Here is a 71833-nt window from a genome sequence, read left to right on the forward strand (position 1 = left end):
TGATTTTAGTCACACATTAGAGGAACAAATGAAGGCTAAACTAATTGAAGTGAAGGGAAATGCACAGGAAACCAATAGTGATAGAAAGGAAACTGAGACTCATATCAATCGAGTGGACCAGAAGGAAGAATGAAACATCCAACCAGAAGAGAATGAAGAAACAAGAATTCAAAAAAATGAGGAGAGGCTTAGGAACCTCCTGGACATCTTTAAACATTCCAACATCCCAATTATAGGGGTACCAGAAGGGGGAAAGAAACAGCCATGAGTGGAAAACTTATTTGAACAAATAATAAAGGAGAACTTCCCCAGTCTGGCAAAGGAAATAGACTTCCAGGAAGTCCAGGAAGCTCAGAGAGTCTCAAAGAAGTTGGACCAAGAAGGAACACACCAAGGCACATCATAATTACATTAGCCAAGATTAAAATGAAGGAGAGAATCCTAGAAGCAGCAAGAGATAAGGGGACAGTCACCTACAAAGGAGTTCCCATCAGACTGTCAGCGGATTTCTCAAAAGAGACCTTACAGGCAAGAAGGGGCTGGAAAGAAGTATTCCAAGTCATGAAATCCAAGGACCTACAGCCAAGATTGCTTTATCCAGCAAAGCTTACATTTAGAATGGAAGGGCAGATAAAGTGCTTCTCAGATAAGATCAAGTTCAAGGAGTTCATCATCACCAAGCCCTTATTATATGAAATGTTAAAGGGAAGAAAAAGAAGATAAAAAATATGAACAGTGAAAGGACAGCAAACTCACAGTTATTAACAATCACACCTAAAACAAAAGCAAACCAAGAGGACAGCTAGATCAGGAGTGGAACCATAGAAATGAAGAACACATGGAGAATTAGCAGCAGGGAAGTAGGAGGAGGAGAAGGGGGGAGAAGGTACAGAAAATAGCATAGACAGTAGGTAAAAATTAGATGGGGGGAGGGCAAGAATAGTAGGGGTAAATATAGACTCTAAAGAACTTGAAACACGTGGTCATAAACCAAAGGGGGGGAATGGTGGGGGAGGGGGTGTCCAGGGTGGAGGGGAATGAAGGGGGGAATAGAACAACAACTGTAATAGTATAATCAATAAAATATACTTTAAAAATAAAATAAAATAAAAAATAGATCTAAAATATGATTTCACTTGAGGTGGTAAACACACAATGCAATATACAGAGGATATATTATAGATTTGTATACCTAAATATACATAATTTTACTAACCAGTATCACCCCAATTAATTCAATAAATAAATAATAAATAACTCCACAACCCAGAAAATAGTGGCAAAACATCTTTAAAGTGCAAAAAGAAAGGAACATAAAACCTACAATAATTTACCCAGCAACATTATCATTCATAACTGAAAGGGAAAAAGAAATTCTTGCCAAGCAAAAACCAAAAAGTTTTATCAGCTTCAAGAAATGTTAAAGTCTCTTTTAAGTAGAAAAGAAAAGATCATAATCAAAGTAAGAAAATATTAGAAAGGAAAAATATCACAGGTAAAGTAAAATATTTAATAAATATAGTGAATCAGACATTTCAAAAACTACTACACTCAGAACTTCTGGCCAAGATGGAGGCATAAGTAGACACACTATGCCTCCTCACACAACCAAAATATATACAGAAAGAATTTAGAAACAGAAAACAACTGGTACTGCCAGAAAGTTGAGCTGTATAGAAGTCCAACAAACAAGGAATTGAAGTAGACACATTCATCCAGACTAGTGGGAGGGACAGAGTTGGGCGGCTGGGCAGAGAGTGGTCCTGGCAAAAAGAGCAGTGGCTGAAGGACCCTGGGTGTGCAAGGCAGCAGCGGGGGGACCCGTGGAAGTGGTGGATTGTAGAGGGGTGTGGCGTACAAGGGGGCTGGTGGACCAGGTGGTCCCATATTTGTGCACAGATAAACCACGCAAAACTGGGGAGTGAGACAGACCACACAATCCAGAGTCCCAGCTTGGGGAAATAAAGCCTCAAAACACCTGTTGAAAACACCTGTGGGGGTTGAGGTGCCAAGAGGAACTCCCAGCCTCACAGGAGAGTTCATTAGAGAGACCAACAAGGTCCTAGAATGTACACAAACCCACCCACATGGGTATCAGCACCTGAAGGGCCCAATTTGCTTGGGGCAAGTGGCAGAAATGACTGAAATTTGGCAGAGAGCAGAGCAAGGGCCATCATTTCCTCTTGGACCCCTGCCCCACATACAGTGTCACAACCCAGCAGCTGGGTTGCCCCGCCCTGGTGAACACCTAAGACTCAGACCCTCACTACATAACAGGCACATCAATAGAAAAAAAATGGCCCAAAAGAAAGAACAAATCAAAGCTCCAGAAAAAAATACAATTAAGTGAAGAAGAGGTAGCCAACCTATCAGATGCATAGTTCAAAATACTGGTAATCAGGATGCTCACAGAATTGGTTGAATTTGGCCACAAAATAGATGAAAAAAAATGAAGGCTACAATATGTGAAATAAAGGAAAATATGCAAGGAACCAATAGTGATGGGAAAAAAACTGGGACTCAAATCAATGGAGTGGACCAGAAGGAATAAAGAAACATCCAATCAGAAAAGAGCGAAGAAACAAGAATCCCAAAAAGGAGGAGAGGAGTAGGAACCTCCTGGACATCTTTAAATGTTCCAATGTAGGGGCGACTTTTCCCACAAGTCCCCCTGTCTGCCACCTATGAAAGTAAACAAGACATGACGTGATCTGCTTGGGGAGGAGAAGTGGCCATTTTCTCCAAGGAAAAAGGCTTTCAGCAGTGGCCAGTTTCTCAGGGGAAAGAGGCCTTGAGCCCCCTCCTCCAAGGGCTTTTATTGGGTTGTAATACACAGGAATACAGGGCGGCAGGGAGCAAACAGTAGATAAAATTTCAAAGAAATCTGAGAGCTTAGTCTGAGTCAATGTCTGTCAGGAAAGGGGGTTGCAGGAGCTTTAGGAGACATACTCATTTTCTGCTCAGATCCTTAACATATGAACGAAAGCCCTATTAGCAGAGCAGATTTCACAGGTTTTTGAGGAATTCTTTGTGATGCCAGATTTTTCCCCCTGGGATCCGCTCTGGCAAGGCAAGGAGCATCACCCCTCCCCATCAGGTATTCAGGCTTAAGGGGATTAGAGCCAGAAAGGGCTTCTCCCAGAGGACCTGGGGAGTCGGGCTGTGTCACATAGCCAGAGAGCATGAGTCCATTGCTTGCTCTTTGTTGCAGCCCCCCGAGTCCTTCCATTATGGCCTCCCAAGTGATCAAGTCTGGCTTAGGTTGCCCCCTGCTATGAGGGGTCTTACCCATCATTGACTTCTGACCAAGCTTTTGGGGCAGGGAGAAAAAACTGAGGCAGTGTTTGCTACCAGAGACAAGCTTTGTCTCCTGTGGCTCACATTCCAGAGGTCACTCCTTCATCCTTAGCCACAGGAAAGGGGGTGGGGAGGTTAGGGTTACAATTTCTGAAACCAGGCAGAGTGGTCCACAACATCTCCCCCTTTTTTGTCTGTTAAATCAATTGAAGCTATTAGGCCTGTGAATCCCACTATTTGGTGTTCTCGAATGCGATCAAGGGAAAATAACTTCCATACATATCATAAAGCATAAATAAGGATTAAAACAAGGAGGCATCCAAGGGCTGCCATAACCCAAACTCCTATATTCAGTCAGTTGAAAAATGATACAAATGCATGGAAAAGATGAAAGTAACAAGTCTGGCTACATTTCAATTTTTGGGAGAATTAGCACAGACTTCAAAAAGTTACTTTAAAGATATGCAGCAAGTTACAAAGCATCATTAGAATCAGTAAACAACTAGTGACTCCAATGACCCACATTCTCAGATTAAGTCCATCAAACCCATGTTTGGGGTTCAGCTAGCCAAAATTATCATAGAAGGTCTGAAAAACCTCCTACTAGGTTAAGCATTGAATGTCCTGCAGCTGCTGATGTAGCTCTAGCTGCAATTTATTAATTTTTTTCTTTTAAGTTGATAGAAAAACTTCCTCTTAGGTGAAGTTGAATACCACTCCAGGGGTGTGATACACAGCTTGGAGAAGTCTGGATCAGGAGATTCCAAGGGGTGGGGGTGCGTCGTCATCAGGGAAGCCTTTTCTGTGACACAGCTTCACTTTCTTCACCGGCAGTTCCAAAGGTCATTCTGAAAAGCAAACACAAGTTAAGAGTTAAAATCCGAGGGTAAGTTGGCTTTGACTCTTATGAATGCAAATGTTTTACAATTGGAGTACAAAGCAACTCATTGTAATTAGAAAATTATAGGTAAACATGGCCAATAAAATCAAATTTTGGGGGGAAGGACTCATGATTCCCCCTTTTTTTGTCTGTTAAAAATACCAGTTGGATTGTAGAGTACTCTTGTTAAAGTAGATGCATGTAGGGCATCAGAGTAAGTATCAATGGAAATATGAACGTATTTGAATTTTCTAAGGATATCTGTTTGCTAGATTATTTGAGAACTTAGTCTTTAAGGATTACCTCCTGTATAATCAGGACATTCTTTAATAATTTGAAAAATAGTTACATGCCAAGGGCCTTTTGGGCACAGCTCTGGCATAAACAAGGAAGATACTTAATATTTCTTTATCATGTCACACTTCTTATCTCACTTAGATCAAGTTTTAGATTGATAAATTTAAGAATACATTTATAACTTTTAAAAACAGTTTCTCTATTGCCAAATACCTTTACTTTTTAATTCAGCTTCCAGAGTAGATGGCACTACAGGTGCGGGACCATGTCCCGTACACGTGCCACCACTTAGCTGTGCAAACCGTGGCGCCTTGAGTCTGGCTCTGGTCGCAGTCAGCAAAGTCCTGAGCTGTACTCGGGGGTGCCAGGGAGAGTCCTCCAGTGTGTACTAGGGAGAAAAAGCAGGCAAGAGTCCATTGCTCACTCTTTATTGCAGCCCCCCAAGTCCTTCCATGATGGCCTCCCAAGTGATCAAGTCTGGCTTAGGTTGGCACCCCCACCCCCACCCCACTGTGAGGGGTCTTACCTGTCACTGACTTCCCACCAAGCTTTGGGGGCAGGGAGAGGAAACTGAGACAGCTACCAGAGAAGCTTTGTCTCCTGTGGCTCACATTCTGGAGGTTACTCACTCATCCTTAGCCACGGGGGGGTGGGGGGGGGTGGCGCGAGGGGTTAGGATTACAATTCCTGAAACCAGGCAGAGCGGTCCATGACATTCCAACATCTGAATTATAGGGGTGCCAGGAGGAGAAGAGGACAAACAACAAATACAAAAGTTATTTGAACAAATAATAAAGGAAAACTTCCCAAGCTGGCAAAGGAAATAGACTTCCAGGAAGTCCAGGAAGCTCAGAGAGTCCCCAAAAAGGTGGATCCAAGGAGGAACACACCAAGGCACATCATAATTACATTACCCAAAGTTAAAATGAAGGAGAGAATCTTAGAAGCAGCAAGAAACAAGGAGGCAGTTACCTACAATAGTTCCCATCAGACTGTCAGCTGATTTCTCAAAGGAGACCTAACAGGCAAGAAAGGGCTTGAAAGAAGTATTCCAAGTCATAAAAGGTAAGGACATACATCCAAGACTGTTCTACCCAGCAAAGCTGATATTTAGAATGGAAGGGCAGATAAAGTGCTTCCCAGATAAGGTCAAGTTAAAGTTCATCTTCACCAAGCCCTTATTATAAGAAATGTTAAAGGGACTTTTCTAAGAAAAAGAAGAAAAAAAACATGTACAGTAAAATGACAGCAAACTAACAATTATTTACAGCCACATCTAAGACGAAAACAAAAACACAGTAAGGAAATGAGCAGAACAGAAACAGAACCACAGAAATGGAGATCACATGGAGGGTTAACGACAGGGGAGTGGGAGGTGGGGAGAGGGAAAAAAGGTATAGAGAATAAATAGCATAGATGGTAGGTAGAAAACAGGAGGAAGGTAAGAATAGTATGGGAAATGTAGAAGCTAAAGAACTTATGAGTATGATACATGGACATGAACTAAAGGGGGAATGTGGGTGGGAGGGGGTGTGCAGAGTGGAGGGAAGTGAAGTGGGGGAATGGGACAATTTTGCTATTATGTAATAGCATAATCAATAAAGTATGTTTAAAAAATAAAATAAAAAACTACTACAAATGTCAAAAGACAATAGTACAAAAGTCAAACTACAAGTAGTTAGGAAACACACAAAACAAAAAGATCTAAAATATGGTCCTGACCAGTGTGGCTCAGTTGGTTGGGTGTTGTTCCATGAAGTTAAAGGCTACCAGTTTGATTCCCAGTCAGAACACATGCATAGGTTGTAGGTTCTGTCCCCAGTTGGGGTTCATATGAGAGGCAACCAATCAATGTTTCTCTAGAATTGATGTTTCTCTCCCTCTCTTCCTTTTTCTTTTCCCCTCTATCTAAAAATGCATAAATAAAATCTTTAAAAAATATATCTAAAATATAATATCACTTGAGGTGGTAATATAGATTTGCATAACTGAAATATACATAATTTTACTAACCAATGTCACTCCAATGAATTCAACAAATAATTAATAAAGAAAAAATATGACATCAGAAACATAAAATGTGTGGGGGAAGGAAAAATGTTAACATTTTAAGATAGATTTTAATTTAAAAGCCTATCAGCATAAAAATAGACCTCTATGGATATAGAATATTACACATAAACTTCATGGTAATCAAAAACCAAAAACCTACAACTAATACATAAAGAATAAAAAGAATGGAACCTAAACAAAATACTAAAGAAAACAAGCAAGCTGTGAAGGAAGAGATCAAAAGAAGAAACAGAGGAGACCTACAAGAAAAACAAAAAAGAATTAACAAGATGGCAATAAGTATCAATACATACTTGTCAATAATTACTTTAAATTCAAATGGATTAAATTCTCCAATAAAAGGCATAGGGTGGCTGAATGGACATTAAAAATAACTTACCTATAGCCTGCTTACAAGACATTTCACATTGAAAGATACATACAGACTGAAAGTGAAGAGATGAAAAAAGACATTCTATGCAAATAGAAATTTAAAAGTACATAATAATACTCAGACAAAATACACTTTAAAATGAAGACCGTAACAAAAAAGACAGAGAAGGACATTACAGAATTACAAAGAGGTCAATCCAAAAAGAGAATATAGCAATTATAAATATCTATGTGCCCAGCATAGGAGTGCCTAACTATATAAATCAAATTGTACATAAAGGGAGAAATTCAAAGAAATACAAAAAGAATAGGGGATTTTATTTTTTATTTTTGAAAGGCTTCATTTATTTATTTTTAAAGAGTAGATTTTTAAAGGCGGTAAATTTTTCTTAGCAACATTTTTTGACATATCTCCTTGAACACAGGAAACAAAAGAAAAAATAAGCAAATGGAGATACATAAAACTAAAAAGGTTTTTTCAAAGTGAAGGGACTTTTCATTTCAACAAAATAAAAAGACAACCTCCTGATATTCAAAAATGATTCATCTAACAAAGGGTTAATATAAAAATATGTAAGGAATGCATACAATTCAACATAAAGAAACTGTCCCCTCAAAAAATCTAATTAAAAAGTGGGCATTTAGGACTTCCACCAAGATGGAGGCATAGGTGGAAACACTGTGCCTTCTCCCACAATCAAGTTTGAATACAACAAAGGTTTGGAGAACAAAGACACAGCCAAAGAACAGAAAATTGAATTACAAGGAAGTCCGACAACAATGAACCGTTCAACCGGGACGGTAAGAGGAGCAGAGCCAGCAGCGGAGCAGGGTCGGGCAGGAAAGACCCCCCTACCCAGGCACGCAGGCAGCCCAGACCCAGTCAGGGTGCGGGGCAGACTGACCGAGGTCACACATTCGCGCACAGTGAGACGGACCGTGCAGGCCCCAGCGGGCGAACCCAGTGTTAGAGGGCTGACGGCAGTGGCACATTCGCGTGCAGTGGGGTGAAACGCGTGGGCCCCGGTGACGGTGGCAGCTGCGGCCACAGCAGCAGGAGGCGGCCATTGCTCCTCTTTGACCCTGCCCCCACATACAGCATCACAACCCAGCAACTGAGTTGCCCCACCCTGGTGAACACCTAGGGCTCCTATCCTGATATGTAACAGGCATGAACAGTCCAAAAGATGGCTCAGGAAGAACTCAAAGTCCCAGAGCCGATAACTCTAAGCGAAAAAGAAATAGCGAGCCTCTCAGATGCACAGTTCAAAACACTGGTCATCAGGATGCTCACAGAACTGGTTGATTATAGTCACAAATTAGAGGAACATATGAAGGCTAAACTAATTGAAATGAAGGGAAATGCACAGGAAACCAATAGTGATGGAAAGGAAACTGGGACTCAAATCAATGGAATGGACCAGAAGGAACAAAACATCCAACCAGAAAAAGAATGAAGAAGCGAGAATTCAAAAAAATGAGAAGAGGCTTAGGAACCTCCTGGACATCTTTAAACATTTCAACATCCCAATTATAGGGGTACCAGAAGGGGGAAAGAAACAGCCATGAGTGGAAAACTTATTTGAACAAATAATAAAGGAGAACTTCCCCAGTCTGGCAAAGGAAATAGACTTCCAGGAAATCCAGGAAGCTCAGACAGTCCCAAAGAAGTTGGACCCAAGAAGGAACACACCAAGGCACATCATAATTACATTAGCCAAGATTAAAATGAAGGAGAGAATCCTAGAAGCAGCAAGGGATAAGGGGACAGTCACCTACAAAGGAGTACCCATCAGACTGTCAGCGGATTTCTCAAAAGAGACCTTACAGGCAAGAAGGGGCTGGAAAGAAGTATTCCAAGTCATGAAATCCAAAGACCTACAGCCAAGATTGCTTTATCCAGCAAAACTTTCATTTAGAATGGAAGGACAGATAAAGTGCTTCTCAGATAAGGTCAAGTTCAAGGAGTTCATCATCACCAAGCCCTTATTATATGAAATGCTAAAGGGATTTATATAAAAAATAGATGAAAAATATTAACAGTGAACGGACAGCAAACTCACAGTTATTAACAACCACACCTAAAACAAAAGCAAACCAAGAGGACAGCTAGATCAGGAGTGGAACCATAGAAATGAAGATCACATGGAGGATTAGCAACAGGGGAGTGGGAGGAGGAGAAGGGGGGAGAAGGTACAGAAAACAGCATAGACAGTAGGTAGAAAATAGATAGGGGGGAGGGCAAGAATAGTGGGGGAAATATAGAATCTAAAGAACTTGAGACACGTGGTTATAAACTAAGGGGGGGAGAATGGTGGAGGAGGAGGTGTGCAGGGTGGAGGGGAATGAAGGGGGGAATAGAACAACTGTAATGGTATAATCAATAAAATATATATATTAAAATAAATAAATAAATAAAAGCAAAATGCCTTTCTGCAAAAAAAAAAAGGTGGGCATTTCTCCAAGGGGACATTCAGAAGGCTAATGAGCATATGAGAAGATTCTCAACATCACTAATCATCAGGAAAATGCAAATCAAAACCACAATGAGATACCATCTCACATCTGTTGGAATAGCTATCACACACACAAAAAAGGACCAAATAACAAGGACTGGGGAGAATATGGAGATAAGGTTATCCTCATACACGATTTTGGAATTGTAATTTGGTTTAGCCATTATCGAAAACAGTATAGAGATTCCTCAAAAAAATGAAAAGTATAGCTGTTATACAACCCAATAATTTCATTTTGGGACATGTATCCAAAAATATAAAAGCGCTATTTCAAAAAGGTCTATGTTCATTGACACTTTATTTACTTATTTATTTATTTATTATTTTATTTTAATTATTCAAGTACAGTTTTCTGCTTTTAACTCCCATCCCAGCCCACCCTCCAATTCCTCCCCACCTACCTTTTATTTTCACCCCGCCCCTTGTTTATGTCCATGTATCCTTTTTACTTGTTCCTACAAACCCTTCCCCTTTTCCCCTGAAATTTTCTCCCCTCTCCCCTTTGGTCACTATCAGCCTGTTCTCACAAATGAATCAAAAAAAGTATGATACATACATTTACACAAGGGAATTCTATGCAGTAGAAAGAAAGGAGCTTCTACCTTTTGCAACAGCATGGATGGAACTGGAAGCATTATGCTAAGCAAAATAAACCAGGCAGTGAAAGACAAATGCCATATGATCTCACCTTTAACAGGAACCTAATCAACAAAACAAACAAGCAAAATATAACCATTTACGTATTATTTAAAATAGCCAAGATAAGGGAGCAACCTAACTGTTCATCAAAAGATGAATGAATGGAGATGTGGAGCATATAGAGGGGTAGGCAAAAGTAGGTTTACAGTTGTTTATATGGAAAATGATATAATAATTAATGCAAAATAATAAAAGAATAGCCTATTTTTGCCTACTCACAATTGTAAACCTACCTTTGCACACCCCCGTATATGAAATGGAATGTTACTTAGCAATAAAAAATGATATCTTGCCATTTTTACAATATGAATGGGCCTAGATAATATTATGCTAAGTGGAATAAGTCAGAGAAAGACAGATATCATATGATTTCACTTATATGTGGAATCTAAGAAAAAATCAATAAGCAAAACAAAGCAGAAAGAGACCCAGAGATGTAGAGAACAAAGTGATAGTTGTTGCCAAAGGAAAGAGGGGTGGGGGATGGGTGAATATTTTTTTAAAATATGATAGTTACATTTTTAAAAGTCACAAGGAAAGAGAACTATGGACCAAAATCTTTCATGAACATAGATGCAAAAGTCTTCAACAAAATTTTTACAAATTGAACATAGTAATATATAAAAAGAGTAATGTGTTATTACCATGTTTGGTTTATCCCAGGAATGCAAAGTTGATTTACCATCCAAGATCAATGAATATAATCTCTATATTAATAGAATAAGAGAAGTCACACCATCATTTTGAATGATGTAAATAAAGCATTTGACAAAATTTAACAACTTTGATCTACACATCCAATTCTACCCCAGTAAAAATTCAGTCTTTATTAAAAGAGAAATTTACAACAAAATATCAAAATTTATATGGAAAGGTAAAGGACCTACAAGAGCCCATACAATCTTGAAAAAGAATAGTGTCAGATGACTTACACAATCTGTTTTTAAGACTTTCTATAAGGCTATATCAATCAAGACTGTGATTTTGATGTAAGGATAGATCTATAGATCTATGAAAAAGAAAAGAGTCCAGAAATAGACCCACACATTTTTTTGCCGTGTTTAGTTGACTTTTTTGCCATGTTATGAAAGTAATTCGATGGGGGAAAGTATTGCTTTTTAAACATATGGTACTCGAACAATTAAATATGTTAATGGAATAAAAGAAACTCCAATCCTTATTTTGCACATGCTAAAATTTTTTTTAAAAAATCATAGGTCTAAATGCAAGAGGTAAAATTCTTTAAAGTATGGAAGAAAACATAGGAAAAAATCTTTGTGACATTGGGCTAGGCAAAAATTTTCTTAAACAGAATGCAAGAGGAACAATCTATGAAAGAAAAAGAATAAAATAGATCTCATTTTTATTATTTAAAACCACATGCTTATTACACATTCTTAATTAGGTTTTTAAAAGTTCTTTTTGTTTTCTGGATAAAAAAATAAATATGTTTGTTATTACATTTCAAACAACGCCACTCACAGACAGCCCTAAGGAATACATATACACATTATCATATAGGTTTTCTAATAGCAGTGGGATTATAATATATCTATTATTCTATAACTTAGTTTTTCCCAATTGATATAAATTGTGAACAACATTTCCTATCAACACATACATGTCTAACTCATGCATTGAAAAAGCTGCATAACAAGCCAAATAATGGTTGTATCAAAATCGATTTAACCAGTCTATATTGTGGGCACTAAAGCTGTTTCAATATTTTCGCTATTACAAATGATGTTTTTGTATTTATTTTTTCATTGCTAGTATTTCTGCATAATGTATTACTAATTGTGTGATAGTAGGTGTGTACACTCTAAATTTAGATAGATTCTAGTTAATTCCTCTTCCAAAATGGTTATATAAATTTACATTCTCACCAATGGGAGAACAAAGTGTTTACTTTCCCATAGGCTCGCCATTGAAGAATGTTACTCTTGTTACTTGCGTAATTTTTTGTGTATGTGGCCAATCTGCTAAATTAAAAATGGTATCTCATTGTTGTTTTCATTTTTCATTTATATTTGATTATAAATGAGGGTATTCTTGCTTTCTATGTTTATTGACCATTACATTTCTTCTTGTGTGAATTGCTTATTTTTCTGTTGGATTATTTGTCTTTTCCTTATTGATTTTAGAAGCACTTTGCATATTACATATATTGACCATTACTTCATTATATGCATTGCAAATAGTCTCTCCCAGTTAGTTGTTTGCCATTTAAATTTGTTTATAGTATCTTTCACTATATAGGACTTGAAACTTTTAATGTTGCCCGTGAATTAATCCTTTTCTTTGTACCTTCTGCTTTGTGTGCAATGCTTAGAAATTCCCTCCCTACCCCAAAGTTACAAAAAAACTTTTACATTTCCTAAAAAAATGTGGTAAATTTATTTTCTTTTTTTAATTTAATTATTGTTCAAGTACAGTTTTCTGAATTTCTGATAATTGTACTGGTTTTAATGCTTAAGCTTAATGTTTTAATGCTTAAGCTAGGTGTTTTTACATTATTCTGTTTAATCTTTTGTGTGCCTGAAATATTTCACAATATGTTTTTATAAAGAAATTAGAAGGGATAAAAAACCTAAGTTTTTGATGGGGTTGCACTGCCAGAAACACATTCAAGTGTGGCAAAAACAAGCAAACAAAAGACTGTATGACATTATCTCTAAACCTAAGCAATCTCTAATATCTAGAATCTGCACCATCAAAAACTAGCTACTAAAGAAATGAAAACATCAGTGCCCATCTTAGACATGGCCATGGTAAAGGTTATGCAGGGAACCACCTCCCAAAGAGCAGAACTTGGGTGATTGAACTGGCTGCCCAAGAAACTCATGAAGAAGAAGTTCTGACACATGCTACAACATGGATGAACTTTGACATTATGCTAAGTGAAAGACACCAGTTTCAAAAGATCAGAAAGTATGAGTTTCCATTTGTATGATGTGTCTTTAACAGGATCAGAACTCAGATTAGTGTTTACCAGGGGCTGGGGAAGTGGAGAGTGGAGAATAATAACTAATAGGCACAAGGTTTCTTTGGAGGATGATGAATATTTTCTAAATTTAGACAGGTAATAATTGCACAATTCTGAATATACTAAAAACCATTGTATACCCATTTACCACTAATCTGCTTTTCTGTATCGTAACCTTTGTCAGTACTTCATTCCTTTCTATGACCAAATAATATTCCATTGTATCCATTCATCAGTTGTTCAGCATTTGGGTTGTTTCTACCTTTTGGCTCTCATGAACAATGCTATTATGAACATTAATGCACAACTCTTTGTGTGGACATGTTTTTGTGGCTCTTGGGTACATACCTAGGAGTTGCATTGCTGAGTCATATGGGAATTCATCAAACACTTCCCAATATTTTTGCTAGCAAGCCTTGAGATATGCTATGGGCTAGGGTTCACTGCTGTGGTCATCTTCTCTCTCCTTTCCCACATGGAAGTTGATACATTTTTCCTTTCCTTTCTGAACAGGTCATGTTAATGGTGATGGAGTGTTAAGTTTAGATTTCAGCACTGGATCACTGGAATCCTGGTCCTGAGGCTGGATGTGTAACAGTAAGAGACAGTGTGTTGCTTCGTCTTCCTTTCCTCATTGCCACTGTAACAATTTACTACAGACTTAGAGGCTGAAAACAACATTCATTTAGCATTGTGTCTTATAGTTTCTGTGGATAAAGGGTCCAGGCAGAGCATGCCTCAGCTGGGTTATCTTCTTAGGGTTTCCCAGGACTGAATTAAAGGTGTTGGCAGATTGGGCTCTTTCCTGAAGGCTCACTGGGTAAGAGATCACTGCTCATTGAGATTGTTGGCACAATTATTTGTTGTTGTAGGACTAGGGTCCTTATTTGTTTTCCAGGTGACCCCCTCCATTTTCAAAGCAGCAATTTGCTTCAAATCCTTCTTGAGAGTTGAATCTTTTCCCCTTATTCTACCTCTCTCTAACTTCCTCTTCTGATTTCTTCTTTTACCACTTGCCAGGGAAAGATCTCTGCTTTTAAGAGCTCACATAATTACATTGAGCCCACCAGTATAAGCTATGCTCATGTCCCTATTTTAAGGTGAACTGATTAGTAATTTTACATATGAAAAGTCTCTTTGACTGTGTAAGGAACAAATTACAGGTATTAATAATTTCCAGAGATTAGGGGGATATCTTTAGAGTACACAATTCTGTCTACCACACTCCCTTCTAGTATGAACATGGGGAAGATGCTTACGGATGTTGGACAGTCAAGGTGTGAGCTGAGGTGGGCTTCTGTGGGTTTTGCCACCCAACATCTATTCCCATTTTTTTCTGAAGCTATATCCTTATTTTCCTCCGAGGTAACTGCCCCCAGTCAGTTGCTCAAGGTGGGCTCATGATTCAGGCTGGGCCAATCTGACCACTGTGTGCTCCTGGCTACAGAGGCTGATTCAGAGATGAACACATGACCCAACTAAATCTGATAAAAATTATCAGAAGAGAATTTTCTGGAAAGAGATCTCACATTGTTCCTGCTGACATTGGGCATGAAAAAATGTAGGGGCTGGAACTGCTGCAGCCATTTGGCAACCAGGAGGACAGAACCTGTGAGAGAGGAGCCTATGTTCATGTGTGAATGTGATATGTACCCCAATTCAAGTTGCCTGAAATAGTCCACCCTGGAGGTTTTGGTTCTGTGAGCCAATAAATTCCCTTTTTCCCCCTTAAACATATGCAACTAATTGAATGCCTAAAGTGTGTGCTTTAGTCTTGATGATGCACATCTGTGAAAATACATGACCTTCGAATGTTGGATGCTAAGTGACGCTAGAGAGACAAGAACCTGAGGCATGGGCACAAAATGCCCTATGTGTGGGGAGAGGCTCTGCTGAAGGACAAAATTTGGAAGGGCTATTTTTTAAAGAAAAGAGGGTTTTTTTTTTCATTTTGGGTAACTTTTAACTTCAGTGTAAGTTCTCATATACTCTTCACCCAGCTTTATCTATGGTTTACATTTTGTCCTATTTGCTTCATCATTCTCTGTGTAATAATGTGCACATTAAGATATACATATTTTCTCTAAAACATTTGAGAGTATGTTTGGGACACAATGCCCCTTTTAAAAAATATATTTTATTGATCGTTATTACAGTTGTCCCATTTCTCCCCTTTGATTCCCCTCCACCCTGCATAACCTCTCCCACCCACATTCCCCTGCTTTCCATGGGTCATTAGTTCATTTCCATGGGTTGTACATGTAAGTTCCTTGACTTCTATATTTCCTATATCTCCCTCTGTCTATTTTCTGTCTACCATCTATGTTATTTATTCCCTGTACCTTTTCCCCCTCTATGGCCCTCCCCCTCTCCCGGTGATAACCTTCCATGTGATCTCCATTTCTGTGATTCTGTTCCTGTGTAGTTGTTTGCTTAGTTCATTTTTGTTTTTTGGTGTTTTTTTTTTTAGATTCAGTTGTTTATAGTTGTGAGTTTATTGTCATTTTACTGTTTGTATTTTTTATCTTCTTTTTCTTAGATAAGTTCCTTTAACATTTCTTATAATAAGGGCTTGGTGATGATTAACGCCTTTAACTTAACCTTAACTGGGAAGCATTTTATCTGCTCTTCCATTCTAAATGATAGCTTTGCTGGATAGAGTCATCTTGGTTTTGGTCCTTGTTTTTCATGACTTGGAATACTTCTTTCCAGCCCCTTCTTGCCTGCAAGGTTTCTTTTGAGAAATCAGTTGATAGTCTTATGGGAACTCCTTTGTAGGTAACCGTCTCCTTTTCTCTTGCTGCTTTTAAGATTCTGTCCTTATCCTTAATCTTGGGTAATGTAATTATGATGTGCCTTGCTTTGTGCTTCCTTGTGGCTCTTTGAGCTTCCTGGGCGTCCTGGAAGTCTATTTCCTTGCCAGATTGGGGATGTTCTCCTTCATTATTTTTTCAAATAAGTTTTCAATTTCTTGTTCTTCCTCATCTCCTTCTGGCACCCCTATGATTTGGATCTTGTAATGTTTAAAGTTGTCCTGGAGGTTCCTCAGCCTCCCCCCATTTTTTTGAATTGTTTCTTCATTCTGTTCTCCTTGAATGTTTCTTTTCCTTGTGGTCCAAACCATTGATTTGAGTCCCGGTTTCCTTCCCGTCACTGTTGGTTCCCCATACATTTTCCTTTATTTCACTTTTCATAGTCTTAATTATTTCCTCTATTTTTGCAACCATACTCAACCCATTCTGTGAGTTTCCTAATTACCAGTGTTTTGAGCTGTGCATCTGATAGGGTAGCTATCTTTTCATCACTTAGTTGTATTCTTTCTGGGACTTTGATCTGTTCTTTCATTTGGGCCATTTTTTTTTTTTTGTCTCAGTACACCTGTTATGTAGTGAGGAGCAGAGCCTTAGGTGTTTGCCAGGGTCAGGCAACCCAAGCTGCTGTGTTGTGACACTGTCAGAAGGGGAGGGTCCTAGAGCAAACAGTGCCACTTGCTCTGCTTTCTGCCAGCTTTCAGTCACTTTGCTGCTACCCACAGATGAACTGGGCCATTCTGGTGCTGATTCCTAGGTGGGTGTGTTTGTGTATGTTCTGGGACCCTGTTGGTCTCTCCAATGAACTCTGAACTCTCCTATGAGGCTAGGAGTTTATTCTGACACCACAACTCTCACAGATTTTTTCAGCCAGAGTGTTGAGGCCTTTCCCACTCTGGGACAATGGTTTGCATGGTCTGTCTTGCTCCCCAGTTGTTCCTCCCAGTTTATCTGCATGCAAATGTGGGACCCTCCACTCCACCAGCCATGCCTCACCTGCTCTGCCAGCTGCTGCCTTGCTGTGAGTCCTCTCCACCACAGCTGCCTGTTGCTGCCCCTCCTACCAGTCTGGGTGAATGTTTCTTTAATTTCTTGGTTGTTGGACTTCTATATGGTTTGATTTCCTGTCAGTTCTGGTTGTTTTTTTGTTTTCAGATTTGTTGTTGTCCTTCTTTTGGTTGTGTGAGGAGGCACAGTGTATCTACCTATGCCTCCATCTTGGCCAGAATTCTTAAATGTTCTCACAATGCCCCCTTATGAGCCCATATTTCAGTGTGTATTTCCTAAGAACAAGGACATTCTCTTGACATAAACATTTATCACATTTATCAAAATAGGGACAATTGGCCCTGGCTGGTGTGGCTCAGTGGATTGAGTGCCAGCCTGTGAACCAAAAGGTCACCAGTTCAATTCCCAATCAGGACACGCCTGGGTTTCAGGCCAGGTCCGTGATGTGGGGTGTGTGAGAGGCAACCACGCATTGATGTTTTTCTCCCTTTTTTCTCCCTCCCTTCTCCTTTCTCTAAAAATAAATAAAATAAAATAAAAATAGGGACAATTACCACTGATACAATTCTATTATCTAACCTCACAATTCATATTCACATGTCATTAATTGTCCTAAAAATGTCCTTATATCTATTTCTTAACTGGTGTAGAATTTAATTGAGGATCACACAATGTTTTGGGTTGTCACATCCCTTTAGTTTAAGAAGTGATATCTGAACTCAACTTGAAACTCAGAGTGGGTCCTTAACTTCAGGAGAGAAAACAGAGAAGAGCAACAGCCTTGGTGGGAGGTACCGCTGCCATTCAAATGAAGAATTGGGTCATTTAAAGTGCTTTCAAGGCAACTAAAATGACTTAGACAACACAGACATTTATTTAATTTCCTCAGGTAACAAGTCTAGAGGTAGAAGGTGTAAGCTTGGTGTGGCAGCTCTGTGATGTTCTCAGGGACCCAGGTTCTTTTGTTTCAGCTCAGCATCCTCCAAGTGCTACTATGTTCCCTGATATCTCACCACATGCTTTCCAGTGAGCTTCCACACACCCACATACCATAGCTCTAGCACTGATTTGTTTAAGAAGCATGTATTTATTTCCTCAGGCTGCCATAACAAGTACCATGGCCTGGGGTTCTCAAATAGCAGACATTTATTTCCTCACTGTTCTAGAGGCTGGATGTCTGAGATCAAGGTCTTGCCATGGTTAGTTTCATGGAGGCCTCTCTTGTTAGTTTCATGGAGGCTTGCAGACAGCCATCTTCACACTGTTTCTTTACTTGGCTGTCCCTCTCTGTGTGTGTCCTAACTTCTGTTCTTAACAAGGACACTATTGAATTAGGCTCTACACATCTGAACTCATCTCACCTTGATTACCTCTTTAAAAGACCTATCCCTAAATACAGTCACCTTCTGAGGTACTGGGGGTTAGGACTTCAACAAAGGAATATCAGGTATATACAGTTCAGCCCAACCAGAGGGAAAGAGACAATTCTCTCTGGCCAAAAGGAAAATTACTGCCAGAAGTCCTGGTCAGTCTTGATGAGTACTGAATATTAAGTTGCAGCTTTGAGAGATGGAAATAGACAGGAGGCCTCCTGGGTCAAATTCAAGCTTTGTTTCCCACAGACTGTGTGTCTGTGTGCAATCAGCCTTCCTCCATGTGTTTCCATCCACCTATAAATGAGGACAAATAATAACTATAATTTACCAAGTGCAAATTCACTGTCAGAATGGGCACTGGGATTTTCTCTACCTCCCAGCACCTGTCTAGTATGGTGTTTCAGACTAGCTCCTAGCCTATGCACATTCTAACACCTGCCCATTAGGTGAAAATCTTCTGCATCAGAACTTCTCTTGAAGATCCTTTAAGATCCTTCTAGGTGCTGTGTACTCCAGTTTTGTATTCCCAGCCCTGTGCACAAATATGTAGGCAAACCCTAGAATATATATGAATGTTTTACCTGTTTTTAAATGGAATCTACATGTGTTGTCCTGTGACTTGTTTTTTTCTCACACAATGTTGTTCGTGAGAATCCTCCACACTGATGGGTGGCATTACAGCTGTATGGTATAACACAATTCCTTTATTTTTACCCCTGTGAAGAGACTTTTGGGTTATTTCCAGGAGTGTTGTTATTGTGGTTATGAATATTTTAATTGGTTGTGCTGAGAACTTTACCCGTGAGTGGAACTGCTGAGTTGACAAGTATGCATCTCTTTATTAGTATCACCAAATACCTCTCCAAAGTGCAGTTATACGTATTCGATCCCACCAATAGCTCATTGAGTGCTTGTTACTGTACCTCTCCACCAACATTTGGACCTGCCATACCAGTCAATCCTTCAGATTCTTCTACAGGATATGAATAAAGTTGCCCACTCATGTGCTAGGCAAGTTTATGATTTCTTTGCCAGGGTCAGAAGCCCCTCTCATAACATCCATGTGCTTCCCACAGGTCTTGCCTGAGCATGTTCTACTGTAGGCTGAGACTATCCTGTGCCCATTGTTAGTGCATGCAAGGCAATGGCAGGCAGAAAGCAGCTTATTTACATGGCTATTTCTCTCTCTCCCAGTATCTGAGTATCTGTCTCTTAGTGTCTGTCTCTGTCTCTTTCTCTGTCCATCTGTCCCTTTATCTCTCTTTTTTGTCTCTCTGTCTCTTTATCTCTGTATTTCAGTCTCTCTTTGTCCTTACCTCTTTGCTTCTTTGTCTTTGTCTCTCTCTCTCTTTCTGATGAGGATGTGCTTCCCTACCCTGAGGGGGAAAACACTCATCATGAAGGATGCTTGGTGCTTACAGAGGCTGAGAAGAGAACAGGCCCCACTGGACAGGAGTCAAAACAAGTTAAGCTGAACCCTCAAGTTGGGAGGCTCCTCTCAGATGCTGTCCAAACAGAACTCTGTAGCCACACTGCCTACCTGGGATGCACCGGCCTCTGTGAACCTGTCACCCAGGATGACAAATAGCTTTAGTCCTCATGGGACTAAGGTTGTTTTGTGGACTCTAATAGATTTGGTCATTGTGATAATGACCAAATCTATTTGTTCACTATTTCATGAGGTCCAACCATGTGACAGGATATATCTTCAAAGCTCTGATACAGAGGTAAACAACATAGACAAGGTCCCATTGCCACTTCTGGCTAGTTTGTTTTCAAACCTAGCCCTTGTTCTTCCTTGCTCTGTTCTATGTTTTATGGTGGGCACTAGGAAGCCTATCCTTGCAGGATAAATTTCCTAGCGTCCATTGCCAGCTAGTTCCCTACTGGATTCAGCCAAAGGAGGCTCTGAAAGGGTATAAAGGTATAGGAGAAAAGTAAAAGAGTATTTCTCCCCATTCTTCCCTGTCTCAAGTGGCATCTCTAGTTGTGGCTATGTTCCTTCTGTGACCCCAGCTCTCACAGGACAGGCCTGCTGGACATCCTCTGGGTTATAGCAGACCCTGGACTTGGAATATCACCTCTTCCCTTTGTGTCTCCAGCCCTAAAAGAAGCAGCTTCCTACTACTTATTTCTGGCTTGTCTCACTGTCCCCTGTTCTTAGCAGTTTAATTGCTCACACAATCATGTGTAAAGTTTTAAATTAAGTTCTAAACTTTCCAAGTGGTTTCTATTCTCCTGAATGGACCTCGAAGATATGGTACCTCTTGCACACCTTCACCTGGGGTCTGGCCTGGAACCCATGTATATGTCCTTACAGGGAATCGAATTCATGACCCTTTGATTTTCAGGCTAGCACTCAATCCACTGAGCCACACTAGCCAGGGCTGGTCCCTCTTTTTATGTTGTTTGTATTAGAATGGAGAGAGATGGACAATAAACAAATAGTTATGGTAAATGCTATGAAGAAAACAAGGTCCTCTAGAGAGAAGCTCATCCTTGGAGTCTGGTGGCAGAGAAAGGCCATTGAAAGAAGTAATGTGTGCAGACTGGAAGAAGAAAACCAACATTTATTGAACACCCATTATGGGTCACACAATTTAACGATAGTCTCTATAAGAACTCTGGACACATATATTTGTATCAGAGTCTTTTAGATATCCTCCAAAATTTATTCTTCTTCCTCCATAGGAGACTTTTGGCTGAGCACATGGCTTCCCAGACAAAGACTATATTGTCCATCCTCCTTTGCTGATAGATATAGTCAATGTGACTATGCTCTAGTCCAGGGGTGTCAAACTCATTTTCACCAGGGGCCATATCAGCCTCATGGTTGCCTTCAAAGGGCTGAGTGTAATTTCAACTCAATAGTTAAGGAGTACTTATATTTATACAGTCCTAAAATTATTTTGGCCTTTGAAGGCAACCGTGAGGCTGATATGGCCCAGTGAAAATGAGTTTGACTCCCTTGCTCTAGCCTACAGGATGTAAGTGAATGTTTAATTTTTAGTAAACTTCCTTAAGAGACAGCTGATGCAGTTTTTGTCTTTTTTGTTTGTTTGTTTGTTTGTTTGTTTGTTGTTGTTCACTTCTTCCTTCCTGCTTCCTAGAATGTAGACATGATGGTAGTAGCCATCTTGGATCCTGAGGTGATGGTAGCAACGAAGGCCTTGAACCAGGAGCAATAGATGTCTTGGTCTCTGACATCTGGGAGTGACATAACAGGCCTGGATCACCTACTTCTGGATTTTCATATGACATTAAATTGTTTTATCTTGTTGTTACGTGCAGCATCTGTTCCTAACAATACAATCATAATGTTTTTGACAGATGAGGCTCAGAGAGGGGAAATAACTGCCCTTGGGTCTCATAGCTGTTTTATACTAGATCAGGGATTCAAAATCAAGGCCATCTGCTTTCAAGAACCCTTCTGCTCTACCATCCTACCCATGGATCCTGTGCCCATATGGATGTGTGTAAAAATTCCCAAGGAAGTGAGCCAGTCCTATGCATGTCAATAGCCCCACCTCTCTGTCTCATTTCTCAATCCAATAGGGATGTTTAGCTCTTTGCTAATAAAGAATGTTGCATTTATTTATTGCTGCATAAGAAAAACTACCCCAAAACTTAGTGGCATAAAATAGTCCTCTGTTATATATCTCACAGAACTGTGGGCAATGCATTTGGACAGGATGCAGCAGAGAGAGCTTATATCTGCTCTGTGATACCTAGAGCTTCAGTTGGGATGAATCAAATAGCTAGGGGATGGGACAACTGGTTGGACAATTCCTGCTCCATACAAAGTCTCTATTCCTAGCTAACTTGGGTTCCTTGCAGCATAGATAAGGAACCTATGGGTTCCTGGGTAGCTGGATATTTTCACATGGCAACTCAGAACTCCTATGGAGAGGGTTTCAAGAAACAGGGTGTAGAAGCTACAAATCTTATAAGGCCTGGGCCTGGAAACTGCAGTGTCACTTCTATAACCTCTCTGATAAAGTTGTCAGAGAGACTACCCATACTCAAGGGGAGGAAATATTTCTCTCAGTAACAAAGAATTTTTGGCCATCTTTAATCTACCACAACTCTGATTACCAGGACTCTTTCAGTAGTAGGAGGGGGGAAACCCATCTCAGACTGACTAAAGGAAAAAAGGGGTGGGGTCAGGGGGTTTTATTATTGGCTCATGTAACTGAAAAGGTCAGGGATATATTTGGCTTTAGGCATAGGGGTTTGGGCAGTTTCAGGGAGTCTTCACATTGACTCAAGCTCCAGGACCACCTTTCTGCCCAGATGCTGCTCAGAGTCTGGAGGGCCCCCAAGACCCATCTGCACCCTGGTTGTCACACACAACTGGCTTGATCCTCACCAGGTAGTCTAGGTTTCTCAGGGAAGGCAATGTTTGGGTAGATGCTCTAAGCATGTGAAGAAACCATATGGATATATGGGCAAAGGCAAGTTCAAATGTCTTGGGCTGAATATGTGTCAGATATGTTTGAGAAACAGCAAGGGATTCAGCTGGACTAAGTTAAAGCAAGTAATGGATAAGATCAAAGAAGCAATGAAGAATCAGATCATCTGGATCCTGAGTAAGTCAAGAGCCACACAAAGGTGTGTAGCATAGCAGAGATGGGGTCTGATTCAAATTTTCACAGGATCCTCTGGCTCCTGTGTTCTAAATGGACAGTGGGGAAGCTGGAAGGTTTCCAGGGAGAAAGCTAGTAGAGTAATCCAGGTGAGACAATGGCAGCTTGTATGAGGGTGGTAGCTGTGTTGATTCTGGTAAATTGTCAGACTTTAGAATAGCTGATGGAAGGTGGGTGTTTGAGAGGAGGGTGTTCCCCGTGACCTTTGGGTTATACCTCATTATCTTCTAGGAAATTATTGCTCTAACCACCTCCCTACTTACTTCAACCTCATCCTACATTCTCCAGTCCTCCTTGCAAACAAGGTATCAGAGAAACTTCCAAAATACAAATTTATCCCTTATCAAGGTAATTCCAGATCACTTTTTCCCAGGCCATTTTTCCCATCTTAATGGTCAAGTCATTTATTTCTATGTGATTCAGAAGATATATAACTAGCCTATTGAACCCATGATTTTGTCAATAGCATAAATTTACACTTTTTAAACAATTTGATTTATAATGACATGAGTTGATTTAGAGAAAAAGATTAATGAAACAGTACAGGAAGTGAAGAACGGTAATGGCTCTAGGGTGGCTCCTTGCATACCTGGCCTCTCCTTTCATCCCAGTCACATGGAGCTCCTGCCTTTTCTAGAATTTGCTGAGCTCTTTCATCCACAGACCTTTACACATGCTGTTCCCTGTGAACATGTTGTTCACACATGTCTCCTCTGAGAGATTTTCAAGATTAATATCTTGGAAAGATATTCTCACATTCATATTTTAGTTCATCAATAATTTATTTAGGGCCCTGGCTGGTATAGCTCAGTCGATTGAGCGCAGGCCTGCGAACCACACAATCGTGGTTCGATTCCCAGTCAGGGCACATGCCTGGGTTGCAGGCCAGTTCCCAGCAGGGGACTCACAAGAGGCAACCATACATTGATATTTCTCTCTTTCTCTCCTTCCCTTCCTCTCTAAAGATAAATAAATAAAATCTTTAAAAAAATAATTTATTTAGGTATATAGGAAGGGTCTAATTTTATTTCCTTCTAGGTGGGTAGCCACTTGTGCCAACACCATTTATTCCACAATCTACCCCCTTTCCACTGAGTTGAAATACTACTTTTGTCATGTATTATATACTTATATATACTGGAATCTATTTTTAGATTCTCTATTATTTTCAATTATTTATTCCTCTGCTAATGCTATACTGATTTGATTATAGTGGCTTTATAATGTCTATTTCCAGTAAGATGAAAATCTCATATTATTCTCTTTTCAATTTTCCTTTGTTATTCTTGATCATTTATTCTGCCACATGATCTTTCAGGTCATTTAATCCAGTTTTTTAAGAAATCACTCTGTTGTTATTCTGATTTGAATTATATTAAATTTATTTTTAAAAATGAGAACTGACATTTTTATAGTATTAATTTTTTCCATACAAGAACATGATATGACTTGCTGTTTTCTATATTTTAGTTTTAAATCATCCAGAACATTTGATCCCATTTATTTTTATACCTTTACATCGTATGGTTTATTTTCATAAACAATACAGTACTATTTTGTGTTTAAAATTCTGCCAGTTTCTCTCTTTGACTAAAATCTTATGTGCCTTACACCTATCCATACAATGTCACTCTACATAGCATTTCATGGAAAGAATGTCCCATTTGTGTATCCAGCACCCTTGAGATGGGCCACTAGCTTGAGTCCAAGGTTTCTTTTTAAAATTTTTCTTTATTTTACAAATAGTACCCATGAATATCCTTGCCCATATCTCTTTTACTCATGTGTGAGGATTTCTTATATGCCTAGAAGAGGATTGCCAGGTCATATGGCATTTGCATTTTCAACTTTACTAGATACAGACAAATTATTCTGCAAAAACCTTGTAACAATTATATTCTAGTTAATAGGGCAGGAGGCCTTGTTTACCTATGTTCTGTCCAGCCGGGGAATGTTATCCCCTGGGTTCTCTTCTTGGCAAAGTTCTGTTCTTCTCCATCTTTGTTTTGTTTTGTTTTGTTTTTAAGATTTTATTTATTTATTTTTAGAGGGGAAGAGAAGGAAAGAGGGAGAGAAATATCAATGTGTGGTTGCCTCTCGGGCGTCCCCTGCTGGGAACTGGCCTGCAACCCAGGCATGTGCTCTTACTGGGAATCGAACCGTGGTTGTTTGGTTCACAGGCCCGCACTCAATCCACTGAGCTACACCAGCCAGGGCTTCATCTTTGCTTTTTAATATTTTTTTCATTTTTGTTTTTAATCTCTATCTTATGTATAGGATATATATGTATAAACATGTATATATGTTTATACATATTTATCTCTACTTCAGTATCTATCTAAACCCTTTCTCCAGGCACCTGAACCTATCCATAATGTACAAACTACAGTAAAATTCTTTACAAATTCATAACAGTAAGAGCATATCTATCATATAAAGTCCTCTAAATGGAATTCTTGGCTCAAAGAATAAATGATTTTGTAAATTTGATAGTGCCACTCCAAGAGTTGTCACTCTCACCCTTTTGCTCCCCCACCCCTTTAGGAACATAGTATTTAATTAAATCTTTTGAAAACAAGGACAGTATACCTATCTATCTATTTATCTATTTTTTATCCTCACCTGAGGACATTTTTGCATTGCTTTTGGAGAGAAAGGAAGGGAAAGAGGTTTTTTTCAGAGAGAGGAGAAGGGAGGGAGAGAAACATCAATGTGAGAGAAAAACATCAATTGGCTGCCTCCTGACTGGGACCAAATCACACAACCTAGGCATGTGCCCTGACTGGGAATAGAACCTATGAGCTTTTGAGCTGTAGCAGAACATCCAACCAGCTGAGCCACACTGGCCAGGGCTCAAATATTTTGATATAAAGTGATATTTCAAAGTGTTTTTTTAAATTAATTTACTTTCAAACAGCTTTACTGTGGTATAATTTACAGACCATAAACTTAATTTGTTTTAAGTGCTATATTTCAATGAGTTTTAGTAAATTATGGAGTTACAACTATTAGCATAATCTAATCACTTCTTAGCCTTTTGGCTAAGATCAAGTGGATCATAATCCAATTTCACTCACCCTAAATATCTCAATGTTTTAAACTTTTATTTCTCTGGGTGAAATTGGCTATCTTTTCATTAATTTAAGAGCCATTGCTTTTCTCTATTGTATTTTTTCTTGATTTGTAGGCACTCTTTACATATTATACTCCCAGAGTAGGGTAAATGCCTCTTCTCTAACAAGTACCCTGGACCTCTAATTCTCATAGGCTGAAATGAACAGAATCTCTTGATGTGCCCATATGTCTATCGCCTTGTGAATTGCCTGCACAGAGTGACCATATCTGGTTTTATTCCATATGCCCCACCTCTCACACAGGCTGGCTCAGAGTAAGTCTTTGCAAAAACAGCTTGAATTCCATATTTGTAAATATATGTTCTTTTCCCCTCAGAGGAATTTGTGATGATATATCAATTTGTTTGGTGAATCATGTTTGATTGCTCCCTCAGGGCAGGTACCATTATTGTTTTGTTCAATATTATATACCTAGGGTCTGAAACAATGTCTTAGCACATTTTTCAAAAGTCTTGATTGAATTTATTAGTTAACTAATTAATTACTAAGTGGTTTACAGTACCTGGAGGGAGAAAGGCAGTGGAAATCCCACCAAAGGATATGAAGAAGGAAGGCCAAAAGCCATATAACCATAGCACCCAGTATTTCTGTGAGGGACACATCCCTGACCCAGGGACCTATAGTGCATAGATGGGGACCCTGGTGCAAGGGAGCACATGTCCACCTATAAGGGCTGGCAAAACAGAACCGCAGCATTGCATAACCATGCAGGAATATGGGCCCAGTGTAACCAATCTTTTAACTTTTCAAGAGAAGCTGGAAATGAGGCTATTTATGTGAAATCTCCCAAAATCTTGGCAATGGTCATTGTATGGGCTCTTGAGACTTGGACTGTCAATTTATGAAGCCTGGCTTACAAAACTCTTTCCAAATACATGTTTATTAGTAACTCTTACAACAACCCTGGAGGCAGGTTTGCAGAGGCTTAGAGCAGGAAAGTAACTTGCCTAAGGACACCCAGCCAGGTGAATATATATGTATGTTAGAAGTTGTCAGAGAGCCTCAGCTACCCCACAGCTCCTCTTTCAGAGGGGAATAGAGAGGTTATTCTTGACCTCCCGGAAAAGTTTCTTTCATGGGGTTTGTTCCAAGCTTGCTGGGGTAGTGTGAGGCTTGGCTTGGTGCCTAATTAGCCCTTTCTAGCACAGAGATGGGCAGAAAGTCCAGTCAGGCTGTGGACTTTCTGGCCTTTTCCCAGTTCCAGATACCTTACAGCCCTTGTTCCATGCACAGTAATGAATCATTGCCATTTCATGAGAACCCTGGCATAATTATCTTGTATTATGAATGATGTCTCATCCAGCAGCCCAGGTTTTCCCAGAGAGGCTATACTACCTAAGAATGGGGGGTGAGAACTGTCCTCTGCCCTAACAAGCAAAGAAAGTGCATGTTGTGGCTCTCTCTCCCTTAGTCCTAGGCTCCTCTGGACTTGAGGGCTGGGACAGACCAGTGGAGCCAAGCACCTCAAAGGGAATGAAATAACAATAAAGAGAAGTGATAATAATGTGCATGGCCTGGCCCACTTGTGCTTCTGGCCTCCTCTCTTCCTTATTCACTCATTCCCAAAGTTGTGACTGATGCCAATAAACTGTCAGTCACATTCCAGCCTAGGTCACCTCTCCTCCCGAAAACACAGCCCTCTGCCTAGGATCAGGGAGCCTAGCATTCTATCCAGGGAAATCCACAACAAGCAAAGACAGAGAAAAACAAGATGATTTTGTTTTATTTTTTTTAATTCTCACCAGAGGCCCTGGCTGGTGTGGCTCAGTGGATTGAGTGTCGGCTTGCAAATCAAGGGGTCACAGGTTCAATTCCCAGTCAGGGCACATGCCTGGATTGCAGGCCAGGTCCTGGGCAGGGGGTGCACTAGAGGCAACCACACATTGATATATGTCTTCCTCTCTTTCTCCCTTCCTCGCCCTCTCTATAAAAATAAAATTTTAAAATCTTTTTAAAAATTCTTGCCAGAGGATATATTTATTCATTTGACAGAGAGGGAGAGAGACATCTATCAGTTGCCTGTGTGCCCTGACCCAGGATTGAACCTTCAACCTTTTGGTGTAAAGTACACTCTTCTACCAACTAAGCCACCTGGCCAGAGTGAGGCAGATGATTTTAAAAGGTGCTAAGTACTATTGCCCTGGCTGGTGTAGCTCAGTGGATTGAGCTCAGGCCTGTGAACCACACAATCGCGGTTTGATTCCCAGTCAGGGCACAGGCCTGGGTTGCAGGCCAGTTCCCAGCAGGGGACTCATGAAAGGCAACTATACATTGATATTTCTCTCTTTCTCTCCTTCCCTTCCCTTCTAAAGATAAATAAAATTTTTTTAAAAAAAGGTGCTAAGTACTATAAAAGAAATATATAGTATACGTATAATCTCACTTTTAACTGGAACCTAATCAACAAAAGAATAAAGCAAGCGAAATATAACTAGAGACATTGAAATTAAGAACAATCTGACACTAACCAGAGGGGAGGTGAGAGGGGATAACAGGTGGCAGGGTTTTTAGGAACAACTATAAAGGACACATGGACAAAACCAAGGAGGGGGGTAGAAGCAAGGGAAGGAGGTGAGTTTGGCAGGGGTGGGGGGTAGTGGTGGAGGGTAAGTGCAAACAATTGTAATTGGACAACAATAATATAATTTTTTCAAAATAATAGTATAGGAAATGGAGAAGCCCAAGAACTTCTATGTATGACTCATGGACATGAACTTGGGTGGGGGGAATACTGTAGGGAGGAGGGGTGCAGGACAGAGAGGGATAAAGGGGAGAAAAAATGGAACAACTATAATAGCATAATCAATACAATATACTTAAAAAAGAAATATATAGTATAAACTGAAAACGGTAGGGCAAAGAGTGACTTTGCCCTCTGAAGGGTGATACCTGAGCAGAGGTTGAAAACACTCAGGTAGAGAGGACAGCAGCTACAAAGTCCCTATTCAGAGTACAAAAATGTCACTGTAGCTGGAGCACAAATGGGGGCACCAAGTCTGAGCAGTGATTATATATGTTCCAAAGAAGTTTGGCTTTTATTCTAAATTCAGTGGATACTTCCAAGAAATTATTTCTAGCCAACTAAGCTGTGTGATCATTCACTTTGTCTCATCCATAATTTTCTGCCCTCCCTGCCTCCCTTCCTTCCTTCCAACAAATACTTAGGGAGCATCTACTGCCTGCCAATCCGACCCTGGCGACACAGCAGTAACAAAACAAAGCTCCTGCTTCTGGAGGAAGAGACTCCTGCCCCACATCTTCTGCCGGGCCACTGGGCCTCGGCGTCACCCCTCCCTGTGCCTGTGGCCGCCAGGTGGCGCTCTGCACCTGAAAAAGGGCGGCTGCTGGAGGTCGCAGAGCCTTCGCCAGACCCTCGCAAGGTGAGGCAGCAGATCGAGGGGCGGGGCCCACTCAACGGGTTGTGTGACTTTGGGTTTGACCTGACTCAAGAATAGCTAATCCTGCGATATAATAGACTCCCGGGAGCTAGGAAAAATGGCTGTGGAGGTGTCTGCGTCGCCAAGAGGACCGCGGATGGGGCAGGAACCTGGAAAAATACTGCCTTTGTTGAAGGCTGATGTTACTCACCGAGCAGAGTACTTCGGGCTGCAGAGCTCGGTTCCCTCTTATCCCAGATCCCGAGTGTGGAGGCTCTAGGACCACTGGCAGGAGGCGCTCCCTGAGGCTAGTTAGGATCCCTGGGTGTTTCTAAACTCCTCTGAAGACCCCCCTCCCTTACATACACCCATTTTCTGTTACAGTCATGTTAAATGGCACATACTACTCCTTCCATTGTGGAGTCTATCAAATCCAAACACACCATTCTCTCCCCTCGACTTCTTTCCCAAGCTCCAGAGGTACCCCAGCTCCTGTGCCCAGCCCTGAGCCTACACATGCAAGCACAGGCTCAGGGCCCAACGCCGCCCTTACCACTTGCCTCTCTCTAGATTCTCAAAGACACCGCCACCCTCACGCAGATCTGTGCACACCCCAAGGCACACACTGGGCTGAACACTGACACTTGCACAGTCACAAGTATTGCATGGATGTACATGCTTACAAGCATGCATACCCCTAAAACACTGAGTAGGGGGACATCTGCAGGCACACAACATTCAGAAGAGTAACACGACCATGTCTAAATACACACATCCACACTCGCCTGATTGGCAGGTGACAGCACCTCCTGTGTGCACTCCTAAACAACTTCTTTGAGGATACCCAAAGAAGTGGGTACCTCTTGCACCTCCACTCCTTAATACACGTATTCCTCCCAGTGACATGCATGCCACACACTCACATGCAACACCCCTTCCTCTGTGCACCCTCAGACTCATCCTCAGGCACAGCACACATGCCCACCACGCATGTACTCAAGGGCTTGCACATGTGAACTTTCTTGTAGCACATTTGACACACCTGCGTGCACATCAACACCTTCACTTGTTCAGTGCCCATCCACTGGCACACTCACATGTCCAACCAAACAGACTAGACACACTGGGAGACTCGGGTCTTCCCCCTCTTCCCGCCCCGCCCCCAACTGCCGCAGACAGCCAAGAAGTGCCGGCACCAGGCGCCTGGCGTGCCCCCTGCGGACTGCTATCTGCCTGCCCATCAGCATGAGGATCTGTGGTGGTAAATGATGCATTCGATGGCGGGTGCATTTGTTGTGCCGGCTCTGAAAGGGCTCCGATAATCTGGAAAGCAGAGATAAGGAACACCATTTATTCTGCAGCACTTTGGAAACAATTCCCAGCCCTGTACAACCCCATTCTCCGGCAGCCTCCGGCAGCCGAGCAGATAACGATTGGCTATTCATTATCTTCGCCGGGAACAAAGATTAGCCAGTGGAGATGAAAAATTACCGGGGACAGCAGCGCAGCGCACCAACCCACCCCCCCGCCCCGCCCCTCACCTCCCCAACCCCACCCGGCTTGCCGGCTTCGCACTTATGCCCCACACCTGGCACTTGGTCTCCTGTGCTTTTGTTGGTGATCGGCACTGCTGAACCCCTGGCTTTCTCTATTTCAGTTTGTCTCTCTTGCCCAGACTATCTCCCATGTCTTTCCTTCCTTCTTCTTTCTGGGTCCTTCCTATTGCCCTATTGTCTTGATTCCCTGTCTCCTGTTTGTATCTCTCTCCTCTCTGTCCACATCTTTTTCTGGTTAACACTTTCACTGCTTTTGTTTCTACCTCTCTGATCTGTTTTGCCACTTTTTAGTTGTTTGTTTCTACCTGTCCCTGAGCGTCTCTACCCCATCTCTCTACCTCCCACCACTGTCTCTGTCTATCACTATCAGTTTTTAAAATGCCCTTGGGTCTTCTGGTCTTGTCCCTCTTCATCAGGCCTCTGTGTCTCTCAATTCCCCATACCCCTGAGGGTCCCCCATCCCCAGGCCTCAGAATTCCTGCCCTCTCAAAGCCATGTTCCTCATCAAAAATCAGAGGCTGGGAAGCTCCATTGGGCTCTGGCCAGCCCAGGGAAACAGGGAGCTGGCAGGTGGTGTGGGGTGATGTAAGACCTGGAATCCCCATCACTCTCTGAGGAAACAAGACACAACCAGAAAAGTCTCTGTGGATACTCAGGCCCTGCTAGATTAAGGGTGCAGGGGAGGCTTGCGCTTGTACACCAGGACTGGCTTCCCTGTGCCCTTCCCTACTGTGGCTGTGGGTCTTGGGAGAAAGTGGTCTTGGCAAGTCTACCTCATTAGAGCAATTATTCAGCATGGCCCTGGTGTTAGGAGATAAGCCTTATCAATTCATCTGCCCCTCCCACAGATAGACAGACAGATAGAAAGTGCTCTGGCAAATGGAACCCTGGAGCTCCACGGGCTGCCTGCCCTGCTGGTTAGGAAAGGTACAGAGGGTGGTGATCTGAGAAGACACAAATACTGTGAATCACCCAAGGATACACTCCTCCACAGACACAGACACAGGGTAACACTATGTAGAGAAACACATAGTTTAAAGATATATTCACCCCAACACACATCAGTTCATACATGGAGCTATACATAGATATGCAGACAACTTGGATATACTCTCCATCCTTCCACCATCAGTTAAAAAAAACAGTGATACACACCCACAGCTATGTATTAAAGACAGACACATACACACTCCTGATTCATAGACACAGGATACCTAAACACACACTGATATGGACCCACACAAGGACACAAACCAATTTACAGACAAATATTTGGAAACAGTTACTTCCTATCACATGATTTCATGTACACAGTGATCTCAGAGATACACCGTCATAGGAACATACATCCAGTTCCATATTACACCAGTTCTCAGAGATACACTCTTCCATGTACACATATTGGGACACACTCTGAAAGAGCCACATACAGTACATAAACTCTCGGAGACCCCATACAAACTCTCATGGACTCACAATACACAGACTCTCAATACACAAGCTCTCAAGGTCCATGGAAAGAAGTGGACATACTAATATACTCAGTTCTTCAGCCTCCTCATGTGCTCACATCACAAATGCTCAGGCACATGGGCACTCAGGACAGACATTCTCCTGCATTCTTAAAGCACATACACATGCAACACAGTCACCACCAGCTTCAAAGAAAGACCCTCAGAGAGTAGGTGACCACAGAGCTGGGGGACAGGAGACACCCTTCTCTCCGCACACCTGAGTATACTAGTTTCCTAGGACCACAGACTTCTCAGTCTTTCCAAGGCAAAACACTTTCTCTTTGGGCCCGAGATTCCGAGGCCACTTTCACTCTCCTGGGCAGCTGGCATGGGAGCATGGAGGGATTCAAAGTTCAATTTCATCGTAGGGGGCTTTGGAAGTTCAAGGACTAGCTCACAAACTCAGAGCTTTCTTAAGGTGATGACCCACATTCCCTAATTCTTACATCCAACCTTCCAAGGACAAGCCCTCTACTCCCTACCTCTACCCTGCCTGTTGAAGGAGATGCCTCGAACTCCATTCCTAAAAGCCTCTTTTCTGCTCTGAAGTTGTGTGATTGAGAGGTGAGGTATAGGTGGGAAGGGAGAGGGCATGTGACTATACTTAGCCAAATCAGCCTGGAAGTGAAGGAGGTGGTGTGCAAGAGTGCTAAGCTACATTTGAGTGTGTGCACGTGTGCATGTCAGTGTGACTTAGATCTCCTGACTGAGGCTGTCCGCGAAGCCACATCTGTGTGTGATAACCCGTGTGCACAAATGTGTCTGTTCGAACACTATTGGAAGTGGGTTAGGGAAGGCAGAACAGACCATCTGTGTACGTGTGTGCCCATGGCTAGAAAGGGTGCCCGGGGAGAGTCTCAGGAGACGTCCAACCTTTCTGAGCGTGCATCCCTGAGAGCAGGAATGCAAGTATGTGTTTCCGTGCAAGGACAGAGTATGGCTGATCAGGGTGTGTGCCTCTTGAGCACCTGCTGGCCTTTGGTCCACCGTGGGTATCTGGACTAGGGAGAAGGGAAACAGAATCCTGGGCACCCTCCTACTCCCCTGCAGCGCTCCCGCCCCCTCAAAGTGCTGTCGAAATAAAAAGCAGCGGTCGCCGAAGCTCTGGGAAGGAGAGACAGCTGGAGCGAGAAGTAGGGAGGCCAGCGCCACCAGGGCTTGCGGCTCAAGCCTCTATCTCCAAGCTGCCGACGCCTTTATCCCGGCCGGCCTGAGTCGACCACCAACCGAACAAAAGCGGCCCGCCGCTTACTACGCGGCAGCTCAGCTCGCAGCCCCGGCCCCGCTGGTGAACGCAGCCAGCCGTGCTGATCCGGTGGGCCCCTAAAAGCACGATCTGGCTGTGCGCCCCGCTCCGCTTCGACTCTTTCCTCTCAGGGCCGCCCCCGGCCGCACCTCACTCGGTGAGTGCCCCCCTCCTAGCTTGACCAAGGTCCTTCCAGCCCCCAGGTTCGATCCATCCGGCACCCTAATGGCACGGTCCGCCTGTGACTCCTGACATGGTGGTCCTTCAAGTTCACCCTACCAGCCACCTTACCATAGGTTTAGACCCCCTATGGAGGTCACAGGGGTCTAAACCTGAGGGAATAGCAGGCACACCTCGGCCCTCCCGCCTTTTCATTTCTCAGACGGAGCCAAAGGCCTCGAGCCCGTTATTCCTAGAGCCTCGCAAAGTGCTCTCCTGGCTCCGGAGCTGGAGCCTTTGTCTAGGCCTCCCCCCACCTCCGCGGCGCGGTGGCGAACGTGCCCGAGCCGGGCTGCGGGGCCGCGTCTGCACCTGCCCTCAGGTCCCGTGAGCCGGCTTTGCGCGGCTTAACCCAGCTTGCTCCTACGTGTGCCCCCGAGAGCCGCCTTCTGCGGCCCTTCATCCTGTGTGATCGGGGTTCGGGTTGGGGAGAGTGCCTGGTCTTAAAGTCTCCCGCCCCTGCTCCAGGCCGGTGTCAGAAACCTTTTAGTAGGGTTTCAGTAAGAATGGGGCCACCGCGGTCTCGGGGATCTGCCGTCGGGAGGCGTAGACCGCGGTCTGGGTTTGACTGGACGACCGGTACTTAGAATCCTTTCTCGGAGGCCAAGCTTGAACTCCAGGTTGGCCCAACTGCGAGAAGAAAGTTCCGGCGTTCAGGGCCCCCGGGTGTGGTGGCCGCTCCTTTCCCGGAAAACACGGAAGGAAATTCGTTGTTTTGGAAAAAGCCACGTCTCCTTGCCAGGGTCGGGAACATCTGGCGGTGAGCTCTGGGTCTACGCAGGCACCTCGCGCTGGGATTCGTTTATGAGTGAGTAAGCAGGATTCAGAGAAACAGGTTAAGGCCATTGCGGCTGCACAGGCGTCTTGGAGAGGTTTCCCACGCGGGCTGACAAACTGCAAACAAATTGAGTCTAACGAAACTGATTTACTAGTTGTGCAGCTGGGCCACGGGGCTCTCTGAGTAAACCGTGTCTGTTCCTGGAGGAGGCCATCTCATCAGGACTCTGTGGGAAGCTGCCCTGTTTGATTATAGGGTTAGAACCTGTTAAGGAGATGCAGGATGTCCGAGGTGCCTCTACCCCAGGTGCTGAGGCGTCTAGGACGTTGGGTCCCTGTACTTACGATTCAAAGGGGCCCAGAAGATGGGTGGGATGGGAGGGCCAGAGTGGAGGCCAGAAGAGAGGGAACCATCCATCATATTTGGAGGGGCTGGAGGTAAAGCCCAAAGAACAGGAAGAGCTGTTGGAGCTCTGTTGGGGAATCGCATCTGGAAGGATAGCTGTGACCTGAGCAGATCTGAGACTTTGCCCTAAAGGGGACTCTTGAACCCCTCTGGCTAAAGAGGCCCGACTTCCTTCTTGGTGCCCTTCAAGGCGCATTGCCAGTGTGGGGCTGGAAGGCCTCTGTGCTGCAAATTAAATATTCCTATGGAAAGCAGTCCCTCAACAAATGGATTTCTTTGGTCCCCCACCCGTTCTCACTTTGGTCCCCCACCCCCAGTCCTTCCAGGGAATTAGGTGCTCATGGGAAAAGGCCAAAAGAATTAGGTTACAAAGAGGGCAACTCATGTCCCAGAGGGACAGCATCTGATAAGCCAAATTTAAACAAAGGACTCAGAGGATAGAGCTATGTGGGGCTGGTAAAACCTAGGTAGCCGAGAGCCAACCTCAGGCCAGTGAGGCTTGGGATCAGGGAGTCCCCAACTCCCTGATGGGAGTATCTCAGGCTGCACCCATACACACTCTGCCAGTGCAACTTGGGCCACATGGAAAGCCGTCAGAAAATTCAGTTCTGTCCTTGCGCTTTCCCAGTCCTTCCTGAAATCTTGCTACCATGCAACATCTGAGTGCGATGGAAGTGCAGCGGCTGCCTTTGCAACAAATCTTGAGGACAAACAAAAAGAAAAAAGAAAGAGGGAGACCCCGAAATCCGAGGCTGTGAACGGAAATATGTCTGCTTTCCTTAGGCAGAGGTTGGCCCCACGACCTTTGCGGATTGTGGAGGCTTCCCTCTCCCTCCCAAGACGTTTGTTTGGGCAGAAGTGATAGGATGGTCTCCACTGCCTAGTGAGCGAGGCTCCTGGCTGGTGTAGGTCTGTCTGCCCGGCATCGACATACACGCACGAACAGCCCCCTTTTATTGGTCAACTGGGTGCCCTGCTACCTGGCGCCCCTCTTTTCTCTCCCAGACGGGTTCGTTCCTGCGGGAGAACACAGCAGTCCCGGGTCCAACGCAGATAGATGCTCCAATTACCGTGGAGGCCTCGGCCAAGCCAGCCGCCTGCCTGCCTTTCCAGGACAGCAATCCCAGGGCCTCAGGAAACCTGGCGAGGCTCCCTTTCCTTCCCACCCCCACCCCCAGGCCCGGAATGCGGGAAGAGAGGCTGGTGCGGCTCTCCTGGGACCACTGCTCAAGCATTGCTTAACTTCCCTGCTCACCTCCTCTGCGCGGCGATTTTCTGAGCCGCCTAGCAGGGTGATTAAATCCCCGCCTGCGCTCCCTTCTGCACTAGGCTGGCCCGCAGCCGCTCCGGAGGGCCCGGCAGGGGAGCCGGTCCGGCCCGCTACCTCCATTCTTGCGGTGACCAGAACGCTGCCCCGGAGGGGCTTCACGTTGCTCCGGAGGATCTTGAAGCCGAGCTCCCGGTGATAAAACGGCACACCCACCCAGCCGAGGAATAATTTGAACCTCGCCTTCGAAAATCGAATTACCTACTTTTCCGAGCGCTCCGAGTGGCCACCTCCCTACCAACCGAGGCGCCGATCGTCGCCCGGAGGGAAGCTTCTGTTACGCTCCGGTGTTAATAGCCCCGCGACCGGCCGGCGGGCCGGCGGCCTCTCACGCTGGGTCTCGGGATTCGAGCTGGAGTGGGGCAGTCTTGCCTGACAAGGGCGATTGTCCCTGGGGTCTTGTTGTCTTTGAAAAACTCCGTGAGGCCCCAGGAACACAAAACAGGTTCGAGGCATTGATGAAGATTCTTCATTCTTTATCAACGCGTTGATGAAGAATCGTAAGCTAAAGACTAGGAGGGGAGACAGGCGTGTACCGAGAGACAGCGGATCGGGGTCATACCTCACGCGTTGTGGGGACGCGAACCAGGACGCGCGGAGACCACTCACCTGCCCGACGAGGCTGCGAGGCCCAGTGCCCGCTGCCTCGCTCTCCTGCTCCCGACCCGTGAGCACCTTACCCAGCGGGCGCTGGCCTCCTCTCCTTTTCTCTTCTAGTTCCGTGAAGCCGGGGCCCCGCGCGCGCCACAATGGAGCGGAAGGCACAGCGGCTAGTCTGGGCAGACGGGTGCCTTAGGGCCGGGACGCGCCTGTTCCCAGACGGATGGGGTTCCGCGCCCCTGCCCAGCGCCTTTACCTGCGTCACCGCGAGACGCAGAGGCAGGAGGAGCCCCGGGTTCCGGCCCGCGACCCCTTGACGCTGCCCAGAGCCAGACTGAGAGAGGAAGACGGCGGCATGCGCGTGAATCTGGGCCGGGCCAGGTGCCCCCGGAGCCGAGGGGACCCAGGGCTTTCCTCCCTCTAGGATTATTAAAAAGTTCATTTCCTGGCGAATCGGGTGACGTCAGGGGCCCGGCGTCGCGGTGGCGGGGCTGTCCGGCCGAAGAAGCAGCTTCCAGTTACCCAATTACCGACTGTCAATCCCGCCGCCCCTCCCCCCACCCTCCCGGGGGTGGCCCGGACCCGCCCTCCCCTCAGTCCCAGACTTGACTGGGATCCCTCTGGGCATCTACTCCGACAACAGTGGACCCGGCGAGGGGAGAGGGGCCTTAGGACGTTGATTACCCCCATTAACCCTGCACCTAAGCCCCCCCAAATTTCTTTGTTCTCGACCCCTACCCCCACCCCAGCCATAGGCTCCCTCCGAGCCTTGTTCTTTTCTGTCTGTACAATGGCGAGAGAGCGAGGAGATTTGTGCACCGGGCACAATCGACCCACGGAGCTGGATCTCCGGCCTGGGGGTGCATGGAGAGCAGTCCTAGGTGACTTAGGGGACAGAGTTCTCCCTCTCCCCAGGGGCCACCTTAGGGAACTCCAGGAGGAAAAAACGCCTTCTCCTGCCCGGAGGCGTCTCCTTCAAGCCTCAGCCGGCGCCGGCGCCAGTCTGGGTCACGAAGGCCTCGCCTCTGGCAGTTCGGCCTGTTGTTGGTCTTCGAAGGCCACGCCCGGGAAGGGGACACCCCTTCCCCTTCTCTGGAGCTTTAGGCTGGACCACCTCCACTGGGGTCAAGCACAGTTCTAAGTGGCTTCGTATCTGAGGCCCGGGCGCCAACTGGGACCCCACAATTCAGCCCCTCACCTCTCCTGATGCCCGGAGCTGTCCTCCCTCCTCCCCCCACCCCTGCAGCGAGTTAGGAGAGGGAACGGTCTGGGCTTCAACTAGCCAAGTTCGATGGTAAAGGAGGTAGGATCCGAGAAAGTGGAAGGGCTGGAGTCCCGCGGAGGGGTCACCTGGACACCCAGAGAGTGCATGGCAAGAGCTTCTATGGAGGGGGCCCCAGTTGGAGGTTAGTTAACTGGAGGAGGTCCCAGAAATTAGGGGGATCCAGGAATGTCCGTACGACGGGCGCAGGGGTCAGCCTTCGAGGTGAAGCTGGAGGGGGTGGCTGCAGGGGCCTCAGTGAGGGCCCTGGGAGGGTACCTAAGGAAGGAGGGGGCCCGCCGGCGGGTCAGTCAGCTAGTTCGCCAGGCGGGGAGTTGAAGGCACAGCCAATGGTGGGCGGAGGCTGGGCAGCGTGCGGAGATGATTGGCTGGCGCGGGCTTCTTAGGCGTGCGCGGCCCCAGCTTCATGTCTGTGCTAGAGTCTCGAGCTGGCGCCAAGGCGGTCGGAGGATGCAGAGGGCCCTGAGCCCGGCGCGCCTGAGGCCGAGGCGTTCTCTGTCCCCCAATCCTACCCAGTGAGCCACGCCAGCCGCCTGGCCCTCTGCCCCTAGGCCCTTCACTCCCGGGGCTCCTGCGGTGTTGCCCCCCATCTGAGACCGTGTCTCTCCGTGGCTCTGTGTGTGTAAGTTTGGGGTTCGAGGGCTGGCTGGGAGTGTTGGGCGTGCCAAACTCTGAGATGTCTCTGCAGGGACACAAGGCCGAGGCGCTGCTGGGGGTGACTGTTTTGGTGTGCCTAAATGAGAGGTGCAGATTGTGCTGCCTTGGAGTGTGCTCGGGCGACTGGCTCTCAGCCTGGGGGCAGAGTGTGCCTGTTGGGTGCGGGGGAGGAGACAAAGTCAGTATGTGTATCTGGGGCAAAGTATAGGTGTGTGCGTATTGCTCTAGTGGACCCCCAGGAACCTTTCTCCAACTTTTAGTCTGTTTCTGTATTTGTGTACCGGGAAGGTGGAAGTTCAGTGTGAGTTTCTGACTAAAGTGCGACTGTCCGTGCATTTTGGGGGTAATTAGTTTAGGATCTCGTTCTTGTGTGTGCCCCTGTGTGCACAGGTGTGTGACTCTGGGACCAGAGGTCACCACGTGAGTGTGCACAGCTGAATCCTCTCCCCCACCTTCCTTTCGTTTTGAGCTTTAAGTTTTCCTTCCACCCGGGACTGGTCCGAGGCCGAGCTCCACGGGGTAAGCAGCGTACGGGCCGCCGCGTGACCGAACTTTGGGGGTGTCAGGCTGTGACTGCGTCCCTCACGCCCCCTTCTGTCTCTCAGGGTCGCTGCTGCCTCCTCCCCGAACCCTAGCCTCCGCAACTGGCTATGGAGGTGACGCCGGAGCAGCCGCGCTGGATGGCTCACCCCTCAGTGCTGAATGCGCAGCACCCCGACTCGCATCACCCGGGACTGGCACACAACTACATGGAGCCTGCGCAGCTACTGCCTCCCGACGAAGTGGACGTCTTTTTCAACCACCTGGATTCACAGGGCAACCCCTACTACGCCAATCCGGCACACTCGCGGACGCGCGTCTCCTACAGCCCAGCACACGGTGAGCCCAGGGCCAGTGGGTGACTGGGAGCTCTGTCGCCTCGCGGCAGGCGTGGAAGGGAAGGAGGGCCCGTCTTTCTGCTTCCCGGATATGGGATCCACAGGAATTAGAACAGCGAAGAAATGGGGTGGGAAAGGTGGGGGCAGTGGCCTCTTCGGGGGCATCTGAGTCCCACAGTTTTTTGCTCATTTCCAGCTCCCTCCTAGGGGTTGTCTCTAGGCTTTGTCCAGTGGGGTTTCGTCTTTGTCACTTGTCTTTGAGCTCCGGACTGACATTCCTGATTTTTGCTGTTTGTTAAATTTTTTTGAGGAGAGTGTTACTGCTGGTGGCTTTGTGAGTTGCGGTCCGGTGTATGGTGTCCTGGTTGGGCCCAGCCCTTCTGTATCCTAACCCCTCTCCTTTTTCCCTCAGCCCGCTTAACCAGCGGCCAGATGTGCCGTCCACACTTGTTGCATAGCCCTGGGTTGCCCTGGCTGGACGGGAGTAAAGCAGCCCTCTCTGCTGCTGCAGCACACCACCACAACCCTTGGACCGTGAGTCCCTTCTCCAAGACACCACTGCACCCCTCAGCTGCTGGAGGCCCTGGAGGCACCCTCTCTGTGTACCCAGGGGTGGGGAGTGGGAGTGGGGGAGGCAATGGGGGCTCTGTGGCCTCCCTCACTCCCACTGCAGCCCATTCTGGCTCCCACGTTTTTGGCTTCCCACCCACACCACCCAAGGAAGTGTCTCCTGACCCCAGCACAAGTGGGGCTGCCTCCCCAGCCTCCTCTTCTGCAGTGGGTAATGCAGCCCGAGGAGAGGACAAGGATGGTGTCAAGTACCAAGTTTCACTGGCCGAGAGCATGAAGATAGAAAGCAGCAGTCCTCTTCGCCCAGGCCTGGCTGCTGTGGGCACCCAGTCTGCCACACACCACCCCATTCCCACCTATCCCTCGTATGTGCCAGCTGCCACCCATGACTACAGCAGTGGACTTTTCCATCCTGGAGGCTTCCTAGGTGGCCCTGCCTCCAGCTTTACCCCTAAGCAACGCAGCAAGGCTCGCTCTTGCTCAGGTAAAAGCAGGCACTGGGGACCTAGTGAAAATAGGGGTGTTTTGTGTTTTGTGAGGTGGTGGTTGGGTTGGGGAGATGTAAGCTGTGATATGGGAGAGAGGCCAGTGTCAGTCTCCCAGATCTGGGAATGAGTAATGTCCCTCTCTAAGATACCCCAAGAGGTGTCTGAGACCCCAGACATCTTAAGTGTTCCTGATAACCTCCAAATTTCCCTACTCCTTACCTTGTTCTACACCACCGGTCACTGCTAGACCAGACCACAAGAGGGATATTCCCTGTTTCCCTCCCTGAATCTTAAGTGAAACTTCCATGTGAGAGAATGCAGTATGCAGGGAAAAGCAGAGGCCATGTTTCAGTGTGTATACATGTGTTATAAGCATGTGTGCTTACTGTGGGTATCCTCCAAAGGTTCCAGACCCTTAAGGAGTCTGGTTCTCCAACTCAATCAGTCCAACCTTGGGATTTCAATGATTCCCAATCTCCTTGGGTAGTTTCCCCAAAGCAGAATTCTAGGACCCATTCATGCTCCCTATCTGTGTCCTTCACTTTTCCTCCCAGAAGGCTGGAGTGAGGGGATGAAACTGTAGGTGCCTCACTGCTCCTTTGCAAGAGGAGCCGGCTTGGGCCAGGATGGATTTGTCCAAGAATCTGGCCATCATAGAGCAGACACTGGCTAGTGTGGGGGTCCTGCTGTCAATGCCTCCTTCCCAGTTCTTTTAAGCTGGGGAAAGGATGATTTTATAAACTTATTCCTCAGTCCAGGACACACCTTTTCTTGCTCATATACCGTATTTTGCCATGTATAATGCTTACTTCTTTGCTCAAATTTTTGAGGAAAAAATAAGGATGTGCATAATACATGGGTAGTGCCTGAAATATCCTGTCTCTGTCCTTGTGTTTTGTAATTATTTTTTGCATAACATTTCTTGCACTGTAGTATGTTCAAAAATGCTAAAATTCCTTTGTAATACAAAAAAACCCCAAGTATCCAAATATAAATAAATAATTGAATTAAAAGCTTAAAATGAAAGATTTTTTTCTGAAAGTTTAGACCAAAAACGTGAGTGGAGCATTATACATAGGAGTGCATTATACACAGCAAAATACTGTATATTGACAAGTTAGTTTGAACTAAATGTGGGAAAATTTCCTGGATAACATGATTTTAGCAGCTACCCTCCCTGATTGCTTGAAGCTGCTACTTTTAGCCACATTAGTCTCACCTCAGAGTCCCTGTTCTGCTCAGACCAGCTAGCTTGCCTTTAATTAGTTTTTTTGCCCAAGTTTATTTTACATTCTATGTGAATTCCAGATGGTCTTTTAAACAACAAAAAACAAACAAACAAAAAAAACAACCAAACAAAAAGCCAACAGGGCAAAAAAAAAAAAAAAAAGAATGGTCACTTAACCTAAAAAATGAAAGGACTCATTATTTGTTTTACTTTAAAGGACAACTTTGATCTGAGTCCTGGACTGAAATGTAGGTGCTCAGCCGAAGAGGGGATTTGGGGAGAAAGAAGGACGTTACCCTTGACTGAGAGCAGAGAGACAGGGCAAAGGCTGAGGGCAGAGACCCGCTAGATGGCAGATATGGTTGGGGGGGGGATAGGAAAAAGACAAAAGAGAACTAGCAAGGGGGCCGAAGTAGTCCCCAGCTCAAGCAGGTCAAACTGGGCGATTCCTGTCACAGTTCTCCCATTGGCAAAGTTTGTTGTAAATACCCTCCCCTGGTCACTCTTTTGGAGAAACCCTGGAGCCCTGGCCGAGCTCCTCCCTTTGTCCCTGTTTCCCTTTCTTTCAAGAGAATTTTGAAGAGGGAGATTTGTCCTCAAACTACTCTGTAAACCCCTCTCATGTTGGGGGAAATCCCATTGGTCTCTCTTCTGGCCCTGGCTGGGGCTAAAAGTCACCTCCCTTGAAGCAGTCTGGCAGAAACAATCAAGAGCCTGCTTGCCCACCTGACTCTCTTCCATGACTTTCTTGGTTAAATAGTCTTGGTGTCTATCCCTGTCCCCTTTCAGAAGGCCGGGAGTGTGTCAACTGTGGGGCCACAGCTACTCCTCTCTGGCGGCGAGATGGCACTGGCCATTACCTGTGCAATGCCTGCGGGCTCTACCACAAGATGAACGGGCAGAACCGGCCACTTATCAAGCCCAAACGGAGACTGGTAGGCAGTGGGTGCAGGAAGAAGGCCCGTGGGAGAAAACTGGGGTATTTTTACCTGGGCTAGAGCTGACAGTTGATTAAGAAATAACAACAGAACTCTTCAAATGCAGATGATTTGCCACTTAAAATCTTTTAACATTAAAATGTCTTGGATGTTGGGATCGTCCTTCTTTCAGGTCAGATTTTTTTCAGGCCAGATTTCCTTCTCTGCAGCCCATCAGGGACCCTCACCCTACTCTGCTCAAAGATACTGAAAGTTGAGTGTCCAAGGGCCCAGCTTCCATTCCCTGGCTTCTGTTTAACTTAAAAAAAAAAATAGGGCCATGAAGTAATTTTCTTTGTGGCTTAGGGCAGCTCTCTCACAATCTCCTCGTGCCTATTTAAATAAAACACACCAACCACCAAAAAAAACCCTACCTTTTATTATTTTTCCATGGAGACACCTATACTGTGTATTTTCATTTGAGTGATTAAAAAAAAATGCCCTTTCGGATCTCCTGCCGGAGTTTCCTATCCGGACATCTGCTGCCTAAAGATAAGGAAACTTCGTGTATCTGTTTCCGGACTCCGCTAGTTTTTAGTCTCTCCTCGGCTCAGTCCTGCCTCTTGCTGGGCTGTTTTGAAATTTCTAATACCCTCCACTTTGCAAATAATGTGTAAAACGCTAAGAATAATAAATATATTTTTTCAGGGCAAAGTGATTTATGAGGCTTAAATCACTTGCCGCTTTGGGAGCCCCCTTTTTTTCTCTGCAGTGAGGGCGGGGTGAGGACTCAGGTGGTGTTGGCCCCTGAGTCAGAATTCCAGCTTCAGGCTGCTTACTCACCCTCACCATTCCCTGGCTCAGAGGCTACAGTCCATAGGCTACAGTCCCTCTGTGGCCAGGCTCTCCAGCCTGGGGCCGTTCCAGCCTCTGCTGGCCTCAATCTTCCACAACCCATCTTGCTGATTGGTGGTTCTCGGGTAAGTGCTCGGGGAACTCATTCTGTGACTGTGGGGTTGGCATTGGTTGTCATGGGAGAAGAGATCTACTTTCTGGAATAAAGACCTTCTTACCTTCCCTTACAAGCAGGTCACTCCCTTCTCCAGGAACCAGATACTCATTTCCAGACCACCTCTGTTCTGCATTCCTTGAGGAGCTGGGGGCAGTTAGCACTCTGAGGTTTGGGGTACAAGGGGCTGAATAGATAGACCAACATTGTTCAATAAACCTACAATGATGGAAATGTTCTAGGTCTGTCTGCATGGTCCACTATGGTAATATCCAGCCAATGTTATGACTGTTGACTCCTTGAAATATAGCCAGTGGAATTGAAGAAACAGGATTTCTACTTTTATGAAATAGTAGTTAAATTTAATCAAAGTAGTCACATGTGGGTAGTAGCTACAGTGTTGGGCAGCTCAGCTTGAGCAAGACTCCCTGGACATTTTATATTCCCACCCTGGGCAGCTATATGATCCCCCTGCTCTGGCCTCAGGCATGAAACTGACACTCCCAGAAAAATGGATTTTGAGGGGAGTCCTGTGGGAGGAGACAGAAGCATCTCCAGACCCAGGGGCTCAAGTGGGGCCAAATCAGCCTTCTAAACTAAAAAGCCCTTCTCAGGGCCCCAGTTTCCAATTTATAGAATTAGATTGTTTAGCAAATCCAGGAGGTGGCTGATTTTTCCTTCCAGCTCTTGCAACCCTGTTGATTGTGACGTCAGGTTTCTTAGAGTTCTTTATTCTAAAGTTCTGTATTTGTCTCAATCTTGAATTCTAAATGTCCACTGCTTGGAGATGCCTGGATTTCCCATAAGGATTTGCGCTCCTTGGCTAAGTTGTTGGGGGCCGGGTGGGGGTGGGACAAGGGTCTGGGGGTTTGGTAGAGGTGGGAACTAGAAGCCAAGCCTGCTGACGCTGCTGATCCCCTACCAGTCAGCTGCCAGGAGGGCAGGCACCTGTTGTGCAAATTGTCAGACGACAACCACCACCTTATGGCGCAGAAATGCCAATGGGGACCCTGTCTGCAATGCCTGTGGCCTCTACTACAAGCTGCACAATGTAAGTCTGCCCATTCTACTAGCCCCACCCCTCCCCAAGGACCTCTGCTCTTTGTGCTGCCAGGCAAGAGGCCTCAGCTGCTCTCCAGCTTGGCTTGGCTTAAGAAAGGGCTCTCATAAGAGAAGGCAGGCTGGCTGGAGGTATGTGCCTCACAGCTGGGCCCAACCAGTACCTGTTTAAAATAAAAATGTGGGGAGTGTGTTTTAGTTGTGTTGATGGGGGGCAGTGCCCTGCAGGGTACAGGCAATCCCCACACAGTGATAAGTACCCTTCCTGAAGCTGTTGTGCTGGTGGCAGCACTACAGTGGGCATTTGGTGGTGGGGTCCCCCAGCCCTGACCTACCTCTGCTCCAAGCTAAAGCAGAGGCTAGGGGTCTTGCTTTGGGAAGGGAACTAGATTCCCTAAAGGCTTTGTGGTTGTCCCTAGGTGAATAGGCCACTAACCATGAAGAAGGAAGGGATCCAGACTCGAAACCGGAAGATGTCCAACAAGTCCAAGAAGAACAAGAAGGGGGCTGAGTGCTTTGAGGAGCTGTCCAAGTGTATGCAGGAGAAGGCCTCCCCCTTTAGCGCTGCTGCCCTGGCTGGACATATGGCACCTGTGGGCCACCTCCCACCCTTTAGCCACTCTGGACACATCTTGCCCACCCCAACTCCCATCCATCCCTCCTCCAGCCTCTCCTTTGGCCACCCCCACCCATCCAGCATGGTTACTGCCATGGGCTAGGGACAGTCCTCCATGATGGACAGATAGATGCAGAGGAGAGTGGCCTGCAACTCAAGGCTGGATGCTCCCAAGATGGGTAGACCAAAACCTTACCTATCTACCCTTCTGCAAAGACTGATGCCTCTCATCAGCCCAGCCTGAGCCTGAGCCCCTTGCTGCCTCACCTGTGGGTGCTCTGCTCCACAGTCACCAGTTACCATGAAGATTCTCAGTGGGACTGAGAGGTCATCTCGGCCAAGCTGCTACCCAGTTGGGGTTCTCATCACGGACAATTGTTTGGAGAGCAGAAAGGAAAACTCTATGAAGAAAGAAGGTGGGGGTGGGGGACAAACAAAGGAAACCAGTTTTAGAAGGAAGAGTGTAGGCAAAATAATTTATTTTTGCTTTTTTCTAACAAAGACTGAGGAACTTGGTAGGTCTGAGACACCCCTGGCTCTCCCCATCTTCCTCAGCTTGGCCTTCTGTCAAACTTGCCAGGGCTCTGAGGAAGGACAGGTCTGAGAGGGACTTAAGCCTGCACCTTCTCCACAGGCTTCCCTCTCTAAAATGTTGGGCCCCAGACTGAGCCTAGCCAATCTAGAAGGGTTCATAGTCTAAAAGGGTTCAGAGGCTGAGCCAGTGCGTGCCCTGCTGATGGGCCCTGGAGGGTAGAGACAATCACAGGAGGTCCTACATGTATTCCCAGGCCAGGGCTGGGTCACAGGAAGGAAACAACATTTTCTTGAGAGGGGAAATGTCTCCCAGCATGCTCCCCTGGCTCTGAGGCTGAAACTGGTATGACCTGTGTCCCTTTAACACTAGAGCCACAGCCTGCCTACTCTGTCAGGTGGACCCCTGTACATACATCCTTTTTCTGCTAGCCTCTCAAACCCTCCCTCCCACTATGAAATAAAAGAAAAAAATATTTGTAAAAAAACTGCATAAGCTTAACTCATTGATGAGTTATTTTAATTTTAAAATTAAACTCTTCAGGTTCAGTCAATTAAACTTTGCTACAGAAGCCTTTGTTATGGAAAGGAATAAACCTACAAATCAAGGCTGTCGCTTTGTAATTATTTTTGGAAAAAATTTTGTATCCCACAGCCCTAGAATGGGGAACTGGGGACCAGAGGCAGGGCCTTGGCTTCTGGGGATTGGTCTGGCAGGTGGCAAAGGGGTGTGAGTCAGAGACAGGATTGAAGGAGAGGCCATGACCCTGGGGTCCAGGAGACCTGGATTCTGCTCTGCTTTGCCGTGGCTGTCTGGATCCTTTCCAAGGTACAGTTGTACATAATCTTGTCTGAGCTTAGATTCTGTGTGTGTTAGTGGTGGGGTTTGGTGGCTGGAGAGGGCCATGCCCAGAAAAAGAATTGTGCTGATGTGTAGTTGACCAAGTGCAATAAGGGCTGGCGATTGCTGCCGGGGGCACTACCACCAGAAGTAACTTATTTTGTATTAGCACCCACATACGAAGAATTGGCAGTATTTACTGTTTTTATGTTTTATTGGGCTTGTTTCATTTTGGATTAGTGAACTAAGTTATTGTTAATTATGTACAACATTTATATATTGTCTAAAAATTGTATGCTATCCTTATATTCCTTTAAAGTGAATACTGTTAATAATAAAATACTTTTTGTGAATGCTTCTGTTCTATCTTATGGACTCCTGGGGTAAGAGAATCTCAGGTGCAGAGATTAGTGATCAAAGTGAACTGCTTCTATAGGCCAGTGTTTCAGAGGGAAGGACTCCTGAAATTGGGGATGGGACCTTGTCTGGCTGGTACCTGAGATCCTGATACTTCTGAATTGCTTCCATCTGAATTTTCACATTATTACCTAACTGGGAGTCCTGGTGACTGGGTGGATACTGGAGAGGCTCAAGGAAGCTGTGGATTCTCCAGCCTTTGGTCCACACACTGATTTTTTTTTGAGGTCTCAACTGGGGTTCTTGCAGAATCCAAGAAGGACTGACCCCATGTCCACTTCCTCTCAGGAAGTGATCAGCTTTTATTGTTGAGCTATCTGGTCAGTATTGCCATTCATTGACAAACCTGATCACTAATGTCTTTGAACACTGTTGTCATTGATCATTGTCATCTAATCAATAATGTTGGTCACCAGAGATAGCCATTACTGATACTCAGTGATCAATGACAATGTCTATGATTCAATGACAATCACACCAGAGCTTATGACTGTAGACATTTGATTACTAACAACTGATCACCAATTCTTAATTACCAATACTTTATCAATGCCTCTGATGGATCTTGTGTCTGATCACTGATATCCACAAAATGGAATCACCAGTGTCTCCAGTAATTGTCCTTGCTCACCAGTAATATGTGTGATCATTAATATCTTATTACCAATGTCTCTGATCAGCATATCTGTTCACCAGTATTTTTATTCAATGTATTTGTTTGCCAATACCTCTAATGACCACTGCCTTGTTTCCCCAGTATTTCTCTATCCAACATGTCTGTGATCACCAGTGTGTCATACCACCAAAGTTCCTGATTATGAATATGTGGATCATTCTATCACTAACAGTCTAGGCCATCAAGAAATTTGATTGCCAATGTCATTGATGAGTGTTCTTCTAATCAGAGATAGTTAAGATCACTCATATGTGCCTCCAACATCTCTGATAATACTATTTTTCATCACCAACGTCCTTGATAATGTATTTTGTCATTTGTTTTCAATCACCAACATCTGTAGCCAACAATGTCCCTGATCATGGAATCCTCTTACTATCAAATTTTCTGGCTATCATGGTAGTCAGTAGTGATTCTGGTTACCAATACCCTCAACTGGTAAATGATGATCACCAAGCTCTTTAGTGTCTGACATCAGTGATTGTTGAATCTCTTTATCTTCCAAGTCCCTGATGACCAATGTCCCTTATAACCATGATCACCAACCTCCTTGGTCATTGGTGTCACTGGTCACCTGTGTCTCTAATCATCAAATTCTCCAGTCATTGATGCTTTTGATCCCCAATAAATCACACATCACCAAGATCTTTGGATGTCTCCAGTCATTGAATCTTATCACCAATAGTTCCTCTACTCTTGGTCATCAAGGACATGAGCACCAAATGTTTTCATCCTAATGCTCCTGTTGCCCACATCCTTTGTCCTTCATGTTCTTGATTAGTGATTTACATAGCCAATGAGCTATCATTTTGATTACCAAGACCTCTGAGCACTTCCTCTTGATCCTTCATGTATGACCACTACCCTCTCTGATCATGTTGTTTGAATGACATCATTTTCCCATGACTCCACCATCTCTAATTACAAATCACTCTAGTTATACATCTCTGATCAGTGACTCCTTTTTTAAAAAAAAATATTGACTTATTTATTTTTAGAGAGAGAGGAAAGAGGAGAGAGAGGAACATTAATGTGAGAGAGAAACATCAGTTGTTTCTCATATGTGCTTTTTCTGAGGACCAAACCTGTAACCTAGGCACCTGCCCTGATTGGGGATAGAACTGGTAACCCCTTGCTCTGTGGGATGATGCCCAACAAACTGAGTCACACTGGTCAGGGCAATGACTCTTTGACCCTAATCATCCTCAGGTCCAGTCCCTTGGGTTGCTGATTACTTGTATTTCTGATTGCTAACCTTCCTGTTCTTTGACAGCCCTGATGTACAATGGTTTGGGAGATTTTCCTTTCATTCTTCCCATCCCAGATTGTCAGTGTTGGCAGGACACTTGCTTGGGCCTGGAGAAGCACTGGTCCTATGAAGGCCAACGTGCTTTCTGTGAAGTACCAGATGCCCCAGCCTGAAGGTTAGAGATGGAAGAGTACCTCTGGCACTCTGACTCAGGACACCTCTTCTGCTGGTGTGCCGCCACTATCTCACCCATATCCTTTCTCTGTGGAAGAGCAACATAAAGTATACAGGAACCTATCTGGGTGTGGAGCTGGGTGGGTACTTTGCCTGCCCATTTGAATGTCTGCGCCCTCTCAAGCCTCCTAGAAACTTTCTTTCTGGCCCTTCCCCAGCTCAGAGCATTTGGCCTTCCCTCCTACCACCTGTAGTGGCAGTAAGAGCAGGGATGGTCCTGCTCTCCTGTGTCCCAGCTTATAACTATAGCATTGTGTGTATATATTATCATGCAGTCAAGTGTGCACTGTACGCATGCCCATTGACCACCTCCTACACATGAGGCACTGTTGTAAGTGTGGGGGCTATACCAGTGAACAAAATAAAGCCCTTGAGGAGCTTACATTCTAAGCAAGAAGCACAATAACAACTCTACCTGGCCTCTGGCAACTGTCCTACTTGCCTGGCCTACAATCTGCAGCCCAGAGTCAAAATGTGGAGTCCAGAGCTGAAGCTCTACAACTTGCATTCCTGAATTTGGAAACCACAATCCAAAACACAGAGCACAAATCTTGTACCCCCAAAACTAGAGTTTGGAGCTCAGAATCCAGAACTTCCATATAAGAACTGAGTCTAGGGCCCAGAACCTTGACCTCAGAATCTAGATCTCAGAATGTAGAATCCAGAACTGGGGCCCTAAGTATGGATCCCCAAATCCACAACCTAAAGGTTGGAGCTCAGAACTCAGAATTTAGTATCAAGAACATGGAGCCCAGTGCCTAGCATGTGGCTCAGGACATGGAGGCCAGAATCCAGAGCTCAGAGTGAGCCCTAAGAGAAGCCTCCCCAGCTTCTCTGTTATTTCCCAGTCTTACTGCCTTCCTTCAGCCAACCAGAATTTTTGGACCACGCAATGCCAAGCTCTGTCAAAGGTACTGAGAGGCAGCCATCAGGAAACAAGCAGAGAAGTGGATTTCCTCTCTCTGCAGTGTCAGGTCCAAGACAGCAGGGACTGTGTCTGCATTGTCATTATTGAATTCCCATTGGCTTTTTCAGGCTTGTGGTAGGTGCTTTATAAATGTCTGTTGAATAGATTCATTCATTTTTCCCACTAATGTTTATTGACCCTATTTTTTCTAAGCATTTGGGTTGAGGATAAAACATACCGAGATCTTACTCTGGTGAATCAGCTGTCTCTGGCATCCAGGAAACTATTGGAGGGTAGGGGCTGTTTTGGACAAAGAGCTTGGGGAAGGCTGTGGTGGGAGTGCTGGGATAGTATTGAATGGAAAGAGGTGACTCCCAGGAGCAAGAAGAGGACACTAGCTGGCTCTGGTGGTCCTAGATTCTGTTCTAAATTTACTTTAGAATTACTTTAAAATTACTTTAGAACAGTAGAACCAAACTCAGAGGCTTCTGATCCTGCAGCTTCTATTCCCTCCTCCATAAAATTATGATGTCCTAACAATGACCCCACTGCCCAGAGTCAGTGTGTGGTTAAACAGTCTTGATTTTGTGGCCTCAGAGCTCCCAAGCAGGGCAGGGAAGTCAAGGTTAGCAAAGTAATGGGTGTCTTTATGATTCCACAGAGCCTAGTGTCAGGGTGTCTGGGGTCCATTGACCTTTGTTCCATCTGTCTGCATGGGCCAAAGTGAGTCTGGCTGGCCCAGAGCTTCTTCCTCCTTCCTCCTACCAGGACAATTTCAGGCCCTGTTTCTCATTCCCATTTTCCATAGGAATATTCCCATTTTTGATAGGAAGAAACCAAACCCTTTTCATAATTCCTAGAGACCAGCTCATTCTTCTTCAAAAGCCCCTGCCATCTCCTGGTGACTCACACCTAGGATTAGGACAAGGAAGCAGCTTTCCCCTTCTCCAGGACCACAGAATGGACACCTGATGGAAGTCAAAACAGAAAAATAAATGCCTAATACCCATCCTCACACAAAAAAAGAAAGAAAATCAGTCAAAGTCTACACAAAGAAGTCTTTACCAATAGAAATGTAAGTAAACAACCAGTACACATTTGGACAGGCTCTCAGCCTCAGAAATTATCAAATACATTCAAATTGGACAAGAAGGTACCATTTTTTTTACCTTTCATCTTAGCAAAATGGAAAATGCCAGACAGATGTGTAGTACAAGCTGTTGGTAGGAATGTTGATAAAAATCCCACATGCTCTCTGGCCCAGAGATCCCTCCTCAATTTCACCTCACAGAAACCCTAGAGGGGAAAAAAGCAAAATTGCAGAGTTTTGGGGGGGAAAAGCAAATTGCAGAACAATATATAAAGCATGACACTTTTTTGTTTTAAAAATGTTTGTGCAGAAATAGGAAAATATCTGGAAAGATGCATACCTAATAATTAATGGCTGTTAGTTCCAAAAAGTGTGATAGTTCACTGGTGAGGACAAGAGTCCTTTTTAAAAAATCTTCACACAAGGAGATATCTATTGATTGATTTCAGATGTATATAGAGAGAAATATCAATGTGAGAGAGAAACATCAATCGGTTGCCTCCTGTACATGCCCCAGCTGGGGACTGAACCCAAAGCCTAGGTATGTGCCTTGACTAGGAATTAAAATTGCACCCTTTTGGTGCATGGGATGATGCTCCAACGGAGCCACCTGGGTAGGGTTGTCCTTTTGTTTTAAAATAAACTTCTGCTTTTATTTTAATGTCTTACAACTATGTGCCACCTTTGTAATTTAAATAATTAAGAATTATTAAGAAAAATCTGTTTTCTTTTCTCTGCCTTGTCCTGACTGGTTTTTCTCCCTGGGGTGTTCTCCCTTTCAGATCTGCCTGGGGATCTCTTCTTCCCAAGGTAAAATATCCTAGGAGAATATTACCCTTGGTAATTATCCTAGGAGAAGTCTTATCTGAATTCTCCCTCCCTGAGCCCCTCAGGAATTTTTCAATCCCTAACCAATATCACTCAGGAACAAGGCCTAGCCGTGAGGCAGACAGACCTGCATCTCACTTGCTGCAAAGCCTTGCCTTGCGCAAGTGGTTTAGCCTCTCTGAATCCTGATTTCACACCAGTAAAACAAAATCACACTTTGCAGGGCTGTGTAAGGATAATACGAGGGAGGCAAAGGGTACTCAGTCCTAGAAGAGCCCAACTTGCAAGGAGACTCTCTTCTAATGCAATTTCAGCCCACTGTCTTTAGACTGAGCCACCATGCACTTCTCAACTCCTAGAAGCCCAGGATATTTGGGATCTGGGCAAATGGCTCACCCTTCTCTATCTTCTTCCACAACATCTAAGGCTCTTAGAGTCTCTGGAAGTACCAATGGAATGCCCCTATTTAAAATTTTTTTCTTTTATTGACCCTAAAGAGAGGGGAAGAGAAGGAGAAAGAGATGGAAACACTGATGTGAAAGAGAAACTTCAGTCAGTTGCCTCTTGAGCCCCTATTGGGGACCAAATGTGAAACCTAGGCATGTGCCCTGACAAGGAATCTAACCCAAAAACCTTTCAGTTTGCAGAACAATGCCCAACCAACTAAGCCTCACTAGCCAGGGTGTACCTGACTATTCAGTAGGTGCTTTCAGCTTCCCCCGCCTTGTCCCCAACAAAGCAGAGACCCCACATAAGTTGTTTTCTGTCCAGCTGGAGAAACTGAGGACCACTGGGTGCTGGAATGAGGAGGTCTCAGGCTCTGGGAGTGAATAGAACAGGATCTCTCCTTACTGGCATTCAGGCTAGAGTCGGATGGGTCACTTCCCTGGAGAGGAAACTTAGTAGACTCTTTGCAGACACTTCCTTCCACTATTCCATTTGTCCCTCCCACAGAACCCCCACACTGTGGGGTTCTCTAGGGAGCCCTTTTGCTTCTTCTCCCTGCCTCTTCCCCAGGTTTGGCTGTGATTCAGGTTTTCATAGCTTTGAGGGGATGCTGGAATAAGCCTCCTTTCCTTGGAATTTAGGGATGAAGGGGACTTTTGTACACACATATTAGAGCACCTGACCACCTTCTCAGCATCATCCACTATACCCTCTTCTCCATCTTACATTACCCAGCTTCATCTTCACCTGCTCTACAATACTAGCTTCCTCATGGACCCCCACCCCTAGCCTCAGGCTCATGCCCTGCAACCTGTCTCTTCTGCTATAGAGATCTTTTTTTCATTAAGTTAAAAAATAAGTTTATTGGAGTAACATTGGTTAAGTGAGTATATATATTTCAAGTAAAGCACTGTACCATTCGTATATTGCATTGTATGTTCATTACCCCAAATTTAGTCTCCTTCTGTCATCACATATCTGATCCCTTTCCCCCTCTCTAATCTCCCCCTACCTTCCTTTCCCTCTAGATAATATGGTAATCCCCATACTGTTGTCTGTGTCAATGATTTTTTTTGTATGTGTTCATTTGTTTGCTTTGTTCATTTTTGTTGCATTCTGTGTTATATCATAGGGTTCTTTATTAATCTTTTCATTTCAATTATGAAATATTTTAGATATCCAAAAATGTACCTACTAGTATAACAAACCACATGGTACTATGCTGCACAACAAATAGCCAAAAATTGAACAGCTTAAAATCACGCACATTTATTATTTCAGTCTCTGTGAGTCAGGAGTCCATGAAACATAATAAATAACTACTAATATAACAACACCATGGTATCTGGATCCTCACTTAGGGTCCTAAAAGGCTGTAGCCCCTTGCATACCAAGGCTGGGCTCTCCCTTAGATTTCCTTGCAGCTATAAGATACTTGGCAGCTTGATGGGAGTCTTAAATAATGTCCTGCACTTGGGAATAACATCCCATTGCCTTTGTCACATTCTAGAGGCTATACCAAGTCACAGTGTGTTATACCCACCCTTCAGTGCCTAGTTGTAGTAGAGACAGGGAAATGGTCATGGACCTCTCCAGCTGAAGCCGGTAGGGGTACCTTTAAAGACACTGTTCAAACAGAGCAGGGTTGTGTGTATGTGTGTTTGGGCATGTGTGTTTGCCTGTACTGGTATGCACAAATGTATAGTGACATCAGTGCCTGAGTATGCATGTGGAGGTGTGGGGTGTTCTGACTAACTTGTCTAAAGTTAGACAAGCCCCATCACTCTGTAAGTCCTTTTTCTGTTTTATTTTCTCCATGGAACCTATCACTACCTGACATTATATTACACATTCATTAGTTATCTGTTTACTATATCTCCCCCACTAGATGTCAGCTCAATGAGGGAAAGGCCCTCTGTAGTGTGTTCACTGGCATATATATCTGCAACACTGAGAAGGGTGTAGATAGGAGCTCAAGAAATGTGTGGGATGGAGAGATGGGTGAGTGGGTGGGTGGGTGGGTAAATGGGTGGATGGATAAATGGATGAATGAATGGGTAAATTATTTGGGTATATGGATGAACAGATGTCTTCTGTTGTGAATGTGTACGTACAGGCCTTTACTCTGGATACACTTCAGGCTTCTTTGTTCTATAATCTTTCCAGAAAGATCTAGGAAGCCCTATACCCCACAAGCTGCATAGACCCATTGATATGTAAGGAAGCTCTTGGAGTTGAATCCTTCTAGGGGCTTAGGACCAGCTGTTGAAACTAGGATCAGAGTCCTGCCCAAGGTCACTCCATGCAGGGGTGATGGGCTGAGGACTAGGGTGCTGTGAGTGAGGAGGGGAGAGTGGCTTCCCCAATAGGTTGGTGCACTTTGGAACTTGTATGGGGGAGTTCCACAAATGACGCCTTTGCTCAAGCAGTAAAGCCCCACTTAAGGCTAGAGCTGAGCCTCCATAGACCACATGGATCTCTACCAAGAAGGGTGTTACCTGGATCAAGATTGAGGGAATGATCCTGGAGATTCAGTGGGTAACCATCATCACTGGCTAAGACGGTTGAGCGGGAAGCATCCTGGAGGTCCTAGGGAGAGAAAGCAGATCTGAGCCAGGTCTGTGTTGAGACCTGAGTTGAGGTCATCTAGTCACCTCTGGAGAAGGAGAAGAGTTGCCTTCCACTTATATCTTCCTGTCTGTCACTGAACATTCCCTGTGCATTCCACCTGTTTAATAACCCACCACTTGACCAGCTTTCCATAAGCCCAGCAACTTGTATGTGCATCTACCCTTGTACCTATTTTTCTGTGGAGTTTTGCATCTACCATTCCTTCCCTTCCCTCATCTGTCAGTCTATCTTTCCATCCATCTGTCCATACACCATTGTCAACATTGTCATCATTATGCTAGCAAGTAAGCTGTCTTCCCAAAAACCCCATGAGGAAAATAGTATTACTACCCCCATTTTATAAATGAGATGAGGAAATGGCACAGAGATCTTAAGTGACTTCACTAAGAACACTCAGCTAATAAATAACAAAGCTCTCTGACAAGCTGAGCTGAGCTCTTAACCCCTTGATCTGTCTGTTCATCCATCCATGCACCCTCACTCATTCAGTCCCTGCACTCACCTATCACTGTCTATCAGTGATTTATTCAGTCTCTTCACTCACCTATCACTGTCTATCCAGTGACCCCATCTATCCATTGCTGTCACCCATCCATCCTAAAGATAATGCAATTAGAGAACCAGGGGCCCTGAGAGGAGAGAAGGCCAGAACTGCCCATCTGGTTGGGGGTAGGGGATGGGACTATGGAGGTGGGGTGAGCTGCCCCAGGCTGGGCAGGGTTGCATGGGACTGGAGGGAATTAGTCCAGTGACTGCCAGGATCATCTAATTAAGAATGCTAGTGATAAGCAGATAGGAATCGGTGGTAGTTAGAATCCTTTTAAAAAGCTACTCCATTAATTACAGAGACAGAGAGCAGCCTCTGGCTGCTCAGAATACCAATTTGTTGCCTAATTGGCCTCCTGTCAGCTTACCCTGGGACTGCTGTGTGGCCTTGTCTCTGCTTTGCCTTCTCTGGACCTCCCTGTGAACATGGTCAGGCTCTGCCTGAGATCACCTACCTGGTCACTCCTCTCTTCCCAGGTCCTGGCTCAGGAAGCTGGCTTCAGGGGCATCAGAAATCAGAGGCCAGAGAGGCTAGGCTGGCTCCCCAGAGGGGAGGGAAACCTGAAAGTTTTACCACCCCATTTGCAAATGAGGACCTCAAGGCTCAAAGAGGGGAAGTGACCTCTCATCCTAGTCTGGGGAATCTGCTCATCCCTACTCCTTTATCTTTTTGAAAGGGGAAATCCCCTCTACATCCTGCTATCAGGTTCCATACCTTCCTTTATGGGGAGCTTGCTCCACACCCACCCCTGGGAAACTGGGAAGGCTTTCCATTTTCAAGGTACCTTTAGCAGTGAAGAGCTGTGCCCTGGGACAGCTCTGACCCAGGGGATATGATGGAGTCTCCAGACCTGTCTCCATCTCAGCTGCCTCATACAGTTTCACCCTAGGATGAGGCCTCAGGGTGAGCGTAGGACTTGGGCATGGAGTGGGGAAGGGAACCCGCTGAAGGACTCTGAAACATCAGGGTCCAGAAAATTCCTTCTTGGGAGGACAATGGAGGTCAGCACCAGAGTCTCAGGCAAGGAGGAGAGGGGAGCCTGGGCAGGGGAAGCATCTGAAGGATTCTTGGACGTCTCATCATTCTAGGTTCCTTGTCCACTAACATTGCTGTAGCCACACCCATATACACTGTTCCAATTATACTGTATGGCACCTTCAGGCTTCACTTGTAGCAATGCTGTTGTAATCAACCCCCTTACCAATATCACATCACCTCATCACCACAAACATACCATCATCCATACCACCATCATTACCACCGTCACTATATCCATCAATTGGTATCACCATCATATCGTTCGTATTACTATTATCACATTATCACTCCCATCACCTCTTCCTATCCTGCTTCTGACATCACCTTCATTACCTCCAGCACCTGCAACAAGTATCACCATTACTATGACAATCATTATGACAGTTGTTACCATCACTATAATCACTATCACTTCTATCACTACTACAACTATCCCACCTATGACAGAACACCATTATTACCACCATCTCTACCATCATTTTCACTGTTTCTACTACCTGCTTCACTACTATTACTACCATTACCATGTCTACCTCAAATAGTATCCACATTACCACTGATCACCAGTTCACCCATCACTGTCATCACTACTACCACCAGCATCACAACCTTTCTGTCATCACCACCATCTTTATCTCAACCACTATCACCATTAATATGACCATCATCACCACCACAATTACTATAACTAGTAATTACTATTACTAGTAACTACTATTACTATTACCACACATTACTATTATCACTGCCATTTCCACCTCAACCAATACCACTATTACTACCACCTTCCTCATTACTGCCATCTTCATCTCTCTTATCACTACCACCATTATTATATCTACCTCAGTCAGAGTTACCATTACCTCTAGGTCTACCATGACCACTGTCATCACTCCAACACACCTCCAACACACCTCTGACTTCACATCATTATCACTACCTGCATTATTACCATTATCACTGAATATAAGGCACTGAATGACTATGTAACAGGTATGAAGACATTTAATAGTTTCCACAACCATTGGACAACCCAAAGGAGTAAAGATCAGGGAAGCAAATCATTGCTGATGGTCTCAGTCTGCAGCTCTAAGGTGAGTAGACCTCAGCAGCTCACCAGGAAGCCAGAAATCTCATGATATTCTGGGAAGCTACCCCTGAACATTTGGACCTCAGCTCTGAAGCAGAGGATTCTCAGCGGATAGTCCAGAAGCTGCTGTGAAACTCTGGGTTGTCATCTGCCTGCAATTTCTTTTACTCTTCCACTTTCCAAATCTTATCAATTGGCTGACTCTAACCTGAAACAATATGGGTAAGAAGATTCTGGAAAATCTTCCAGAACTCTCTACTATGCAGAGAAGATTATAGAAGAGGATGGTGGTAGTGCTGATTTAGCAACAGAAAATATAGAACACCACACCTCCAATATCATTACCCTCACTACCAGCACTATAGCTATAGCAGTCATTCCTACCAGTATATCCTTCCCACCACTTTAAGCAACCCTGCCATTTTCCATTACTATCACAGTTACTGCCACCTAACCATTACCACACATCAGCACTTACACTTCCATAACCAGCAGTACAACCACGATTTACACCAGGGCCATTATTACCACTGCTCACGTCATTCCCGTTATAACCTGTAACATACTGCAATATTGACAACTCCCTCTCCTCTCTAAGAGTATTGTGCTTCTCTAGCTGTTGCTTGAGATATACAGAACCTTCCTAAAGGAGTGCCAATCTCCACTCCTTTGACAGTGGCTTTGACCGCATGTCATGAGCAAGAGTGGCATTCATCACATCCCAAAAGAAGTTTTAAGAGGCATCCCAAGTTTCTACCAGCTCTTACTTGTACCCTCCCTGCCATGAGGGTAGTATGTTTCAGATTACAGCCACTTCTCCTCAGCCCAGGATCCAGAATGAGAAGGCATGGGAGTGGAGCCCCAGCAGCTGACCCATGGGTGCTAACAAGTAAAGTGGATAAGAACTAAATGTATTTCATAAGGCACTGAATGTGTGGGTTGTTACTGTAGCAAAGCTGTATAACATGCAACTTCTACTACCTCACTGCCTTCATCATCACCATTATCTACTTTACCATCTTCAGGATCACCATCACCACCAACAACCTCACCAACAGCTCCCTTAGTAGCTGGCAGCTTCCATCACACTTCCATCACATTTCCATCATCATTATCAACAAAACCTCTATCACCACGGGTTTCACAATTACCATCCCTTCCACTATTACCCTAAAGCAACACTACCACTGTCACCATAAGTTACTGTCTCCACCAACATCCTTGGTCACTAGTGTCACCATCACCTCCACTAGCATCACTTTTGCCATTAACTCCATTATCACTACCATAATTACTGTCCTGCCATCACCACTGTCTTCACATCAATATTGCTACACTAAGTACTACTATCTTAATGATACTTTATCTGTCACCCTGCATACCCCACTTTGTCACTGTCCCCAGTCACCATAGTCAACAACAGCACCACTCTCAATGTTATTGTCATAGAGAATTGTGTAGGGTGGGTATTTTCCCTAGCTCTAGTGAACAGGCCTACCAAGAACAGGTTCTAACTACAGTGGCAGAAATATAGTTTACAAAAATACAGAAATATTTTCATCTGTAGTTACACCCAGTGGAGTTATTCTGTCATTCATTTCCTCTAACAAGTGACATGAGTTATGTGTGTTAGCCAGTGTGGGTGGTTAGATGTGGAGCATAGAGAGCAAGTCCTTCTTTTGTAAGTTATGCAGGGGTGATAGCATTTATCTCTAGGTTGGTTTTGCAAAGTGTTTCCAGATTCTGCTTTCATTTCTCATGGCAGCTAAAATTGGTGAGCACATGCTGTCCCCTGATAGGTGCCAGGAACCTAGCACCAATGAGTACTGAAGGAAAAGAGAATGATGGAAAGTAGTAGTAAAGAGGGATGAAGACCAGAAATAGCCCTGACTGGTGTAGCTTAGTTGGTTGAGTCTTGACCAGCAATGTGAAAAGTTACCAGTTTAATTTCCAGTCAGGGCATATGCCTAGGTTGTGGTTTCAGTCCCTGGTCAGGGTGCATACGAGAAGCAATTGATCAATGTTTCTCTCTCACATTGATGTTTCTCTCTCTCTCCTTATCCCTCCCTTCCTCTCTCTCTAAAAATAAATAAATAAAATCTTAAACTAGAGACAGAAAGAAGAGAAAAAAGGGAAGGCAAGAGGGAGGGACAAAGGAAGGGAGAGAAAGAAGAGAAATGTTATCTCAGTTAAGACTCAGTGATCCAAACAGCTAAGTTTCTCACTGGAGTGGTAGGCAGTTTAGCATGTCCATCTTCACTGGAGGTGAAGGTAGGAGTAGATGCTAATCAGCAGTGTTAATTACTATTTCTAAAAATGTTCTGACATCAGAATAAGAATTTTAGAAATATAAATGCATAGGAACAAATGGTTACCTTATTTATCTTATTAGTTGCTACCACAACAAATTATCACAAACTGGATGGCTTAAAACAACAAAAATTTGTTCTCTCACAGTTTTGGGGGTTAGAATTCCCCATATAAGGGGTTATCAGTGTTGCAGTCCTTCCAGAGTTTTTGAGGGAGGATCCTTCCTTGCTACTTCCAGCTTCTGGTGACTGCATCACTCCAGTTTCTGCCTCTATCATCATATTGTCTTCTCTCAGAAGAGAGAAGACACATCATATTGTGTCTCTTTGTGTATCTCTTATAAGGATACTTGTCACTGACTTTAGAACCAACTCAGATAATCAAGGATAATCACATATTGAGATCCTTAATTTAATTACATCTGCAAAGATCCTTTTGCAAATAAGGCCACATTCAGACTCTGGCTATTATGACAGGGGCATATCTTTTTTGGGAGGGGACCACTATTCAAAATCTATACTCACTAATCTATACTTATTCTCTTTCCCTATTTTTCTTTCCAGAATTGAGTGAAAAGTTTCTTTAAATTTGCTGTCCACTACAGTCTCAGACAACCCTGGGTTTGCCTTTCCCTCTCTTTTCACTGACTTGTGAGACCTTGAGCACATTGCTACATGTCTCTGAGCTTCATTTATTCAAGCTTTGAACTTCAAGGTTGAACTGATTGCTAGGCACTATCCTAGATGCTGACAAAGATCCCTACCTTTGTGGGGTTTACCTCTGTGGATCTAATGAGGTAATGGGGCACAAGAAGAATGAACTCTTGCCCGCATCCTGCCTGAACCCCCACCTAGGGCCTCCTCACTCCATACTAACAACACAGCGATTGGACATATACCAGGAAGCCCTCACTCCCTTTGGCCACCATCACTGACCTCATTGCCCACGTGGGCCTGGATCCCATAGCTGACCCAAGGGCTCAGCCAATAGCTCCATCATTACCCAGCTCTGAGTCTCAGTTCACTTTGGTGGTCAGCCTTGCTCACAGGGGCAGATTGACATATGGGGTGTTGCCGAGTCCAGACCTGGGGGTGGATTTGCCCCACCCAGGGGTGATGTCATAAAGAGCCTGGCCTCAGTTCTGCAGGGGAACCTGCCACTGCCTGGCCCCACTGCATCAGTTTCTTCCCTCCCCCCAATTCTTTCAGTGGAGGTGTTCTCGAAAACTGGTACTATGAAAAGGTAAACTCGCTGGGCAAAGTCACGCCCAGAGACAGCATAGTCTAACAAGATCCCTGCTCAGCAACCCACACCAGCTGCTGCCTCCTCTACACCACCCCAGTCATCTGGTCCTTGGTGCTCACTTCACCTTCTCCTCCACTGCCTCTACTCCTGGCTGGGCATGGCTAACTATTATGAAGTGCTGGGGGTACAGTCGAGCGCCTCCTCAGAAGACATCAAGAAGGCCTACCGCAAGCTGGCCTTGCGCTGGCACCCTGACAAGAACCCTGACAACAAGGAAGAAGCTGAGAAGAAGTTCAAGCAGGTGTCTGAGGCCTATGAAGTCCTGTCTGACTCCCGGAAGCGCTCTGTCTATGACCGAGCAGGCTATGACAGCTGGGTAGCTGGTGGGGGAGCCAGTACTCCTTACAACAGCCCCTTTGACACTGGCTACACCTTCCGAAATCCTGAGGACATCTTCCGCGAGTTTTTCGGTGGCCTGGACCCCTTCTCCTTTGACTTTTGGGTTACCCCCTTCAACAGTGACCGTACTAGTCAGGGCCATGGCCTGAGGGGTGCCTTGTCTGCTGGCTTTGGAGAGTTCCCAGCTTTCATGGAGGCCTTCTCAGCTTTCGACACACTGGGCTGGGGTGGGAGTGCTAGCCGTACCACTTTCTCATCCACTTCCTTTGGGGGCTCGGGCTCTGTCTCTGGCAGTTCAGGGTTCAAGTCAGTGATGTCATCCACTGAGATGATTAATGGACACAAGGTCACCACCAAGCGCATTATGGAAAACGGGCAGGAGCGTGTGGAAGTGGAGGAGGATGGGCAGCTGAAATCATTGACCATCAATGGCAAGGAGCAGCTCAAAAGGATGGACAACAAGTAACTGTGGCCACCCAGGCCCTGCACCTGCTGCCTGGCTGTAACCGCAGGCTTATGGTTAATAAACATGCCAAGTGAGTTCATGGAAACAGCTAGTCAAGCTTCAGGGGTAGAAGGAGTCTTAAGTGTACTAGCACAGTGCTGGCATGGGTGGATGTGCAGAGGAGCCTGTGCCTCTAGGCCTGTGGGTACCACCTCCCAAATCTGGTATGCTGGGGGAAGGTGCAGGAGTGTTTCTACAGGTGATTTATGATATTTCATCTGTATTGTCTGGATTGATAAATGCCATGATCATCAATCCATCTCTGTCCAGCCCTGTGCCTCCATACCCACTATAAACTCTAGTGTGGCCTCATCATCCTCACAGGGCTTTGGGTCCAACTTCCAGCTCCTGAACCCTGCAACGATTCTTCTTGTGTGGTTGTTGTGCCAAATCCCACATTGCATCATGCTACCTACCTTGCTTTACTGCAAGGTAAAACCTTCACTGGCACTCTCTGCTCTAAGCAAAAGACCTCAGGCCTCATCCTCATCATGAGGCCCTGGTGACCTGACCTTGCCCACAATCCTGGTCTCACCTCTCACCAACCCTCACTCTCAGAGCAGCACCCATACTATCCTTCCCTCTGTTCCTTCATTGCACCAAATGCCTGAGAGTCTCGGGACCTTCACACATGCTGCTCTCCAAAGTGAACGTCCACTCATCTTCAGGCCTTTGCTCAAACATCACTTCTTTAAGGAGTTCTTCCCTGACACCCTATTCTGAATTAGCTCCCGACCTGCCTGCTCTGCTTTACCTTCTTATGGTCCCCTCACCTGTTTTTCCATGGTTCTTACATTTTCATCCATGTGACGATTTGGAAGATGTGTGCATCTCAACCACTCTGAAGTCCAAGGGGGCAAGGACTGCACGAGCCCTGTCCAGAATTTAGAGTGATGCCTGGCACAGGGAGCAGGGCCTGTATTTATTAAAAGAATGAATGTTTCTGGGTGTTGGTGGTAGGGGTATGGTGTGTAGGAGCATGTGATACGTGTGGTGTAGTATATGTGTGATGTGTGTGAGTGGAGTGTGGTATGTACAAGTGTATGTTGTGTGTGATGTGGTATGTTGGGTGGTATATGTGATGTGCGTGGTATTTGTAATGTGACATGAGGATGTGTGCTGTATGTAAATGTGCTATGTAAGTCAGGGTGGTGTGTGGGAAGATGTGGTATGTATGTCATGAAATTTGTGTGATTGTGGTGTGTGTTGTGGTGTGTATAAGGGGTATGATGTGTGGGGGGTTGTGGTGTGTGTGTGGTGTGGTGTGTGTGATGTGTGTAGGTATATATGTATGAGTACTGGGTGTTGGGGGTTGTGTGGTGATTCCCGTCAGGCCAATAAAGTGTGGGGCAGGAGATGAGAGACAGGAGGTGGTCCTGCTCAGTGAGTTCTAGAGACAGTTGGGGTGGAGGCTCCTACCTGCCTCTGTGGTGCTCCTGACTTGGACCTGAAGGTGGTCAGCCTTCAGAGATAGGGCAGGCTCTGGATATGGCACTCTAGCAATGGGCACTGTCAGCTGAGGCAGGGTGGGTATCCTTTGAGCAGTTCTGTTGGCTGTGGGCTGGGAGCAGTGAGAGAGGAAGTTTGCTGATACATGGGCCACTGTGGGCAGGCAAGATGGTGGACACATGTGAGAATTACTAGCTGGTATTCTGAGGACTATTGTATGATTTCTCAAAGGATGCTCAAGTGACCCTATGTGGGTGGGCAGTACTGTGTCATAAGCATGGACACTATGCACACATTTCTGTCTGTGTATTTGTGGTATGGAGAAGTAGAAAACAGTTTGATTATGGCCAGAAGCCCCAGGAAACTATAAACTTCTCAAAAACAGGAGCTCTATTTTGCTCATTGCTATTCCCTAGCATCTAGCTCAGGGTGTTATATGAAGGTGTTGTGTGGACATGTTTGTATACATCTTTCTATGAGCTGGGGTGAAGTCTCTACACCTGGCCCACAGGGCTCTGTCCTCAGCACTATACTCTCAATACTGGTACCTAAGATTTGAAAGAGCTACAAAAAGCATAGGCCTCACATTCTCTGACAATACTCATCTGGAAGAGAGCAGATTCAAGAGCAGTTGCCCAATTAGAAATAAGAAGATGCCCAACCCTGAAAACTGGAGTAAATAATCCTGCTTTAAAGAGAATAAGGAAGTGAGGCTGAAAAGATCTGGCTGGGTCAGCAGTGGGTGGGTCCCATCCTTTGTGTGACCAGAAGGTGTTAATGAAAAAGTGCCTGGGAAGTCTTATGTGACCTCAAGAAAGGGAGAGCTTTAGAACTTCTGATCCCACTTTGTGCTCAGCTTCGGGCACTATCCTGGTAGAGGGATAGGGGCAGCATGCAGTGGGTCTAGAGGTGGTGGCTAAGGTGGGGAAAAGGTTGGAGACTCCATCCTCTCAGGAGCTGGGGAGACTCAGCATGGAGAAAGGCAGCCTTGTGGACTCCAGTTGCTGTCCCCCAGTCTCTACAGGGCTATTTTAGACGAGGAGACCAGACGAGTCTGAGGCACAGAGATCAGATCTAGAACTCACTAGAGGGGGTGGGTATCAGAAGGAGTAGGCCCTGTGGAAGCAGAGCTTTATCCAAGTCAGCAAGGCAGATTCCCTAAGGGGGAATGAAATATTATGGGAGGGGTGCTGGTGCTGAAGAAGGGGAAACTGTGTTCTGGTTACCTGTGGGACTACTGAGTATCAGTCTTTTAAAAATATGTATTCTAAATACATTTTTACGTTGAAACAATCTCAGACTTAAAGATGTGTCAGGCACTTTTAATTGAATGCAATTCAAGAAATATGTATTGAGCCCTAGAGATACAGCAATGGGCAAAGCTGTTAGATTCTCATCTTGTGGAGCTGACTCTCTTTTGCTGGAGAAGATAACAAGCAGGTGTGTAGACTACTGTCCCCTGTAGTAATGAATGTGAGAGAGGAAATACAAACAGATAAGCCGATGGAGAAGGATGGGGTCAAATGATTGTCAGGGGAGTTTTAAATCAGGTGGTCCTAGAAGGCCTCTCTGAGGAGGTGGCTTTTATCATAAACTGGAATGAAAGTGACACCATAGACCATGCATCTATCTGGGGGAAAAGCATTTAGGGGAGAGGGAACAGCAAGAGCAAAGACCCTGAGGGAGAAAAAGAAAAAAAGGCCAGTGAAGTGAATACATACAGTTTTATCTAAAGTTCACAACTCTCCCAGACTGTGGTCATTGACCCATGTTACACAACAGGAAAATGAGGCTTAGAGAGGAGTTCCTTGGGGATTGGAGTCAGAAAAGGAGGTGATTCCAGGTTTCAGGGTTTAAGGCTGATTAGTGACAGGGTCTATGTCACTAATTAGTTTCCAGGCTGGAAAGAGAGGAGTATGGGCATGACAAGGAAAGGTGGTAGGAGTGCCATTGGGCTGGGACCTAATCAGATTTTGCTAAGTCGTGCATCTCAGCTCCTAGCCTAGTGCCTGACAGGTATTCAATAAGTAATGTGAAATGGAAGAAGATGGAACAGACTGTTCCAGGGAATGGCAAGTATGCTCAGAGGATAACCTCTGGAGTTCATGGTGGGAGAAGATGCTAGGAGGCCTTGAAACAGGGGAGGATGAAGCCTGAGCACAGACACACCTGGGAAGGAATTCCTCCCCATTTCTAGTAGAGCTGGGATGAGGAACACACATGGTGGGAGGGCTGAAAGTCCAGAGGTGTGCCTGAGTGACAGTTCTTCCAGAGGAGCTTGTTAAAGGCTTTTTTCTAGAAAGCCAAGGGGCACCACCCCCAAATCTTTGGGGGGTGCAAAGCTCCTTGGGTGCTGCAAGTACCCTGTCCAGGAGGATATAGTAGATAACCTGGATGCTCAGCTACACTTCCAGCCTCAGTCCAGGCTCTGGCTGGGTCCCACTTTCAGGAGCCCCTGGGACAGGCTGGCAGCTGGAGGTTCCCTAATCACATTATCCAAGGGGCAGGAGAGCCCCAAGATGCACAGACGGCTGAACCCCACCTTCCAGTCCTGCAGGGACTAACTTCATCAAAACCCCCACTACAACATTAACCACCTGACCTTTGCCCCTGTCAACATGCTAATTTCACCTCTGGCCAGCTGAGGTTTTATCAAGTGGGTCTGCTTAGCTCTGACAGCTGCTGGAAAATCCAGTTACAGCTCAGCAGCCCAGGTGGTTTCATGTTCCTGGGGTTAGGTGCACAACAGAGGTTTGGGTGCTGGTAAGGCACTGGTGTTCTTGAACACCTAAGGTCTTCAGGGCCAAGGCTCGTTGTCTGTGCTGCCTTCCTTTCACCAAGCCTCATACCTGAAGCTAGGACCTTCCCTCTCCAGCACAGATCATCAGGGCATTCCCCTGCTTCAACTCCTCTTGTGACTACTGAACACGGCAGCTGACGTACCTGGCTGGCTAAGCATCCGAAATGTCCTCAACTACCTTGTTAAATCCTTGTCTCAGCACTTAGCCCATTTGACAGATGGAGAAACTGAAGCCTAGACAGGCTGAGGAGCAGTTGCTGCACACCCAAAAGTCCAGTTCCCTACCTAGCATTCAAGGCCTCCACTGCCTTTTTAGGTACTGCCTGCTCCAGGACCTTTCAGTGTCCACATCATCTTGTGCATACTGTTCCCTTCACCTGGGTCTGTGAAGGGAACAGGTCTCATCTCTTTTTGGCCTGTTAAATTTATTTTTTGGAGGACTTCATATTACCTCCATGGGAAAGCCCCATCAAACTGCACCAGAGCAGACCAATCTGGCCACAGGATCTTGACCAGGAACTCCTTATGGACCTGACTGGGTATAGGGTGCTGGGAATGCAGCAGTGAGGAGTCCCGGTGGCCCTCCATAGGGTCCCCACAACCCAGCATTCACACCCTGGCTTGGAACTTACTGATCAGGTCCAGTGTAGTCATGCTTCCAACAAAGGAAGGCTCTGAGCAGGGGGGTTATGTTGTGGCCCCTCTAGTGGCCCAGCCCTAGCCCCAGCATGGATCCTGACATAAGTGGGCTCTTTGTCATTGCACCAGACTCATCACTGGCCTCCCTGACAGTTCCTTTCCCCTCTTATACCTTTTTTCATCCTAGCAGCCAGAAGGCTCTTGTAAAAACTTAAGAGTTTTGCAAGACACTCAAAGTAAAAGCCAAAGTCTTCATAGTGGCTCACAAGGCCCTGTGTCATCTGGCATGGGCCTCCCTGGTGTCCCCATTGTCCACTCTGCTTTAGCCTCAGCAGCCTCTTCACTGCCCTGCAAACACACCTGGCATATCCTGCTTCTTCCCAGGATCTTCACATACCCCTTCCTCCCCTGTCTCCCTTCAGGTCTTTGCTCATCTTCCTTCTGTCTTCCTCACTTTCTATTCTTCAGCCCCTCCCCACTTCCTTCTTGTTTCAGGACTTTAGCACACACTGACCCTACTGCCTGAAACACCTACCCCTGTCAGTTCCAGCCAACTAACTCCTACCAACTTCATCTTGCCTCAGATGCCACTTTGCGAGGGAGGCCTCAGACCTCCTCCACCCACCACTCCTGGATTCCCACATCCTGACAGGGTCCCTGGATGTCTAAAGGGACTCAAATCCTAGGGAAGGGAGTGATCTTCCCATTGATGAGTGGACAAGATGGCATCCCTAGGATTCAAGATACTGGGGCATTTTACAAGTGAGAGCACCAAAGCCTTGGAGGTGGGGGGCGCATCTCAGTTCACAGAGAGGTAGGGAGCCAGGTCTGCACTTCTCTACTATGAGTGGCCTGAGACCTAGCCAGGCAGCGTTACCCACATTGTAGGGTTTTCCACCAGGGTTTGGTTTCTTTGTGGACTGGGCATACAGTGGCAATTTTCTCAGAACTACTGAGCACACATGAGGTGCTTTGCTTATACATGATCCCAGAGACTTACACTGGCTTCCAAACACAAGGATGGCTCTTTGCCCCCATTTTACAGATGGGGAAACTGAGGGTCCAAGTGTTAGAGACCTGGTCAAGGTTACAGCCACAGTGAAAGCTGGTTCTGCCCTCCTCATCCTTTCTCCTTGCATTCAAGGCCTGGGTAAGCATAGGTGAGTCTCAGGCATCCTCCTGCCTGCTCTCCCTCCCTCTGGCCAGTCAATGTTATGATGTTATCACAGCTGATTTAATTTCAAAGACGGATTGAGCTCTGGTGGGTGGGGGAGCAGTTACTTGAAACCATCTGCCCTGTTGTCATGGGGATGGGCTCCCAGCAATTGTTCAGGGGTTGAATCCAGATAAGGGCATGGAGGGGGCTGGAGAGAACTTCGAACAGGGTGGGGATGGGTGGGACAATGGGGGAGCAGGGAATGTCAAGGAAGGAAAGACTCAGAAAAAGAGGTAGGGGCACAGAGACAAGAGGGCACAGAGATGTGGGCCCAGGAAGACAGGGCAAATGTGCCCAAATGAAGAGATGGAGAAACAGAAAAACACCTGGACATAGCTATGGAATGGATGCCAGTCACAATCTCAGAGCAAATTCGGTGTGTGCAGCAGGGGGTGACAGGGATGCCTTGTCTGCCCACTGCTCTCTTGGCCACAGACCCCCACACTAACTCCAGACCCTGTGCTAAGTCATGGCTTCTCACAGCAGTGTTTCTACCAGGACAGATCTTGGGGGAACATTCAGATTCATCTGGCTCTTCTGCCACAATAGGATCCCAGATCCTAGTGTTTCTCCCTGGGTCCCAAGCTCGGCTCAGAGCTGGGAATAATAACTGTTTCTGCCAAACAGCTGCCAGCACCCTTGATCTGGCTTTTAGGACAATCACATCATTAAAACTTGCCAAGACAACAATGGCCTCATCTTGCAGAGAGAGGGGAGGGGCTGAGCACCTACATTCACCTACATTGTGTTTTGTCTACCAAACACCATCCATGCCTCCAGATAGCCCTCCCCATTTTATAGGACAGGAACTTGGAAAAAGAACCCCTACTGCAACTAGTATTTATCCATCACCTCTTGTGTGCCAGGGCTTGAAATGTAATGGGACAGCATATAGGGGCTTTGTTCTGTCAGACCCCACCACCCATGCCCCACCTTCCCCGAGCTCAGGGCCTGGCTCATCTAAGCCCTATCTTCAAGTTGCCCTGGTCCTGCTCTCACAGAGGAAGCCCTAGTGCATCCCTCAGTTGGCCTGTGAGTCTTTGCAGATGCTCTCCTGTTCCAGCCAGATGGGGGAAGGGAGCACCAATTCAGCAGTTTTAAGACAGCTGCTTCTGATGGCACACCACAACCCCCAACTCCCCAGTCAGCCACCTGTATGGGCCCCATGATTGTCCTCCCTATGCTGTATGCCATTGTCTGGTCCTACCTCTGCATTAGGTCAAAAGTGGTGTGTGCCGACACCACTGTCCAGTGCTCAGCTCAGAAGGTGGTACACATTGGGGCCTTAGGAATGCGGACATGTCTACTTTTACCTAAGCAGCAATAAATGCTGCTGACATGCCTAGTTTTACCTAAGGCTCAGACTTCAGATCTGGACACCCACTGTATCCTGGATGCCTTTGGCCTCCCTCAGGCATCTCACAATGACCCAGGGAGCTCCCACTGTGGACCTCTGCCACAGCCTCCTCCCTGGGCTCCAGGCTACCAGCACCAACCTGCCTGCAGTGGCCCTCTACTGACAACTTGAGTGCTCCTCTGACTTTGTGACTCCCCTGCTCCAGCCCTTAGAAAAAAACTGAAATACTTTCCTTCTAGAGACATTTTTTAATTTAATTCTTATTCAAGTACAGTTTTCTGTTTTATATTCCCTGCCCTGCCCCTCCCCCCCAATGCTCCCCACCTCCCTCCCATTTCTGGCCCCCACCTTAACCTTCTAGAGCTATTCATTCTACAGTCTTTCATTACTACATTTGCATTACTAGTAGTGCAAAGTCCAAACTTCCCAAAGCAGCTCACAGGATACTATTAAAATCCCTTTTGAATTCAAACAAATTGGACTATTATGACCTCAGGTGGAAACCTCCAAACTACTCTCAAAGACCCAGGGTGAAGTCCCAATACTCACCAAGACCCCAGGGTCCCAGCCTCATCCTTCACTATCTCCCACCTCCCTCTTTTATTTTGCAATGGGTGATTAATTGACTGTGGTAAAATACACATAACAATAACACATATGTAAAATACACATAAAAGGACAGCAATGGAAGAATTAGGAAAGATCACCAAGAGCAAAGATGTATCATTAGAGACCAAGGCTAAGACCATCCATGCCCTTGTATTCCTAATTATTATGTATGGCTGCAAAAGTTGGATAGTGAAGAAGGCTGGTGGGAAAAATTGATTCATCTGAAATATGGAGAAGAGCTCTACAGATACCCTGGACCTCCAGAAAGTTGAACAAATGGGTCCTAGAACAAATCAAACCTGCAACATCACTGAAGGCAAAAATAACAAAACTGAAACTGTCTACTTCAGCCACATCATTCTAATTTCTACTTATATGAATTTGACTCCTCTAGGAACCTCATATATGTGGAATTATATAGTGTTTGTCCTTCTGTTAGGCTTCTATTTATTGCTTGGACTTGCCCTGTCCTTTCTCAAGCGGGTAGGCATTTTCACCCACAGTGGGTGGCATGATAGTGGATGATTGCAGGCAAAGTTGACCCCACCCAGAGAAGGAAGAGAGTGAGAAGCAATATTTGGCAGCAGCCTTGAAGACTTCTAGTGTCCTTTATGTACGAGGCAATTCTATATCAAAAAGTTTGTGAGAATTTGAAATTTATTTTTCAGCTTGTGCTTATTATAACAAATTAAAAATGCATAGAAGAATATAAAATAAAAATACCCTTACAGACACACCCAATTCTTGGCTCTGTAAATATTTCACTGATGGAGATTTGCAAAATATCTTAGCTAACATTTTAGTAAACTTTACTTTGCATGTGTATATTATTCCTTTTTAACCAACATGAGCACTATTCCACATGTGTCATAATGCCTCTTGCTTTATCCACATAGCAGTATATTTTGGACATTTGCTGCCGTCCATGTAACCCCATCTTATAGAAGGGGAAGATGAT

General features: G+C 45.3%; 2 protein-coding genes across 5 annotated transcripts; both read left to right on the plus strand.

The window, feature by feature from the left end:
- Positions 1-33650: 33650 nt before the first annotated feature.
- GATA2 (GATA binding protein 2) lies at positions 33651-46978 on the plus strand. 4 transcript variants are annotated; one of them, XM_037070242.1, is made up of 7 exons: positions 38791-39020; positions 39525-39574; positions 39661-39934; positions 40346-40987; positions 43009-43154; positions 45071-45196; positions 45624-46978. In XM_037070242.1, the coding sequence occupies exons 3-7, from the start codon at positions 39706-39708 to the stop codon at positions 45921-45923; spliced, it is 1443 nt and encodes a 480-aa protein (XP_036926137.1). In that variant the 5' UTR covers positions 38791-39020; positions 39525-39574; positions 39661-39705; the 3' UTR covers positions 45924-46978. The 4 variants fall into 4 exon arrangements, with proteins under 4 accessions (XP_036926143.1, XP_036926153.1, XP_036926137.1 ...); XM_037070248.1 differs by lacking the exons at positions 38791-39020; positions 39525-39574 and adding an exon at positions 33651-33944; XM_037070258.1 differs by lacking the exons at positions 38791-39020; positions 39525-39574 and adding an exon at positions 34638-34814.
- Positions 46979-62058: 15080 nt separating this feature from the next.
- On the plus strand, positions 62059-62766 carry DNAJB8 (DnaJ heat shock protein family (Hsp40) member B8). The gene has a single exon (XM_037027528.1). It carries the CDS (start codon positions 62059-62061, stop codon positions 62764-62766), a length of 708 nt encoding a protein of 235 aa, XP_036883423.1.
- The last annotated feature ends 9067 nt before the right edge of the window (positions 62767-71833 follow it).

This window comes from Sturnira hondurensis, unplaced genomic scaffold (genome assembly GCF_014824575.4).
Source record: "Sturnira hondurensis isolate 20B ecotype Veracruz unplaced genomic scaffold, ASM1482457v3 Scaffold0001304, whole genome shotgun sequence".
In the NCBI taxonomy this organism is placed as follows: domain Eukaryota; kingdom Metazoa; phylum Chordata; class Mammalia; order Chiroptera; family Phyllostomidae; genus Sturnira; species Sturnira hondurensis.

Coding starts and splice junctions, on each gene's coding strand:
- GATA2 (XM_037070248.1), top strand. CDS start 39,706: ATGGAGGTGACGCCGGAGCAGCCGCGCTGGATGGCTCACCCCTCAGTG. Junction 39,935..40,345: donor CTCCTACAGCCCAGCACACG/GTGAGCCCAGGG, acceptor TTTTTCCCTCAG/CCCGCTTAACCAGCGGCCAG. Junction 40,988..43,008: donor CAAGGCTCGCTCTTGCTCAG/GTAAAAGCAGGC, acceptor GTCCCCTTTCAG/AAGGCCGGGAGTGTGTCAAC.
- DNAJB8 (XM_037027528.1), top strand. CDS start 62,059: ATGGCTAACTATTATGAAGTGCTGGGGGTACAGTCGAGCGCCTCCTCA.